The following is a 67,971-nucleotide window of genomic DNA, read 5'->3' as shown; positions in this document are numbered from 1 at the left end:
GCATACCTAGGTGTATGTATATTGCTCGAGCACATGGAGGTGTAATACTAGCTAAATGTAACGATCTATTTTCGAAGAGGTAGAAAGAGATAGGTGGATAGATAGATTGGCAGATAGATAGATAGATAGATAGATAGATATATGGAGAGAGAGAGAGAGAGAGAGATAAAAAGATTTTCGAAAGTAATTCATGCCTTTTAAGTATAGAACACAATTTAATCGCTGTATTAGTATACGATATATATCATCTCGAAAGCGTTTCTATACAGTTTTATTAATTGCTAGTTATTAATATCCAATTACTCATTCGAGATTGATCACTAGAGTAGTCGTCTTTTCTTCTTGTTGATTTCTTTCTTTCCTCTCTCTCTCTCTCTTTTTTTTTTGCGTCAAGTAGTAACAATCTCCGATTGTGATATCTAACATCTGACAAAGAAAATGAATATATTTGTTCGTAAGTCGATATTAAAAAATTTCGCATTGTAAAACGTAAAAGATTTCAATGTTCGTAGTACCAATCGAATCGATTTCTAATTTAGTTTATAATTTTCTTTTCTTTTTGACTTTTGAACTCCAAAGTCCTGGCGATTTTGTAAGCGTGCAAATAGCTCTCCATCGACGACGAGAGACCAGATATACGGTCCTACCGGATAAGTATCAAGTATACACAGCTCGTGCAGATATAGTCGGCCAGTATCGACCGGGTAGCCAAGTTCAACAGCCAATCCTCGGCTGCGCGTTAAAACCACGCCCTTTATTTTGCGGTTGTATTAGCCACATCTCACGTTCCGTATTTAACTTTAGCCTGATTATTTAATGTACTTTCTACTTACGCTTACCGAGCTTTTTATGAAAGATTTATCCTGATCTCAAACTACTACCAACGTTTCCCACGAATTCGTTCATGTTTTACGCGCGTTCTCTCATTCCTTTCTCTCTCTCTCTTTCTCTCTATCTCTCTCTCTCTCTCTCTCTCTCTCTCTCTCCCCCTCTCGCTTTCTATCTATCTCTCTTTTTCTCTCTATCCAACTTTCTCGAACATTTCTTTCCTAGCGTTCAACCACGAAAGATATATTTATTTGTTAAAATTGAAAAGGTTGGTGCTTAGAGCAGAATTAGGGATGTTGATTGAAGATAATACGAGTTAATTATACATGGTGGATTTGTTGAGATTCATTCCCGAAGCATTAATGCAGGAACGTCGAGTTAGTTCTGGTTTGCTGACGATTAATCGAATTCATTTGACCTAACGAGGAGAAATTATTACCTTCTATGCAACCCGTATACTAGTATTACAAATTAGTTAGTTGAGAAAGTATGATCAAAAGCAACCGCGCAATAACAATCGTGACATATGTTGTTCATTGGTAACGTTGAATAAGTAGATATGACGATGAAGTTTATATAAAAAAAAAAAAATAAATAAATAAATAAAAATACAAAAAAAAATAAAAAATAAAAAAATAAAAAGAAATAAAAAAAAAGGAGAAAAGAAAATGAAAAAAAGCAAGAAGAAAATAACCGGCCGCGTAAAAGGATTCGTTGAATAACAATATCGTTGAAAAAGAAAAAAGTAAAAAGAAAACGAAAATAAAAAAGGATGATGATATCGAGCTCGAGTAAGTTCGAAGCTCTCTTCGTAGGTGAACGACACCGCAGCTCGATTCCATCTTTATTTAATTTCCTGTCTACATCCAAAAAGCAATTTACAGGTCTGCATCCTCCTACGGGTAAGGTAAATTCCATCGCAATTCTCAGCTATTAAGGGCATCGTATTTATGTAAATAAGGAATTTGGTTTGCCACCATGGAAGACGAAGACTCAAGAAACGGAATGAGAAAGGGACTCGGTTCCTGCGTTAAGGATAGCAAGAGGTTGCTTGTTGGATGGTAGAAGGTAAAGTCGAAGTAACCGGTCGAGACGAAGGAACAGAAAGCTCTCGTTAATGAGCTTCCTCACCCTCAAAGCTTTGAAAGCCGGTTACACTGGTCTCACTCGCGACGGCAGAATGAGAGAGTCGTTCAATTCAAAGCTTTCAGGAAATTATACGTCTGTTAACGTTCTATCGCGAGTAAAGGCTCAAGCCCGGACTCTAATAGCGGCAATAGCGTGTTTTAATCTCGGTTCAGGGAAGTGCATTTGTCATTTCCTACCAACGCAAAGCTCCACCGTCTTTCGAGAGAAACAGAGAGAGAGAGAGAGAGAGAGAGAGAGAGAGAGAGAGAGAGAGAGAGAGAGAGAGAGAGAGACTGCAATCTTCCTGTTCTAGTAACGCCGTATTTTCAATTTATTTTCACGATGATACGTCCACTCGACTGAAATTAGATTTCAGTTTCGTTGCTAATTCCACCTCTTGTCTTTTTTGAAATGGTATTAATAATATGTGTATTTGTATATAATATCATTCGTATTAAGTCCAATTTGGTATTTTAGAAAGGCAACTATAATATTTCCTACAAGTAGTCACGAATCTAGGGAAAACTTTCTTCTAGCGAGAGAGAGAGAGAGAGAGAGAGAGAGAGAGAGAGAGAGAGAGAGAGAGAGAGAGAGAGAGAGAGAGAGCGAAGCAACAAACTCGTCTTAGGTATCATGACGAAGTACTTCGATGTTCCTCATAGGACGTTGTGAAAACGTGTGGCATTAAGAAAGCCATCTGGCTATGGCAGTTTGACGCTAAAGTATTCTACGTTAGTGGAGTTTGGACTTTACTGCAATGCCGTCACGGCAATTTCTCTGGGGATGCTTACTTACAGTGTTGGCTTAAACAACATACTTAACCGGGCTACTTAGTACTCACGAGCGCAGACGTACCCCTTGCAATAATAACATTCCACCCCCTTTAATCCGTAGTCCGCTGTTAGTCCTCGGCTAAGTATCTGTCTTTCTCTTTCCCTACTGTTTCTCTCTTTCTCTCTCTCTCTCTCTCTCTTTCATTCGATCGTATACCTCCCCTTTAGCACCCCTTACGAAATCAAAACACGGAAAAGCCGATACAGTTTTGCGTAATACCTACTCGGAAACTTTCTTCTTTCGCAACGTCTTCTTTGCTAATAAAAAAGAAGAAAGAGATATTAAGTTGAAGGATTTTTTTTATCGATCTCTTGTATATATTTATTTTCTATGTTATTATTAATTATTTAATTTCTTATCGTTATTATTATTTCTTTCTTTTTTTCTTTTTTCATCCAAGTAATCTCGTAATGAATTCTTTTCAGTTTTAAATCAACGAATTTGAAGTATGTAGAGATGATAGTACTATGCATATAGATAGAAGGTGGGAGTAAAATAATGCATGGTAAGCGGAGTATGGGTTCCCGTATAAGTTCTACGGAGTTAGGATATACTCTCCATCGAGCGCAATATAAACCCTGTGGTACTAAGCGGCTTAATACCTCGTAAGGGCATTGACGCCTGACATATCCGTGTGTGCCGACTCTTCGGATAGCATGAAGTACTACGTGTATGGGGTTTTCCTATGTAGAAAAGTTGTAAGAAAATTTCGGATAGTTTGATGCAATTTTTATAGGGGAAAAAAAAAGACATTGTTATTCGTAGTTCGTATAAATTTACATGTTATAAATACATGTATCTATTTTTCGTTGAGGTTTTTTTTTCGTTTTTATTTATTATTACCCTTCTTTTTTTTTGTTATGGATCACAAAACACGCGAGAAAATAAATCATAGAAAATTTCTAACACAATCATTTATACTTTATTTGTCGACTCGTGCGTGATTCGTAGCACAAACGTTTGCGAATACGTGAAATGACAAACCAAAGAGAGAGAGAGAGAGAGAGAGAGACATAGAGAGTGTTTTCCAAGAGCAGCTAGTAAAACATTTTGTTTTTCCCATGAAGTTAGTTCGGACCCCGTGAATCGAAGGGATCCTAGGGTTACGTATTGCGACACACCCCCATTGAAATTCCATGCACGGTATATACTTGAATTAAATGGACGCCGGTGTCGCATTATGTCAAAGAATGACAAGTTATATCAAACCTTTCATTAACTCCGTGTGAACTCAGATTTAGGGGGGGAAAGGTGGGGTGAAAGAGGAGACATCGATTTTCAAATTCCGTCATTCATGGGACGGTTTTATTGCATCGATCTCGAACAGGAAACTTCAACGGTATTCCATTTTCGTTGGAAAAACGATTGATCGTTATTACGTATGATTTCGTTTCGATATATCTACTTGCATACGTATGCCTACAACATCATACAACGTGATAATTATGTATTATATAGATACATCAATCGAGTTTTATTTTACTCGTTACCAATTATACAAGATATCTAGAGCAATAATCATGATTTATATTTCCCTTACGGTCCATGACCTATCGGATCAATCGTACCGATAATAACAAGTCGATCGAGCTTAATAAATCAAGTTGCTCGTTTATCTTTCATTTTTATCTTCCAAAAAATGCATCGTTTACCTTTAATGTTTTCCTCTTTGCAAGCTACTTTGTCTTTCTTCTTCTTCATTCATTCACTCATTCTTTGATTCATTCATTCGTTCGTTCATTCATTCATTCAAATTTTTTTTTCCTTTTCCTTTTCCTCGACTTGTTCTCGCACCCTTGAGCATCCAAGAGCCCATGATCCTTCGACTGGGCCGGAAGAAGGAGCTAGGTGTCGGAACGCGAGGGGTGAGTCCGTTGGAACGAAGAGAGCGAAGGGAAATCCTCAAAAACTTCTTACCGCAACAATGGCGTGTAGCGATTTTAAAAAGATCCTAGGAAGATTTACAATCACTTTCACGCCTCTCCATGGCACCCCAGTGCCGACCTAAGACCTACAACAAATACCTGGTAGGCATCGTAATCTCACTAAGGCCTCCCATAGTGGCGGCTCCCCTACGTGGGCCCCCATTATTATTTTCACGGCATTGTCGAAGTGTCGAATCTGTCTACAAATAACCACTAGAGAAATGGTTACTTCGTCGCTACTCTCTTTTCGAGCCATCTCTCTCTATCTCTCTCTCTCTCTCTCTCTTTCTCTCTGTCTCTATATCTGTCTCTATCTCTATCTATCTATCTATCTATCTATCTATCTCACTAGATCACCCTCCCCCTTCCACCTCGGTTTCTCGGTTCGTGCGTTGCGACGCCTATCTCTCTTCTCTTTCTCGCTTTCCCGTTCCAACTCTCCGCTATTCAGAATGGACTACATTATTTTGTTGTAAGGCCCCGGCCACACTGCATTATCCTAAACATCTAAATCCGGACAGCTGTAGTTCCCTCAGGAGCTCTCAATCGAGGGACCCTCGTTATTAACGTCCTCGCCTAACTCACTAATTGTAAGTTTTATCCTCGGTTACCTATATCGCTCTATTTTATTCTTCCTCTCATCGTTTACGTATAAGTTATACCTTCTAAAAATAATATATATATATATACATATAATTTATCTGTCAGAGATCAGAAATAATATTCTAAGATTTATTGATAATCCTAATCGCCGAAATTTTATCCGATCACAAGAGTCTGCTCATCGAGATAAAACTTTGATATCAATTCGTTTCAGCGACATTTTCGTTTCATTCAAATTTTTATTTCTTCATATTTTACACGAACATTAAAAAATGAGAACCACTTCCTAATGAATGTGCCAGAGGTGTCAGAGCAGCAACTGTCAAAACACGAGCGGCAAGACGGTGACCGTGGCGTCGAACGACGGTGATGTGGGGGTAGGGATGATGGGGGAGGAAGGGGAAGGTAGCTGAAAAAAGATGGAGATAGAGATAGAAAGAGAGAGAAAGAGAACATAATACCTTGAAAACGGTACACGGTACCCGATGCCTATCGATAATCGCGACATCCATCCTTTCATTCTCGACCACAAAATTCCTGCAGGCGTATGCGTCGAAACTAGTATTGTTCGTGCCAGCACGCTCGTGCTTATGTAACGGTCCGTTCATTTTCGCGTCTGTTACTAAATCACACTATATCTGATGTTTATACCGCGTTACAGCGATATATAATACAGTAGGAGTAGTATGTAACTACTAGCATTCTTATTTCCGGTGTAATCGTCGTTAATCGTTCGTCCGTTTTCAACATATCTCCATTTATATCTTTTTCAATAGTCAGAGACTAGCTTGAGAAATAGAATAATATGAAAGTTAGATAGTATATAAAAATGAATTATGTTACGACACACGGTATTACACGTATATATGTGTGCGTGTTTGTCTCTATGTTACATACGTACGAGTTGAGTACGCGAGGAATATAGTATACGCGATATAAAAGAATTTGATATATAGCGATATGTTAAGAAAAAATGTCTGATAGAAAGAGAAAGAAAAAGAAAAAGAGAGAGAGAGAGAGATTCTCGAAAATAAAAAAAAAAGAAGATAGCAAAGATATATAAAAGTGAATGTGTATCGACGTTCGTTGTACATAGAAATGTATGTTTATTACATACAAACGAATTAAGTGTTTGAAGTATGGCAATATGTTGAGAAAAAGAATAGTAAAGACTCTTACAGGAAAATGTCTTCGTACTACTCGACTCCATCTTCGAACCAAGAATCCACTCGGCTGTTGAGCACTTTCTGCGAGAGAAACAGAGAGAGAGAGAGAGAGTTCAAGAGAGAAAGAGAGAGAGAGAGAGAAGGAAAGAAAGAAGGGTGATAGGGAGGGGATAGGAAAGATAGAGACAGAGAAAGAGAAAGAAAGAGAGGGTAAGACAAACAGGGAGAAAGAGAGAGAAGAGAGAAGAGAGAGAGAGAGAGAGAGAGAGAGAGAGAAATACAGTCAGGGAGTAAAGTAGAAAGGAAGCAGTGGCTCATGTGAAGGCATCGTGTAGGGTGGAGTCGACGACCAGAACGCGCTTAGGCGTGCGCTCTGGGCATATCGGCTTTTCGGGAGAGCCTTGGTCGATGTTCCTAGTTCCTGGTGTACCTACGGGATCGGTTACAGGCGAGCAAGCCACACGATTGGTCCATTTTGTCAGCGACACCCGCCCACGCCAACGTTATCGCGCAACGACGTTCACTCTTTTCTATCTCTTTTTCTCTCTCCTTTGCTCTCTCTCTCTCTCTCTTGTGCTCTCTTTATTACTCTCGTTTCAATCGTGACGATAACTCCATCTCTTCGTCTTTTATCTCTTTTCTATATCTCTTTCATTCGATTATCTTTTCGATTACGCGTTTTACTTGAAATAACGATAGAAATCGAAGTGAAATTTTTCTGTCTTTTTTCTTTTTTTTTTTTTTATATATATATTTTTTTTTTCTTTCGTGGGTTTAAGGGGAGTAAGTATGCGTTGGGTCATATTAATGACGTCCATCAAAGATTATTTTGCTAAAGGGTTTATTTTGTTTTTCATGGATCGAAAGAACGAGGAACAAGAACAGTCTGGATGAGGCTCGGAATTCGAGAAGATATGATAGGCATAGAAAGTACTCGTGATTAATGTCATAATAATCTGTTGATATATTTTCGCGTGAATTGTATTTACAAGGGCAAATAATAATATATAATAATAATTTTAATAAGAATATAATATTAATAATAATAATAATAATAATAATAATAATAATAATAATAATAATAATAATAATAATAAAGAATAATGTAATAATGAAGAATAGAATAATAATAATAATAATAATAATAATAATAATAATAATAATAATAATAATAATAATAATATATAATGATAATAATAATATTTGATAATAATGCTGTATTTTTGTTAATATATTTATATCTGTTTATAATTTCGCGTTAATAATCTTTACGTAACATACTTATACAGCATGTAGACCGTATTATGTTCATATTTATAGGGCCGATTATACAAGAATTTTACTATTGAGTCTATCTACAAAGAGAAAAGGATTGGATCTAGCGAACGTGGTCGCAGGTTTCTATCTTCATTTTTATTATCAATATCATCGTCATTATCATTGCCGTTATCATTTGTGGTATTTCGCATAATAAGATCGATTGGACTTTCATCCTTGGCAAAATACGAACAAGTTGAAGTTTTACTTTCAAAGTGGCGTACCTTCAAAGACCGGGTCAATTAATGAATTTACAAGTCGCTAGTTTCTACTTAGTCTAACAAGGTATGGGGAGGGGGGGAGCAGGGGTGAACGGGGTAATCGCCGAGGGAGCGTAAATTAGTTTGTCCGACGTCTCAATTTTCCACGAGCGTTTTGCTTTCTCCTTTTCAGAGTAACGGCGTATGGCATTATGCGGTTTTGAGTTATATTCTTTGAAAAATCTTTTCACCGCATTAACCCTTTCGTTACGACGAAAGTGGCCGCCATTACGGTATCGCTGAATCGGTGAACAGGTAGTATACGCGAGTATATAAAAGCATATAATAATTAATAATAAAATCCGTTGATATAAAACTCAGCAATGTTGATACAAAAATTATTGACATCTTATTAAAATGTTAACTCAATGAAAAATTACTATATTTTAGATTGAACTCTATTGTAAATGAGGATATCTCGATTAATTAATTCAATGAAAATTTTGTCCGTTGACTATAGTCACTCTCGGTATACGTCGAACTATAGTCGTATTTAATAAGGAAAGAGTAACGTTAGGGTTGCGTCAAGTGAACGGAGACGATCGGACGAGCTAATCGCAAAACATACAAAGTCGAAAGTTAATGTTTCCTTTTTTTTTGCCTTTTCATATTTTTTCGAAATTAAATCGCAAGTTTGATGTCCATCGAGTGACGTCGCTCGTATCATCGTGAGGAATATGACGCCGTGCAAAAAGAAGAACGTTCTAATATTTGAAATATATATGTGGGTATATATATATATGTACATATATATATATACACACATATATGTATATATATATATATATATATAATATATGTCGTACACTTGATCGATCGATCTACCGATCTCTTTCAAACGCTATTTACAAGCCGCGTAACTCTTTTCACCCAAGAAAATGTTACACAAACATAGAAAGTTTCCTATTCTCATTGGAAACAATCGTTAATTGTGAAACGAGATCGTTCGTAAGAATTTTCGACGAAATCATCTATTCTCAATTATGTACACACAATGATATATAATCTAATTATATATCAATCATATATTTTCCTCTCCTTTTCCACCTTCTCCTTCGTCTCACCTCTTCCTCGCCACCCTTCGTCCCATCCCATCCCGTCCGAAATCGAGATATTGCACTCGTCTCTTTTGTGCGATCGATTCAACACGATCCAATTGTTCGTTCTAAAATTATATCACTCACATCGTCAATCGTCGATCGCGAATCAATCGACCCGCACAACGGCCTTTTTTCTCCCTTTCATCGTAAGACTCCTTCGGAAACCTCTCGGAACCTCGCGAGAGAATCGGTTCGTTCTCACTCTCGTTCTTGTTTAAATCTCTCGCGCGGCAAAGTTTCTTCCTAATCCACAAATATTCCCTCCCTCCCACCTCACCATCCCCCGTTCTCGTGCCACCCCCCTCTATCGGCTCGTCACTATCCTCGAAAGAGATTTCTTTCGTACGGAAGTTCACTTTGATTCTTTCGAGGAATCGTTCCTCACAAGATCTCGAAACGTCTTTGCTGAATGTCTTCGCCGATATTCGACTCGTACCTCGATATCGACGAACGATCGTCTTCCACATTTTCCGAAATGATGTCTTCGTTCTCGCTCGTCCTGTCGTATCACGCCGGCGAAAACGGCCTGTGAATTTGCGGCGGTTTTGGATTAGGCGGCGGAGTAGCGACCCTTATCAAGCCTTGACCTTGAGCCTGCCCCTGAGGAGTCTGCTGATTCGAGGATGGACTACCTCTGGAGGATGGCGTGTGTGGACTAGGCACGGCCACTCTCAAAGGACCCGTCACCGACAGATTCGTCGCCATCAGTGGCGGACTGTGAGCCTCTGAGAGTCCATCGGATAGCCGGGAGCCCTCGGATATCCTAGATATTCCCTCGGGTAAAGGATGTTGTGGGTGTGGATGATGTAACAATCCATCGTGAGGGTGTAGCCTTGGCGGTGGTAGCCCAAGTGGATCTGGTAGTCTGCAAACGTAGGATAAAAATATTGTTTCGCAAAGCACTCGATCGATCCTCCATCTATCGCGCTAACAAGTAATGTAATTCGTTTTCTCGGGGAAAAGGGGTGTTGATTTTTACCTGGAGCCAAGGTCACCTCTAGGTCCTACGGCTTGAAAGGGGCTACTTTCGGCCAACCTAAAAATCCCTCCACCTGCGATGTTCGGATGATTATGCTGTGGACTATGCGGACCAAACCGGAAACCAGCTGGCGGGAATTTGAAGGCCGTCGCGTGACCAAATCGGAATTGTGACTGAGTCGGATCAAAACGGAAGTTTAGGGAGGGTGGTGGAAGTGGACCGAGAGGACCCAATGGTACAGGAGATGGTTGATGAGTAGGAGGAGGAGAGGAACTCGGCGATGGTGGCGATGTTCCTCCAAGAGAAATATCAGAATCCTCGGAGTCGCTACCACCTGGTCCTGGACTCAATGCACGCCTAGCGTTTCCGTTTCCTGGGCCCGATTGTTGCTGCATTCTAAAGCAAAAAATACGAAAATTTAAATACATTCGCATTGTTTTATACGCATTTCTTCACGCGACACTGAGATTAATCCTATCGAATGGAAACTCGTTTCGTTTTTAAAGAAAAACCGACTCGTCCGTTGTAATACGGGTACGAAGAAACGACGTAGATATCTAAGTCTGGTTCGTCTTTTCTTTCTTTTATATCGATCAACGTTATCGTGGATCTGTTACTCGACGAACGTACGTCGAACGAAAAGGTTAACGAAGTTCATCGGCAGTACGAACTCTCGAACCTGGTCAGCCGTAGATAGAGGAGGTGCGTAGGTGTAAGATCATCGTGGGGAATTTTAATCGTTCCTCACGTTCCTCGTTCGTATATAGCTGCATGTGCACCTTAGTGAAAACGCTTTTGTTTCCAGTCATCACACCGGAGCGCGCGCGTAATTAATGAGTGGGTTCATCCTTCCCAGGTGAGCAAGGATTCACGGGAGAGTAACGATGATTCTTGAGTCGTGTTCGCTACTTTAGAGAGAAAGAGAGAAAGAGGGAACGAACGAGACAGAGAAAAGGGATCCACCTCATTACTCAAGAGATTAGGAATAGATATAGAAACTCGGCGAGACTTCCCACGCGACGCATCTTCCGGACGACAGAAATGACGAATAACTTTCCACATCAGAGATCTTAATCCTCACACTCGCCGACAGGAAAGTGTTATTTTTCCGTTGTATAGAATTTTTACCGCACACGACGATTATTTGCGCATTTAAATCGCCGACATAAATTTGATACAACAAGTTATAAACTCCGCGATAATGTTATATATTCGATAATAGCGTCATGTTTCAAGAGTTAACGAGGATTTAACGCGGACATAAAAATCGAACTTAATTTTTATTACTCGATCGTAAAATTGTAATTTTTTTTAATTCCTTTGCTTTTCTTCTCTTCGCTTCTCTTTTCTTTCCTTTCCTTTTCTTTTCTTTTCTTTTCTTTTCTTTTCTTCTCTTCTCTTTTCTTTTCTTTTTCCTTTGGCCCACCAAAATAAAAGACAAAAGTACTTTCGAGATATCAAGACGATTTTGACGTTTTGAAGGTAAGAAACGACGTAAGGTCGATGGTCTGAGCTATTGTCTACGATGAAGAGAATCCTTTGCTACTTCAAAGACAATGAGACCTTGCGGTCCCCTTAAAAGCCCCTCGAACTCCAGATCGATTCAACCGACAGACCTCCCAAGATCCTACCGTATTTTCGTTGCTAATCGAGTCTGAACCTCGTACTGTTACCACGGTAACACCTCCACCGATCTTGGAGTCGATTCTTTCCTCTTCGGAAAGACTCCTCGTCTTTCATTTTAACACTTCTCTACGATTCGATTCGATTCGATTCGATTCGATTGAAATTTGTTAGAAATCTATCAGAATCCACAGAAATTTATTCTCTCTCTCTCTCTTTTCTCTCTCCGTTGTAAGAAATAAGATGGTAAAAATACGAACAGAGTAAAAGGATGTAATACTTTTCGAAAGTATATATACGTAAATAGATACATACATACATAAATAAATTAGCTACATAAAACTAATCTAATTTCGTTGTTTGAACGTAATAGAAAGAATAAGGAAAAAAGAGGTTCTCGAGATAGTGGGATATAATTCGAGGTGAACAACTCTCACGTGGACCTGTTTGGAACACGTTTGGACACGGTAATCGAACCCGCACACGTATTCTCTCTCTCTCTCTCTCTCTCTGTCCTTTTCTCGCGTCTTATTCTTCGAGTACAAGACAGTCGACGCGTTTTAATTATGCTCAGAAACCGCTCCTCTTTGTCTCGCTCCTTACTCTTTTCATAAGACACCCGCACGAGCGGCACGACTTATTATACGCGCGAGGCAAACCCTCACGTTTTGTTTCAGCTGATCGCTTTGCCTCCATTCAAGTACCGAAGAGGCTTTGACGTGCGTTGCCCGGCCGAAAGTGCGGAGGCACGACGAGCTTTAGATGTCGATTTTTGTTCAAAGAAAAAAAAAGAGAGAAAGAAAAGAAAAAATAAATAAATAAATAAATAAAAAAAAAGACATTAAAAAGAAACGTATGGGGATGGGGGATGGTGGTGTAACGAGAAAGAGCAGACTGGAAGAGGCCAGGTATTACGTTACTCTGATCTTTTAATACCGAATCACCGCGCTCATTATTCTCGTCTCTCGTTTATTCTCTACCTGTCTATCTCTCTCTCTTTCTTTCTTTTTCTTTTTAACACACACACGTACACGCATACACGCGTACGTATAATACATTAGAAATACCAATGGAGATGGGCGGTAGGTCGACGTACGATTAATTACTCTCGAAACTCGCGTGAATCGTCGCGAATCGATCGTGAAACGTTTCGTTTCGAGCGTTTCGTCTTTTAAAAAAGAGAGTGCCTTTAGAGGCACTCTCTCTCTCTCTCTCTCTCTCTCTCTCTCTCTCCTCTCTCTCCTTTAACGATCTATACTCGCGGAATTATTTCCATGCGATTTTTATTCTCGCCCTTCTTTTCCCTTCCTCTTTCTTCTTTCTCCTTTCTCCTTTCTCCTTTCTCCTTCTTCTTTTTTCTTCTTTATTTTTTTTTCCTTTTTTATTTTTTTCTCCTTTGTTTTTTTTTTACTTCTTCTTCTTCTTCTTCTTTGCTCCTTTTTTCTCTACTTTTTTTCCCCTTTTCTTTCCTTTCCTTTCTTACTCTTATATCTCCACTCCCTTCTTCCCTTTTACTCTTCACTCTTCGTTTGATATAAAACTCCAAGACACATTCGGTTCACTTTCTGGGACGCGCGTGTAGTACAAGTTCCTCCTCTCTTTCGAGATTCGCGTTGCGAATCGCAAAACCTTATAAAAAGTTTATATGAAAAAGGAAAGAAAGGAGGAGCACAGGTGACGGAGATCCATCCTTTTGCCTTTGCCGTCCACGGGTTTGGCTGATTAAAAAAGAAATTCATCAAGCCGCGAAAGAGAGGGGAAAGTATCAGGTGCAGTCATGAGAGAGTGAGAAAGAAAGAGGAGAGATAGATAGATAGAGAGAGAAAGAGAGAGAGACTACAGAGACCGATGAGGATGCGCCCTGCCGTTAAGTATTTACGCCGCATGACGAGTCATTTTTGAAATCCCTCGTATATTATAAAGTATTATGCACGAACGACGATGACGGCGAGAGAGAGAGAGAGAGAGAGAGAGAGAGAAAGAGAGAGAAAGAGAGAAAGATAAAGAAAGAAAGAAAGGGTCGGAGCCGTGACCGAGGCTGCTGTAATTACGCGCGGAATGATGCTCGCTCGAATCGACGACGATCCCTTTTTTTTTTTATCTTAAACTTATCGCGAATCGAGTATTTCGTTCGACTCGAAAATATCTAGGAATTGATCGATTAACTCTATCTCTCCTCGCGAGTGTTATATTATTCTTCAAGGATTTTTCTCGATGTTTTTCAATCTTCCCCTCTCTTTTTTATTTCTTGATCGAACACATTCGTTCCATAATCTTTCATCGATCTAGCGAAGAAGAAAGGTAGTATAAAAGAAAAAAGTAGAAAGTAAAAAAGAAAGAGAAAGAAAAAAAGGGGGAAAACGATCGATTTCATAGTTATATCTCGATCAAGAATCCCGTCTGGAAAGGACCTCAAAGAAGAGTGACGGGGGATATCATTTTAACAGAATCTACCCCGTGTGTCAGGGGATACCGTGGATTTTGTGCGTGGTACGAGCCACGGTCTACTCTCTCTCCCTCTCTCTTTTCTCTCTCTCGCTCGATTTTTTGGACCAACCCCGTGCCATGCTAAATACCCGGTACACACAATGGGGTACATATCGTTCGAGAATCTGAGCCACGACGAAGGCTCTGACAAAAGGTAACTGGATACCGGTACGAGGAGGAGACGGCATGTGAACAGAGGCCCCGCGATTTTCAACCTAGGCAGGACCCACTCACTCTCTCTTTCTCTCTCTCTCTCTCTCTCTCTCTCTCTCTCTCTTTCTCTCCTCGTCATCCCCGACCCACTCGTTTCACTGCTTTTTTCGTCGCTAGCTCATTTTTAATAGCCGCTAATAGAGACGTTAAAACGATACGGGCCTACTTGCTCGAGTCGACCCCCGATGCTCAGTTCTTTCTTCGCCCTCACAACCCTGTCTTTACTCTTTCTCTCTCTTTCTCTTTTTCTTCCTCTTTCTCTCTTTCTCTCTTTCTCTCTCTATTTCTCTCCCTTAGCTTTTGTCTCACTCTCAAAACGAAAAGCCGACGCTCTTCAAATCCTCCATGCCAGATTTCTCCCAGGTCAAACCGGTTAAATGAGCAAAGGATACTACTCGCTGAGTATCTCCACTTACTTACATTGGAAACCTTACCAAACTTAAAATTTTCTCTATCATAGTTTTTCTATGTATCCTATTTAACGGGGAAAGGTTAGTTAGCTTTTCAAGATCGCGTCGTTTTAACTTTAGCAAGAAACGAACGAGCGGAAGTAGCGAGACGAATCGTGGCTCGCACGCGGTCTACTTTATCGCGATTGTGCGTTTCGACGATGCATCGGACGGATAAAGCGCGTAGGCACGTTACAAAGAAGTTCGTTCGTGTAAGAAAAGAAGAGAGTGAGAGAGAAAGAGAGAGAGAGAGAGAAGAAATAAAAAAAAAGAAGAAGAAGAAGAAAAGAAGTAAGTACTTTAACACGTTGTAGTGAACACGGTAAACGACCAGTACGTGAATTCGCAACATTTTGTATCCGGCTGGAAAGACGCTCGAAGATAAGAAGCTTGTTCGAGTTAACCGGACGATTCACCTCCGTCGTCCTCGGACGACGGCCATTTGCAACGACAAGAGCCCTGAGAATTCAGGCAAATGTTTGCTAAAGAGGGACAGAAAGAAAGAGAGAGAGAGAGAGAGAGGGAAAGGAAGAGAGAGAAAGAGTATCTTTCACTTGTTCCGACAACTTTCAATATGTTTGTCAAGATTTTTAAACCGAAAACGGATATCTTCCCCCCATCAATACATACGTATACGTACACAGACACACGTGTCTCTCTTGTTAAAAATCTTTTTGTTTCAATTCTTTTTTCATTTTCTTTTTTTTTTTTTTTTTTTTTTATATATATAATATTTTTCTTCGAAGGTTCATCATCGAGAGAATCAAGATATCGATCGTTTAGAATTTAATCGTGCGTCGAATATTTTCAGATTAGTTCGTGTTGATCGATTTGTAGCCGAGTAGATTCGTGCATTCGTAGATAGATGAGAAATAATTTTGTGATGTTATTTATCGAATTTTGTAAGAAAAGATAAAGGGAAGGGAAAAGGTGGACAAGAAGAAAGAAAGGAAGGAACGAATGAACGAACGAAAGAATAAAGAACCAAGAACATGTCACAGGACATTTTCTTTCTTGTCCATGAGGAAGGCAATGGTCATTGACTAGGGACGACAAACATTTTTCCTACAAGAGCAGCATAGACGGTTTCGAGTGTGTTTGCCCAGATACTCGAAAAAGGCCCTACCTATGTGTATGTGCCGGCCAGTCCGTGGGAAAAATCTTCGAAAATTAAATCCTTCTTGGTCCCGACCTTCAACGGTTGATGTATATAGATATATATACGTATAAGAGAGAAAGAGAGAGAGAGAGAGAGAAGTAAAAAGGCGAAGTCCTAATCCCGTTGTTTCAGACTTTCAAACTAGAAGAGATTTTAAAAGAAAATGGAGAAAAAAGGAAGTAGAAAAAGAAAGAGAAAAAGAAAAAAAAAATACAATCAATTATCCTCGGCCGATCGATCACCGCGAACATCTTCGAAATGGAAACATAGGTTGAGAAAATAATCGTGTAGGTAAAGACGAGACTTGTAGATCTCATCGAAGCGTGATGAGAGAAAGGATAATCGTTTCTAGTATTATTATTTTTTTTTTTTCACTACCGCCATCGTCGCCGCTACCTCTGTCCTCTCTTCCTCACCCCCTCCTACCCCCTCGATCCTTTCGTATCCTTTGCCGCTAACGCGTATTTGGTAGTAACCGACAAACTTACCAAATCGGCGAACTAACGATTGGAAAACTCAATTACCTACCTGGATGTAATTACTCGACCACCGTATAAGCTACAACGTGGTTTTAGCGAGTTTGTTTGAACGTTCGATAGTTCGACGTTAAAGACGAGTAAACTGATGGGAAACGTCTGGCGAAGGAAATACGTGCTTGTTAGAGAGCTAAATTCCAAGGGATTACTACGTTACCACGGATGTAGTAATAGTAGTAGTAGTAGCAGTAGTAATAGTAATAGTAGTAGTAGTAGTAGTGTAGTAATAGTAGTAATAGTAGTAGTAGGTAGGTAGGTAGGTAAGTGGAAAATCATTCTCGCGTGTGGAAGAAGGGAAGAAGGAGAAGAAAGACTGAGAGGAAGAGACAGAGAGAGAGAGAGAGAGAGAGAGAGAGAGACAGACAGAAGAAGGTGAGCTGCTGCTGCTGCTGCTGTTGCTGCTGCTGCTGGTGGTACTGCTGCTGCTGCTGCTGCTGCACGTAGGGCAGCTCGAATTTCAATGAACATTTCGAGGCACGAACTCTCACGGCTCCTTCTTACAATGAGGATTCAGCGTTTCATTTAATTTAATGACCCGTCCCCGTAGAAGCTGGGCGGTACATACATATATATATACGTACGTAAGTGTGTGTACACATACATGTACATATATATATATACGTATATACATACATAAGAAATCGCTCGGTAAATAATTAATATGTAATCAGACTCCGTTTGTGCGCGAGTAAAAGGGACACGAATGCTTAGGCTTCTTGTGCCTGTAGTATAAGATAGAAAAAGAGGGAGAGAGAGAGAGAGAGTAAGAGAGAAGTAGCAAAGGGCGCTATCGAAGCAACGCGAGAACGAAGGGTGTTTGCTGGCAAACATCGTGAAGAGCCTCTTAACGTGTCCTAAACGTTCGCGTAGGGTTCTTTTTGTGACGCGAAGTTGACGTAGAAGATGGAATCGGAGAAAGAATGAACAGAGAATTCGCCGTTCGAATTTTCTTCATCTTCCTTCTCCTTTTTTTTCACTTTTTTATTTTATTTTTTTTTCTTTTCTTCCTTTTTCTTTCTTTTTCCTTTATCTTATTTGCGCAAGTCTACTCGAGTAACGTCCTTCCCTTTTACAAAATAAATTCGACTTCTTTCGAATCGTACTCTTCCCATATCTTTGACTGTCCAATACAAATATTATTACGGATCGATCGAGTTTCGAAGAATTCGAGCGGACGTTTTCACCACGAAAGTGGACAAATTTAAGAGTTCGTGTTATAACGGACGTCTCTCAATTATTGTAAGAAGGAAAGAGAGAGAGAGAGAGAGAGAGAGAGAGAGAGAGAGAGAGAGAGAGAAGAGTAGAAGAGAGGAACCTCAATGCCATCCGATTGAGGCACGCGCCGTCGCTTAGAGCCTCTCTTCGAGGTTCGAGGGCCCTCGAATCGATTCGAGTCTCGTGGCACACTTCGGGGTAAATTAAGTTCCGCTCCTGAAATATGTCTGCGTGCCCTCTTTGTGTCTTTCTCTTTTACTTGCTACGTAAACGAATGAATTTGATCATTCACAGTTCTCCTTCAGAAATTATATATATATGTATATATAATAAATATGTATATATATTTATATATAGATATTTTATTTGATATCATAGGTGAGACGAAAAAAAGAGAGAGAGAGAGAGAGAGAGAGAGAGAGAGAGAAAAGACAGAAGATTCGATAAAATTTCGAGATGGAAAGGAGATACGTCTACTCGATTGGTCGATTAATACGAAACGACCTTAAGGAGTAATAGTAAAGTTGACGAAGGAGACCCACGAGGAAGCAAAAAGGGGATAGTCTCGTGGTAACCTCCTCCAATTCGACGCACGCTCAATTAAGCATATTCAGGGAAAAAATTTACTGGCCAAATTCTGCGCGACAGCCCGTAAAGTCCGCTGGTCTCGTGTTCAGGACGTAGAACGTTGGAAGCCGAACGAGAAGGGAAGAGAGAAAGAGACACACCAGGAGAGAGATAGAGTGAGAAAGAGAGAAAGATATAGAAGATTGTAAAAAAAAGGATGCAAAGGAAGGAAAAAGAGAGGAAAAAAGGAAAGGAGAAGGTTCCATTGAGGCAACTTTGTATCGTTTTTCAAAGACTCCCGTTTCTTCATCTTCCTTCTCTCTCTCTCTCTCTCTATCTCTCGCGACTTTAAAGTTTCTTTTCTCCTTTCGCTACTTTTTCTTTTTTTATCTTCACAAGAACGAAGAAGAAGAAGAAGAAGAAGAAGATCGTACGGCTCTGCTGGGTATAAGATTTCACGTATATACGCGAGATGGATCAGATTGGGTCGGCCTTAAGCCGTCGCAAATTACCCCGTAAGCCTTTTAGTCGCAGTGTGTGTTTCGTTGGCTGCACCCTAACTCCCCACTACTTTCCACTCGCGATCACCGCTTTCGTTCCTTCCTTCCTCTCTCTTCTTATTCCCCTTACACCCCTTCAACTTCCTTTACCAACATCATTCTACTACTATTACTATTATTACTACTACTACCACCACTACCACCACCATCACCCTCCTCCTCCTCCTCTTCCTCCTCCTCCTCCTCTTCTTCCTCTCTTACTCCTTAAAGCAGCGTTATTATTTTGTTGCTCTATACTATTCCAGAAAGCCCCAAGGGGTTTTGGCCAGCTCATTCTAAAGGGAATCTAACGTGAGTTTCTATCAGAATATATCTTTGCTAATAATTTCCAACGTTGGTTATCTCGGATAATCTCGCTTTCAGATTAAACATTTCATGCTTTCGTTTGATAATTACAGTAATTAATTATGTTCTTTCTTTCTTTCTTTTCTATCTTTTTTTTTTATCTTTGAAATCAATAGAATTCAAGAGAAGAATATAACGGTACATCTTCTTTACTTTATATAACGTTTGCCAGGACTAACATTATCAAATGACGAAGATACGAGAGCCCCCAGGCGCAGAGAGTAAAAAATTTAAATTTAACGTAATTTCAAGTGATTACCGCGCCTCGCTCTGTGATACACCCCTTATATATCCACCCCTTGATTGGCTTACATTGTCGATGCTTAACTGTTTCATGCACCACTGACCCACTAGGGGGGGATATCATTGCTCGCGATAGGGGTAACGTTTTCATCGCTCCCGGGCGCTTTTTGTCATTGTCCTGTTTCTCGTTCATGTTAAAATCGTTGGTCGTTCGATGAATTTTCTTGACGATGAAAAGAAAAAGAAAACAAAAATATGAAATAAAAGTGATAAAGAAAAAGACAAAAATTCATTACTGTCGCAAAAGATATTACCAGCAAAGATATTAATAAGTATTAATCGACGAGAATACTTTCGAGCGTCGAATTTATCAAAATGATAATAAGAAGGGATGCTGGTGTTCTAGGATGATACGAACTATAAAGAATTTACCAAGGTCACATGATACCATCTCCTTAACAATAATACACGGAACGTGTTATGTATGTACATGTGTGTATATGCAATGCGGGCAGGTATCGTGTGCGGGACGACGGAGATACCATCTCATTCAAGGATCAGGATCAGGACTGCAGTGTTGCATTACATCATCGGCTATGGCTATCCCTTAATGTACTGGGTGTTCTCCTTAACGAGAGACCCACAAATGAGCATCTTGTTACCGGAGATTTACACGAAATCGACACTAGCTGCTCGATTTTTCCTTGGAAATTTGTACTTCTTAACAAGAATGATCCCACGAGAATGCTTGTTTATGAGTAATTAACAAAAAAAGAAGAATAATGGAAAAGAAGAAAGAAACAGGAGAATCCAAAAAAAAGAAAAAAAAGAAAAACTTGAGCGGGAGCAACGAACGATGAAAACGTTTTATCCGTCAGGTGATTAACCTTTAGCAACGGTTGAGTATTATTATCGGAGTGGCAGGATATAAAAACTATAGCAGCCGCGGCCTGCCAAGAATGGCGTGGAGCGAACTGGTCTCCATTGTGTATTCCAGGTTTTATTGAGAGCTGTTCGAGTACTTAAGTAGGTATATATATACTATATATATATATACAGATACATACATACATATATATATATATATATATTGTATATATACAATATCAAAGTATGTAACTTATTTGAGAGACAATAATTCGATATGGTTCACGGATAGGAGAAAGAGAGACGGCGCTATGTCTTATAATATCGCGCGTAAATGCCTCTGTCGCAAGATTTACTACGTCTGATTAAGCAATTAAGCCGCTCCGAGCGCTTTGCGGCGTTTTTGTTGCGGTCCGGGAGCAGCTCGGTTCCTCGTTATACACTCTACCAGTTTTGATATAGAAGCCTGTCATCTCTTCGTCGTCGTCGTCGTCGTCGTCCTCTCTTTCTCTCTATCTCAATCTCTCTTCCTTTTCTACTTCATTCCTTCGTTCGTTCATTCGTTCATTCGTTCGTTCATTCGTTCGTACGTTCGTCGTTGGTTGGTTTGTCCTTTTCTTTTTCCTTCCACATTCGACCGATCATTCTACGAAGTGGCAAAAGGTAATAATACATCGAAAGTCTGGTCAGGTTAAACACAGTCGAGATGGTTTAATATCGTCATAGCACGTCATAGTCACCATGCCGACGAATCAAAATTTTCTTCCATCGAAGATGGATGACGTTAATTACGAAATTGGATCGTCCCAATCATCGTTATCTTTTTTCCTTTTCCATCTTCAAACATTTTCTTTTTTGTTCGATAGACGGTTTATTGTAATTGTTCAAATGCGCGAACGCACGAATAAGTAATGTGTGTGTATGTGTATGTGTATTTACGAGGGAATATTTCGTATCGAAAAACGATGGTTCAAGAGTAGTTCGTAGATAACTCGATTAATGTGAGCACCAAACGAGGAGAAGCGAGGAAAAAATCTCCGAGTTGATTCTTTCGCGACGAGAAAGAATCCGTTTAACTAATTTCTCAACCGGAACGACCCACGGCGCCGGTTGTTGATCCATTTTATTAATTTTTCTCATTCCGCGCGATAATTCGATCCGGAGACGAGAAAGGAGGACTAAGGGTATTACTCAGAACTCTCACGACCCTAATGTTTCCTTTTTTTTTATTTCTAAATTTCGTTTCTAAATATATAAATATATATATGTATGTATGTATGTATGTATAGTATATAAAGTTTTTTTTCAAGAGGAGAAAAAATAATAATAGTAATAATAATAGTTTTACAATAACTATCTCATTTCGATCACATTGTTTCTTTTTTTGTTCCGTTTTCTTTTTTCTTCTTTCTTTCTTTCTTTTTTTCTAAAGATCGACAAGGTTGACCACTCGAGGAGAGACCCTAAACGAGAATAAAACGCATTCGCGAAGAAAAATTAAATGCATTCACCGTCCCGAAAGTACGAAAAGGGCCAGAACGTAGGGGCGAATCAATTTCTGACGTACCGTCCTACGTGCCCGTGTAAACCAATTTCAGGCAATTTCGCGTCAAGAATAGCCTCTTCAACAATGAATTGACCCACGCGAAGACCTTTCCAATTTTAACCGATCTCGAGAATACTCGTAGAAAAGAGTATATATATATATATACACACACACACATACAGACACACAAACATATATTTATCACCGACTTATCTTCGATTTTGTCGTAAAACTCTACTATATTTCATTAAATCATATATCAAATTTAAACCGTACCATATAAACTTCCATTGAAAATCACGAGAAAAGCGAAAAAAAGAAAAGTTTTTCGTTCGCAACTTTTTTCGGACTAAGAAGTAAGTAAGTAAGTAAGTAAGTAAGTAAGTAAGTAAGTAAGTAAGTAGTGTGTCCTTGTTTCAAATACGGTAGACGCAACAGTGTTTAGGTTGTCTCACGGTACTTCGTCAAGGTAGTTTTCGTCGGTTGAACGAGCAAGAAAGACGAAAGGACGAGAAAGAGGAAGACGTTCGACTAGTGTAGTATATAAGAGAAAAGAAAAAGTCGAAGATTGCATCTCGAGTGGAGATGCTCGGCCAACCCAAGGGAATCCAGCTCGCCTTCAGGACAATTTTATCGTCTGAGTATTTTCACGGAGACGCGCGTATCCGCGTGTCCGGAGTGAAATTAGCGAATCTCCCTCTCCTTTCCTCTTCTCTCCTGTTCTCTCTTGTCCCTCCTTCGACCCCTTACCCACCCACCGATTCCCTCGAGGCTGCCGAGAATATGCCCCCGGTCCAACAAGAGGGGGTTGTCAAATGGATCGATGGAGTAGCGGGGAGATACGTTGGCAGCTATGTTATCGTCGAGAACCTCCGCCTTTGCCTTCCTCCTCCCCTCTCCTTTTCCCTTTTCAATGTTCCGAGTTCTTGAAGTGTCAAATTTAATAAGCGACGACGATTCGAGTCGAGTCGAGTCGAGTCGAGTCGAATTGAGTCGACTCGACTCGATTTCCACAACGAAGATAGTTTTATATTGAAATGACTGATCGTTGAAAGTGATATATCTTTATCTTTTTAATACGTTGCACAGATAAATGAAACAATATTATATTATACTAGAATGATACTATACTATGTTACTATTATGGTATAATATATGTATGTATATATGTATATATATATATATATATAGATATACAAAACAATATGTATTCTACGCGTCACAGTTTAATTTCCCTTCGACGTCGGTTAGAAACTTATTACACGTACCACAAAGGAGTCGATCCTGACTTCCGAGTAAATTTTCTTTACGGTGAGCGCATAAATTGCTGTGATAACTTCCTACATACTCCTCTCTCTCTTTCTCTTTATCTTTCTCTCTCTCATTCTTCCATCCCGCCCCTCTCGTGTTTCATACTCTCTCAAACTTGTACGATGAAGAAAACTAAAGAAGATAGCTTACTATGTATTAAGAACTTTATGCTATATATACATATACATATATACAATTATATATTGTATATATATGTAACATGGCGATGCGTCGAGCGTGCTTGAATCTTTCGTCGGTGCTAATTAATAAGAGGAAGAATGACGAAGAGATGGGACGAAAAGTAAGATAGATAGATAGATAGATAGATAGATAATTAGCTAGATGGAGAGAATAAATAGAAAAAGAGAAAGATAGATAGATAGATAGATAGATAGATAGATAGATAGAGAGTGAGAGTGCTTAGTTTAGGATACAAGGAGCTCGATATCGTCCTTCAACGGCATCTTTGTAACACAGAAATGGAGAGGCATTAATTGCCTCTTGCATATGACCACGCGTACGCTCTTGTCAAGTAAGTAAGTAGTTGACACGACCACCTGGGGTCAATATCGTGTTAAGAATCGGCCCGTCTCTAGAGACGATAGATGGATCGATCGGATCGATGATCGACCGGTATCGAAAGGGCGATACGAAAGGGAGAGAAATCAGAGGGTTGGTGGGGGATTTACGAGGGATGGGGGCAAGGGCTGACAAAGGAAAAAACAAAGAAAGAAGAAGAAGAAGAAAAAAGAAAGAAATAAGTATCCAACAGCTTTCTCTTTTCTTCTTCGTTTCTGGCGAAACGAAAGAGGTCGCTCCTTTTCGTTTGTTCGATGAAACAATTTTTTGGATACACGATGCGAGGAGTTGCATTAATCTTCGACATTTCTTTCGTGGAGTTTCGGTGGCGGTATTACATGCAGATTTTTCGTGGGCTTCTCCGTTCCGTTGAACGTGGCCCCGGTCGTTAAAGTTTTTGCAACGTCGGCTGCACCTTCCTATCCGTTGGTTGCCTTAACGGATATGCGTGTGCACGCACACGTATCCGAAAGTTTGCATGGTGTAAAAATATGTGTACATATTTATATATACATATATGTAAATAGGTGTATACCTATAATGTATATACGTAGGTATATTTGTATGTATAATACCTACGTATATAGCTATATATGTATATATATATATTAGATGCTTATCTCAAGGCGTTTACATCGAAAAAGAACGAAAGATCGTTTGAAAAGGAACCATACAAGAGAAGAACTACTACAGTGCTGTACATTAATTAACTGGTTATCTCTCTGCAAATCGGCTTCGCGTTTAATTCCACGTCCTAATGCAACTAACGCGCGTAACCGCGCGCACGCCCGATATTTGGCTGTGTCACGTGCGTGTCCTCGTTATTTTCTTTTCCTTTCGTTTTTTTTCCTTTTCCTTTTCTTTTCTTTTCCTTGTCTCTATCTCTCTCGATTTTATACTATCTACGAATAGTAAGTTAAGAATAGTAGATACGTTGAAAGAAGAGCGTGCGTAGGTTGTTCGTGACGAAGGTCGAGTTTGAAACTCTTGATAAATTGTTTTTTCTTTGTCGAATAATTTACAAAAAAAGATTTCTCTCTCTCTCTCTCTCTCTCTCTCTCTCTTTCTCTCTAGATCTCTCTTGATCCCTCTCTCTTTCTCTATCTTTCTAACATTACTTTCAACTCTCGCGTTAGAATCTACATCGAATTTGAATGCGTAATTTGACCTTCTCGAAGTCCCGCCAATCATATTATTATTATCATTATCGTCATCGTCGTCATCATCATCATGATTATTATTATTATTATTATTATTATTATTATTATTATTATTATTATTATTATTCTCATTCTTATTCTCATTCTTATTCTTCTTCTTCTTCTTCTTCTTCTTCTTTTTATTATTATTATTTCTACTTTTAATGTATATAGGAACGTTTCAAATGGCACGCGTGCTAAGCAATGATTTTGCCAGTGTGTTTAGTCGTAAGGACACGGTCTCGCATGCGTCCGGTTGATTTTTTAAGATTTTGTAATCTAGCCGGCGGTGTAACCGGTTTCCTTAGAAAGTGTTCCATTTTTTTTCTTTTCTTTACCTTTTTATTTCTTCTTCGTCTATCTCACTTCTTGATACCGTACGACGCTATCTCGCAGCATCGATTGTAGCCGATAACCGTCAACACGAACTCGAGAAACGGCCGTCGCGAGTCTAATGCCTTTAATACGCTCGTCGAAAACTTCATCGGGGAGACGTTGCCATCGGCCTTTTATGGATCCGTGACATTTCACTGAGCGAAGTCATCTAAGTGCAGAATCGACGGACCTCTGTCTCTTTTTTTTCTTTCTACGGTGTCGAGAGAAAAAGAGAGAGTGAGAGTGATAGAGAGAGAGAGAGAGAAAGATAGTAACATAATTCAAAGTAGCTTTTTAATGGCTTTGATTTTAATTTATCTTTATAGACAACGTTTCGACGTGATAACGATTTTTTTCTCTCTACAGTGAAGATAGAGATAGATAGATAGATGGACACGTAGAGAGAGAGAGAGAGAGAGAGAGAGAGAGAGAGAGAGAGAGACTAGCATAATTCAAAGTAGCTTTTTAATGGCTTTGATTTTAATTTTATCGTTATAGACAACGTTTCAACGACGAAGTCATTTTGAAGATACACGAATAAATGTTCAGAATCGACAACGAAAGAGAAAAGGGAGGGTGAGAAAAAAGAAGAAGAATAAAAATAAAAAAGAAGAAATAGAATGTTAGATCCTATCCAATCTCGGTTCTCTTAAGAGTAAAGAGAGAGAGAGAGAGAAAGAGAAAGAGATAAAAAAAAGAGAGCTAAAGAGGAAGAAATGATGAGTCGAGTTTAATGGTTCACAAATCCACGTATTACGTGCATTTAACTCTTCGTATAGGATAAGTATGGTAGATCGAATCGCGATTACTTAACGCGACACGTACGTTTATTTTCTTTTTCTTTTGCTCTTCCTTCCTCATCAACTTGTCGGAGAATAGAAAAGTACGGACGTGCTGCTGTGTGTTTCGATATCGGTGGCTGAACATTTGTCATTTTTCCATTTCCGCTGCAATTAGAACGTTGCGTATATATGTGTGCTCGGTTAACGTTAGTGCTCTCTTTGCTCGTCGTGATCGAGTGCAGCGCGTGCTCGAAATTATAACAGAGTGTCTTCTTTACATATATGTATGTACGTATAGACACGTACGTAGATGCGCGTGCGTATGTGGCCGTGTGTTTATTTTTTTTTCTTTTTTTCTCTCTTTTTTTCTTTTTCTTTTTTTTTTTTTTTTTTTCTTTACATAACACGTAAAACACAAAATCGCAGAGTTCCGTTGTTAGCTTTGTTTTTATATTTCTTCTATCATTCGAATTTCGAACGTCTGTCACTTATGAATATACGTATATATTTATGCGTTTCTATGTATGCATTCGGTTAGGAATATACACATATACAAACGCGATCACGTATACATATTCACAAACATACAGACATATCATACTGCCAAGCAATTCCATTGAAAACCACAACGGCATTATGTCGGCTTACGTAAAGCAATCATTTTTACGGCATAATATTTGCGTTAGAGACAGTAGGTACGCGAGCGCTTAGCACGAATCGTTTTGATCGGGTTGTTATTATTATTATTATTATTATATTATTATTATTATTATTATTATTTATTATTATTATTATTTATTATTATTATTATTATTATTATATATCCTTAGAGTTTGGCTCAGGTGTTACGTGCCTCTATTTAGGCGCGAACCCGTTAAGAAAACGTCGATTCGACAAAACGATCAAACCGGTTTAGAACGATCCTGTTGGATTAATAGAACTCTTTCTTTTCGTCAGCGCTTACTGAACGTTGAAAGATTTATACGTGAACACACGTAAAGGCAGACAAACACATATACATATACGTATACATATACATATACGTATACGTATACAAACTACTAATACCTGTAGTTGTCTGTTAAAGCGTTGAGAATGTGATTTTCTATGCGGCCGATCGAATAACGCGAGAGAGCAAGTGTGTTTCTTCGTGATCGCATTTCACGCGATCGGCCCGTGCGATTATTATCGATTATCGTTAAGCTCTTTGAGCTAGTTCGACCACCGGTTCGATTTCTTACGAAAACTAGACGTTTCCACGAAGATGTAAAATAAAAGAAAAGGAAGAGAGAGAGAGAGAGAGAGAGAGAGAGAGAGAGAGAGAGAGAGAGAGAGAGAGAGAGAGAAAAGAGCAATGGTGGAAGAGTTTTAGATCGTGAACTCAGCCATTCTCGAAAGGTACGAAACGTTATCGTCTCGACGGATCTTCCTTGCTCGAAAAGCTTGCTTTTCCTCGTAAATTAAAGGCCCGCGGCTATTTTCGATGGCGGATGTGACGATGCAGCCTTCGGAAGTGGCCCTTTTTGTGTGGCTACCGTAGTAGCTGCTATACCACTCTTTTTCTCTTTCTCTCTCTCTCTCTCTCTCTCTCTCTCTTTCTCTTGGTCTCTCTTGCTCTATTTCTCTTTTTCTCTCTTTAACAGCACTCTGACCGCTTAATAGTATGTTGCCCTTTCGCGAAGGACAGAGGGTTGACGATCCTTTGAGGATGATACACGTACTACCTAGGACACACCCTTCGAGATCCGTCCTTGACATTTAGAGATAAAATTATTTTCACATTCGTATGATTTATATGTTTATATCGATGAATATAGATAATGCGTATTAATAAATTAATAGAATTTAATAAATAAGATTCGATGTAGATGTCACGCGCTCGATGAACGATAAAATCGAGTTATTCGATATGATTTTAAATCGTTAACATGAATTACAAGGTTGACCCTCCTTTCAGGATAATACGAATAGATAAGTAAATACTTTACTTACTTACGCGATTCGATACAATCCTTGATTATTTCAGATCAAATTATTTCCAACTTAGTATAAGATCTTATACACACGAACGTATACATACACACATACACGTTTATCTACTTACGTAAAATATTTACGCTCGATTTTACATTAGAATCGATAAATCATAAAATCGAGTTCGACCCGATTGAAAAATGTCATAAGAATTCCAACATTCTGCAATGCGATATTACTTCGTGGTGTTGATATCAAACGTACGAGTAAGATAGAGATAAAGATAGAGATAGAGATAGAGATAGAGATAGAGAGATACAAGAAGAGATATAAGAGAGAGAGAGAGAGAGTAACAAAGAAAGAGAATCGAATAATGGTCTTCTCTTTGAACGATAATGATCCCTCCGATAATTCGAGGCACGTATAAGAAGAAGCACCTTCGTTGGAAAGATTATAATGATCGTGTAACGAAACTCGGTAGAGAGTGAGGTTCGGCATTCTATCTCACTCTATCCCCGCTCTTTTACCAAGTCCGTCGTCGTGCGTGCACCTTGAAAGAGAACGAATGAGATGGCGATTTCTTCGTCGAGTTCGAGCTTTAACAGGCGTGCAGCCGTTCACGAAAATGACGAGCGTCGGTAATCGGGGATTATCGAGAGCTCGTTAAACGTAAAAAGTATGTCGATAATAATCGACGTGTTGTTTAATTAAACATATGTATGTACGTATTTTACTGAGATGTGTGCACACACATATATATATATATATATATATATATATATATATATATACGCACGAATATATACTTGCGAAGTGGAAGAAATAATAGGATAGAAATTCTACCTGCGATTTGTCGTGGAAGAGATGATAATAATAATAATAATAATAATAATAATAATAATAATAATAATAATAATAATAAAAATAAAAATAAGAATGTCCTCGAGAATCGTGAATTTCTCTGGCGATACGACAGCAAAACCCCATGGCAATTTCTCGCGATGAGAAGCAGGAAAGCTTCCCAAAGGTAGTACCACCTGTCGTTCTTAGCTGGTTACATCGCATATCTTTCCGCTTTGACGTCGCGTGTCATTCGTGATTCTATGCATGCACTGTGAATTCCACGGATTTCTTGCAGGCCGGACGCGATCCGCGAAAGTCAGATGAGAGAAATGGAGGGAGTAAAGTCTAAGCTACCAACAAGGAAGAAGAAGAAGAAGAAGAAGAAGAAGAAGAAAAAGAAAGAAGAAGTAGACGAATATGACAAGTACGTGGAATTTGTGGCATCGATTATCACGAACGTGTCGTCGTTTCGAATAGTGTGGTAGTAACGACTTCATACGATGCCTTACCGCTACAGTAATTTCTATTGAACACGACGGCCATCTTGGTGAACGGTGCTGCAACTCGATGACGGGCAATGATTCGAACATACGCACTTACTTACATAGATACTTACGTATACCGATAGTGAATAATAGACGTAGCCACAAGTCGATTTCACCTTTCATCTAACAAGCATGTGAGAAGTTTGTAGTTATATGTATCGAAGAGGGCTCAATTCGTTATTCTAATGACTATCACGTTTATTAAAAGAAAAAAGAAAAAAAATACATCTTGGGTCAATTGCAAAAATGTGTACGCATGTATGTATATATATATATGTGTGTGTGCGTGTGTGTGTGTGTGTGTCTGTAGTTGATTAGCTCCAACGTCATTATAAATTTGGATCATTATTTTTATATAACTTTGGAGTTTCAAATTTAGCCGAACATTTAATAACACACCATCGTTGGATTTTTGCAAGATTAATGGAAAGATAACTTTCTCGTATCAATCTTATAAATCAATCGTTAGGTAGACGCTGTTAGTTCTCTCCACGTGGAAAATCAACGTAATGTAGACGTTAATTAAGTGTAACGCAAATCACGATAAATTGTACCAACCAACCAATCGACCTACGCGTATAGCGTATTAGATAGATAGGGTAACAACGACAACGTATCAAGGTAGATAACATCATTTTCGAAAGTTTCGTCCTATGTTACCATATACATATACATATATATATACATATATATATTACCATGTTCTGGTTAATAATCGGTGTGCTACAGTGCAATGTATTTCAAAAGTTTATTGTCCAAGATAGTCGGCCATGTTTCTTTAGCGATTTCCTCCCCGAAGATCGAAGGAACGAAAGGTGGACTATATGTAAGGTTGCCACGGACACGCGGTTAATTATGCCTTACTAACCAGCCACCGGGAGAGCTGGCTGGCTCCATCTGGTCCTACGACGCAGCGGGCCCCAAAGGCAAGCGCACGGCTACGGGACGATGGCACGACGATAATCGCAAATTGGATTATAATTCGAAGGAGATAAGTCACGCTCGTCACCTCGCTTGCGAAATGGCCCGGTAAGAGAGAGAGAGATATAGAGAAAAAGAGAGAGAGAAACTACATACATACATACATACATACATACATATATACACACACATATATATATAGAAAGAGGGAAGAAGGAACAAGAGATAGAACGTCGCTCGGAATACATCTAAGTAAGCTCCAAGGAAAAGACAGAAGTCACCCCTCGTGTTCCCAAGAGCCACCCCCTCTCCGTCAATTATTTAGTAATTGAATGCAGCCGACTCGAGAGTCATCGTTTAAATTATCCTTCGCCATTGAAGCTCATTGTTTATGAGGAGGGGAATAGTGGGGGTAGGTAGGTAGGTAGGTAGGTAGGTACATAGGTAGGTAAGGGGATGAAGAGGGAACAGAAGAGGAAATATTCGAGGAGAAATTTGCTTGGAGATTGTACGGATAGAAAAGGCAAACTGAGAATATCGAAAGACGATGGGAGGAAGAGTAAAGTAACGGAATGATTCGACGAACTCGAGAAAGAAAATAAGGGACGTCACGAATCGAAGTCGAAGCCCACGATACGTCGTGAGTTAGTTAGTTCGTTCGTTCGCGAGAGCTAGAGCGCATTGTCGATCCTTATCCGGCTAATAAATAGTCCGAGACGTGACTACAATGTTTCGTGACAAGTTAATCACGAGTGGAAAAGAGGACCGATTCGAGAGAGAGAGAGAGAGAGAGAGAGAAAAGAAGAGAGGTAGAGAGGGAGAACTTCGCGCGAGGGTGCGAAGGATGAATCCACAAAAAGCGCACATATTTATGTAAATTTCGTTTTCTTCTTTCGCATAGTCTCGTTCTCGTTCGGATCTAACTTCTTTGTTTTACAAATATGGCACTGGTATCTAACCACTACTACTACTATTACTACTACTACTACTACTGTTATCATTACTTTAAAACGAAGCCAGGTCAGCCATCTTTGTTTGGTGATTCAGCAATTAAATGCTTCGATAAGATACAACCAACTCAGACAACCACCCTGATCATCGTCACTCGATTGGCATACGATTAACGTTAATTATGTGAATAGAATTTAACCATCGATACGATTGTAACGTTTACGAGGGGATATCCATTCGTACTCGATTACTATATCCCTCGATTATATATCATCCTAATTCGTCATTTTAATTAAACCAAACCAAATACGAAACGTATGTATATATATGTATGCATATATATATATATATATATGTATAGTGCATATATGTATATATATATATATATATATATATATATATATACGGTGCAATGACTTTAAAAGGATTACATAGAAGTTACGTGGTAACGGTGTGGGTGTATTTACTAGCTCGAACGTCAAAGTAATACGACATTGTTTGAAAATCACGTATGTTCTATTTTAAATGAATAACTTTGTAGTCGTATAAGTAGATACCGTATACATGCATACAGATGTATGTAGATATATATCTATGTATATTACAAAAGTATTGAAATTTATCATTTCGTGGTTTATTATATCGCGATTGTTCCATCTTTACCATCATCATCATCATCATCATCATCATATTATTATTATTATTATTATTATTATTATTATTATTATTTCTCTTGTTCTCTACGTATCTTTTTGTCATTTTCTTTTCTCTCTCTCTTTCTCTCTTTCTCTCTGTCTTTCTCTCTCTCTCTTTTTTTACGGCTGTCGTATTATTGCCAAGGTCACGAACCCCTCTCTTTTCTCCCTCTACCTCCATCTCACAGACCGTTTAGATTTTGAGCTATGTTTGTATTCCTTGACGATCGCCCACGTTGTAGAACGACGGATAGAAAAAGAAAGAAAAAGAGAAAGAGAAATAGAAAGAGAAAGGGTATGGGGTAGGGATTGGGGGAGGGTTGGAGGGGAATAAGGAAAGAGGGTGGATTAGTTCAAATGGTAATCCCGTAGGCAAAGCACAGCATTACACGCGGTAGTAGAACAGCGATGTTTTTACAACGGGGACACGTTAACGCCCCGTCACTTGTTTCGTGTTTGCTCGCTCGTTTGATCTTTAAGCACGCTTCATTTGACGCTTATTTGCCCTTGCCAGAGAGAGGAACGTGTGTGCTTCTAGAACGAGTGAACGAGTGAACGAACGCGCCTTCCTTCTCGCGTGCCGACGTCCGAGAGACTAGCAACATCCAACTGAGATTTCACATCTTCGACTTTCCTTTGACGAGTAAAAGACGAAGAACGAGAAATAGAGAAAAATCTTTTTCATATAATATAAATTTTTACATACATATATACATATGTGTGTGTGTATGTAAGTATGTGCATATAATAAACATCGTTCGAATTTATATAAACATATGTGAAATGTTTCCCTGTTTTCTTTCTTTTTCTTTTTTTCTTTCTTCGTTTTTTAATACATTTTTCTATTCACGCGTGATTACCCGTACGTTTTTATTTTAGTTTTAATAAGATCGTATAGAGAGAAAGGGAGACAGAGAGAGAGAGAGAATGAAATATGTCAAAAGAAATGAATAAGTAGAGAAAATAGAATGAATTTGTCTCTTCGCGCGAAGATATGAAAAATTTCGAAGAGTCGGTGGTAATAAGGTGGGTAAGGATGTTCACAAAAGAAACCGACGTTCACGTTTAGGCAACCACTGTCATTTGTTCTCAAGATTCTTGGTCATTTGTCTCGAGCATGGGGTCCAACACCAGCTAGCTATCTTTTGTAGTACGTCAAAACAGTATTGTGTTGCGCTAACGACGCTCATCTGGCCAACATCCTTAGCAAAGAAAGGCATTGTTCCGATTCTCGATACGATTCTCGATCATTTTCTTTATCAACGTTATCGAGTTAATTCATCGACCTTGATCAATACGACCAAGATATATCTATCTCTCTTTATATATATATATATACATATATATGGCAGTTATATGTATAAGAATTTAAATTAGATATTATGTTAGGTGGTATTTAGAACATCTGATCAGAAAGATAAAAAGAGAGAGAAAGAGAGAGAACATTAATCAATGTTACTTGCATAGCAAATAAATTGCAACGTGATCGAGTTGTCTGAACAATGTTATCTCCTTTTAATTTCAATATTCTATGAGAAGCGCAAATTATAAATTTCACGATGGACACTTTTGACTGTTGCGTAAATTATATTATTTTAAAGAAATAATTATAATTCGCAAAGACGATCGGGGCACGTGACTAGGGTTGACAGTCCGGAAGGTACCACCCACGAAGAAAAAGAGAGTGAAGAGAGAGAGAGAGATAGACGGACAGAGAGACAGAGAGAGAGAGAGAGAGAGAGAGAGAGAAATACGAGGATGCTAGGAGGTACCATCGGCGCCTCGAAACAATCGATCGCCCCGGGTTATGACAACGCGCGAAACCCCATGAATTTATCGTAATTTTATGTATGGCACAATCAGTGTTCTCTCTTCTCGCAGTGGCGTATATAAGAAAAAAGAAAAGAAAAGAGAAAAGAAAAAATAATAATAAAAAGGAAAAAAGAAAGAAAGAGGAAAAAAATATAGAAGAAAAGAAAAACTCCGATGATTTATCGCCTTTTAAGAACAACGTTGGCTAAGGAAGTGTAGCAAAGGATCCACTCGAATCGAAAATAATATCGATAAATGTTTTTCGCATATCAAATTTTCTAACTCTTCTATGATGACCATCTCTCTTCTATTTACGTTTCAATTATCATACTACGTGCGTCTGTAATATTTCTTTTGTTATCGTTTCTTATTATAACACATTACGATTTATACCGTTATCGTAAATGTTACTGCATCATTTGGCATGAACAGGCAAAAGGGTTAATCCGACTCCTTTCATAGTATCCTCTTTTCATCAAAATGTAGAAAGAGAGAGAGATAGATGGAGAGATAGAGAGATAGAGAGAAAGAGAGTGGCAGGGTTGAGAGGGATGGAGAGATGAAGAGGGAAGAAGAGAGAAGGAGATCCCCGTTCGTTTCTAGCCAGCGTGAAATTATTTTTTAATGAAGAAACACGTAGGGTCGTTGGAGTTTAGAGCGCTCGTTAGGATGAATTCCTCGTGGAATATCTTGGCGGAACGTTTTGAAAAAGCATGTGGAAAGTACAAGAGTATGTACGTATGTACGTATGTACGTATTACATATACGTTCTCTGTTCTCTCTCTCTCTCTCTTTTTCTCTGAAATATATATATATATATATACACACACAACAGGTCTCGAGTTTGGAGCTTCGAACGGTAGTTAAGTTATAACGAAGCCCGTCCTGATTTACTCGACGTTATTGCGACACGGTATACATGACGTCCAAGTCTCGAAGGGGTCCTTTTTTGTGGAAGCACCGAAGATAAATGACGAGAGGATTAATCGCCTCGATCGAGAGGACGAAGCAAGAAAAATACAGCATGAGGTTTTAAAAGACCGTCGCAGGCGTAAGCTTCTCGAGTATGTAATATTACGTTGATATGTTTTACATACGTACATACATATATACCTACATACGTATGATGAACGTATGTAAGTACATACGTACGTATTGCATACCTGCGACCACTCGATAATCGGCCGTGTACGTAGTTAAGTAATTTATGCGTCGTGCAATCACTGCTACGAATTGAGCTAACCGTTTAAAAAAGAAGGAGCTCGATCTACGAGATTTACTACCTTACATGTACACTCACAGATCGCGGCTTGGACATAAGGGCAAAAGGGAATAGGGATGGCATCGAATATTTTTCCTATCTCCTTTCGAATTCTATTAAAGATTTGAGATCGTATTAAATATTTCGATTTAAATACTTTTACTTATTATACATGTATATAAATATATATATATATATATAAGTAAGAAAGAAGAACATCAAAAAGTATATTACTTACATCGATTTTGGATCTACGATAAATACGAATCAACGATCTAAATTCGGAACTTTCTAAATCGAAATTAATCGTAATCGTAGGGAAAATTTGTAAAGATTGTTAAAATATATCGGATAAATCATTTCTCGTTAATATTTCAGATTCAATTATACGAGAGTTTTGTTGGATATATTTATCTTGAAATCTTTTAATAGGTAAAAGGTACGAACGGATCGGAATGAATCGAATCGAATAGCTTTCTTTTTTCTTTCTGTTTTTCTTAGTTTTGTTTTTTACTTAATGATCGAAAACGATTTCATAGGCTTTCTCGTACAGTGGGCCAACGACTTGCTCCAAGAAAGATGTCGATGTTCAACGTCGGTGCAAAGACCCCCGGCATACTTACTTTGTAACCTCATATAGCGTGGCTAATTGACACGCGATGCGTAGAGTATCGCGTCGTCGTACTAGCGACGATAATCTGGGAAACATCGTGAATTCTCGGTATTATACTTTATAATGGGTACTCGACTAAGAAAGAAAAAAGAAATAAGAATAAACAAACAAGTTAGCTTGAGAGGGAGTAAGAAAGAGAAGAGAGAGAGAGAGAGAGAGAGAGAGAGGGATAGAAAGAGGAAGGGATGAGGAATCGACGCCGACATTCAATTTTCGAGCTGAGCGAGAAAAAAAGCTGCTGGCCGACGGAAAGTCATCCTTGGGTGGGTTGTTCCACCATCGGAAGGGACTCCGTAGTTCTTCTTTTATGCCACGCGAGCCGAACGATCAGTCGAGTAATGAAGACGTGTACTGTTGTGCCTTTATGCATGGACGGGTGGTCTAGGATATTCCGAAATGAGTTCCGTGTTTTAATTAGTTACCCGGCCAAGCTCGAACGAGTTAATCGTTCCTTCGTATATGTATTATGTATAATACGTTATGTGTATGTATATATATGTATGTACAAGTAGGAAAGAAGAAAATATATAACGTGTGTTATACTATCATATATTACACAACGTTTTACGTGATATCGAGGTATATATCAAATGGAAAGATTAAGTAATAACGTTTGTCCGTTTTACAAATAAAATATCTGACTAATTTAAGCGAGTAAGTAAGTAAGTAAGTGTATAGGCGATGATAGTGAACTAAAGGAGGTAAAGAGTGGAAAAAAGGAAAGAAAGAAAAAAGAAAGAAAGAAAGAAAGAAAGAAAGAAAGAGCACTTTGAAGGACCAGCTACGACGAATCGAGTGTCACTCGTCGTCTCGTCAGCAACGAACATGGTCCCTCCGGGCATTCGACAAGAGCATGCTTATTCGAAAGGGGGAGAAAGCGGTCAAATCGATACACTGTTTTGTTTTAAGTGACGTTAAAAGGGTCAAGACGAGACAAAACATTTTGGGGGAGTGAATTGGGGGTAAAGGGAGGTAGGCAGGCAGGCAGGCAGGCAGGCGGACTATTGGTCGAATGGGAATATATATATATATATATATATATATATATATTCCACTTCAACCATTGACATCAAACCATTGACAAAATTTTCATTTTACAATTAACATTTTCAACTAATTATCGATGATACGTCGGAATAAGACGAAGGAATCTTCATCATTTTTATTAGATATGTTGCGTACACGCATATTCCCCATTTATTTCATCCCTTTTCTAGTCGGGGGAAAAACAAGAAACGAAAAAGAGAAAAAACGAAACAAAAAAAGGATAAAAAAAATACTCGCAGAATTATATTTGCGAATGTCCTCTCCGTTTGCCAGTATTAGGAAACAAAAGGACCGTTGGTTCGTCTCGTTTATCGAAAGGAGACAAATAAAAAGAAAGAAGAGAGAGAGAGAGAGAGAGAGAGAGAGAAAGAGAAGAAAAAAAAGGAAGATAGAAAAAAGAGGTACGCTTTAAAAATATCGCTGGGAAACGTCGAGCTAGGACGCAAAGCAACCGTGCAACGCGAGCATTTTCAGAGAACGGAGGAACGAGCAAGTGAGTTAGTATATATGTATGTATGTATCTATGTATCCGTGTATACATATATATATATACGAGAGAGAGAAAGAGAGAAAGAGAGAGAGAGAGAGAGAACAAGGGGATGAGTTTTTGATTCCGGATGTATCAGAACCGACGTAATATGACAATTATAATTCTTTCAGTTTGCAAACGTTACAAAATAAAATTTGTTGCCTTCGTTGTTCTCGTTCCACGCTCGATCAAAGCTCCGGCATTGTGAGCTCGGGAGAAACATACGAATTCCTGGTCTGGAAACGAGTGTTTTAACAAATCCCCCTCTTCGTACTTTGGCCGCCCCTTTTCGGGGTCGCGTGCTCTCTCTCTCTCTCTCTCTCTCCGTGTCTCTGTCTATCTCTGTCTGTCTCTATCTCTTTTTCACCAGTGGTACGGTTCTCTCAAAATCTATTTTCATCGTCGGACAGATGTAACTTCGCTCTCGTGGCAGCGACGCGTGCATCGATCGTCAGATGTCTCTCGAACCTAGCTTCTCCCCGTTCTCCCCCACCCCACCCCCTCATCCCTCGTTTCCTCACCCTTCGTACTCGCTCACCATCTACCTCCACCCATCGCGAACGTTCGCTCTCGTACGCCTTCGACCCCCTCAGAAACCACCCCGTCGTCGTTCGTACTACCATTGCCACCCTCTCTCTCTTTCTTTCTTTCTTTCTCTCTCTCTCTCTCTCTCTTCAATCTGCAGTCAATTGTTTCCAGCTAAACTGTTTGCCTTTCAGTCAGCACCCTTTTGCCCGCACGCCCAACGTCTATTTGCTCCGTTAAATGTGGCGCGGCTTTCGAGACTCGCCGAATTTCGGAGCAAAGGTGACGCACTGGACAGGAAAGAGGAAAAGAAAGATATATATATGTATATATATATATATATATATATCGAGAGAGAGAGAGAGAGAGAGAGAGAGATGTGAAAAAAGTATTACGAGTTAGAAAGTCAAGTTTATCTACGTGTATGAATTTTTATTTGTAAGAAGAACAAGATAAAAGACTAATTGTTTCGATATATTTATAACCGAGTTGTGTTTTATCAAGTCATCATTATCATAATCATTATAATCATCATCATCATCACCATCACAATTCTCATCGTCATCGTCATCTTTCTTTTTTATTTTTCGTTTTATTTCGATAGACACAAACGTAATTTGAAAAACAGCTTAGGTCGTGATCAAAATGGATTGGTTTTTGGTTTGTACGTTGAAACACCGACGCCGACGACGACAACGATGACAACGACGCCTTTGGCCTAGACGAACCGAATGAAATTAAGACGGTATACGCGAGCGATAGATTTTCAATTCGAAAACAATTAATCACGTGAGAGTCGCCTCCTGTGTGTATGCCATCCAATGGCATCGGCCGGTAACGGCTTAATTATAAAACAATCACGCTTCGTTGCCTGAGTACCCATGTCTCCCCCATCCTTCCTCCTCCTCCTCTTCCTCCACCTCTCACCACCCCCACTCCACCCCCGCCCTTCCTTCAGGTACTATACGTGGTGATAGTTATACCTAGCGTTGGTGGTGTTAGTGGTGAACATAAAAGGCGATCGGGACGGGCAAGTGAGGCACCATAGTAAAGAATATGTGCTAAATCATCTACGGATCGTTTGTTAGCAGGTACCTGGGGCCGCCTCCTGGTGTAACTATCCGCCGTAGCTCACGAAACGAGAGACGATGCCTTCGATACTTGCCCGATATAATCCTCTCTCTCTCTCTCTCTCTTTATTTGTCTCTCCTTCTTTCTCTTTCTCTTTAACTGTCTTCGTTTGTCTCTCTTGCCTCTCTTCGATTCACTTCGATAACTCTTCGCCAGATCGCCAATTTCACTCTTCGACATTCGAAAAAGGAAGCTTAATGTTCTAAATAGATAGAAGATAGATAGATAGATAGATAGATAGAGAGAGGGAGAGAGAGAAAGTTCTTTGATCGTTCATTTATCACACTCATCTTCCTCGTTCACTTTTTAAATTTCTTCTTAATCGTTATCAACGTTTGAAATTCTCTATTTTCATATCCCGGTGATTTGAGAGTTGGATTACGATATACGATAGAAGGTGGAATATATCGATCGGATGCTTTCTGACGGGACTCGCCCATTTGGTGAAGCACTAAGGATATCCGACGTTTCTCGTCGAGTCGAGTAACCAGAACCTTCTTTGTATCAAGAAACCATGAATCGAGCGAAAAGTTCTAAAAACTTGCCGACGAGCGTCCATCGACGATCGATATCTTTGGCTTCGCTTTTTCTCTCTCTCTCTCTATTTCTCTATCTCTATATCTATCTTTATCTTTCTACGCGTTTCATTCATGCTCGAGGAATTCCTTCTGTTTACGAGTTCCCGAAGATCGCGGAGGGCCCCCCTGGCCGCTAACCGTCTCGTGGTTAGATTGTCAGCCGCTTAATTAAGCGTGAAACGAGCGAGGGGTAGCCGGACACCGTAGACGAGACCGCACGATGGCAGGACATTCGATACACCCCCGAACTCTCTGCTCGTCGAAGACCAATGACGAGAAGGAGAAGACACGACGTTGAGACGAGGCGGAGACGAATAAGGCGGGAGAGAGAGAGAGAGAGAGAATGTGATCTCGATATACAAGGTAGTCCTTGGAAACGCCGTAGGTAGGTACGTACCTGGCTCCACGAGCAGGTAATCGGACACCCTGATCACGGACCGATGGAACTCTATATCACACAGGTGGTAGTGGCTAGGTCCTTTAGGTCCTTCGCCTCTTAGAGATGCTCTCCTTTTTCTTTTTTTTTGTTCTCTCTTTATCTTTCTCTTTCTGTTTCTTTTACTTCTTTTCTTCACTCTTTCCTTCCTCCTTCTCGTTTCTTTTTTTAGGTGCGACTCGAAATCATCTTTACTAACTCGATCTTCTTTCTCGAGACTTTCCTTTTCCAAGGAAACAGTTAGGATAGTAAGAAAGGGGTAAATTTGCTGTTATCGATGTTCACTTATAAGTCGACGAGGATATATGTATGTATGTAGAAAGGGGTAGAGAGAAAGAGAGACAGGAAGATAGATAGATAGATCGATTGAGATCGATCTTCATTCGATGCGTAATGATTTCTCAGAGAAAGGAGTACACTAATCGATCTGTAACTCGATCGATTATCGATTTTAGAACGTCTCATATTATCGTTGAATACTTATCTTACATTGTTGGTGACGTTGAGTCTCCAACTCGTTAATTCAGTAATTATTGTCTCTTTCTCTCTTTCTCTCTCTCTTTGCCATCTCGCGAACATTCGAAGCCACATTTCCGTTATATGCGGTACAGGAAGAAGAGATACATCTAAATGAAGTTCTTCGATGGATCTTTCTCTCTCTCTCTCTCTCTTCTATTTCAAACGAGCTCGACTGATAAATTCTGTCGAGGTTGAAACGAGCTACAACATATTTCGCATCTCGATATCGTTAATTATCCGTTGAGTCGTTGTTACTCGACGGGTGTAATGAGCGGTGTCAGGTTATCCTTGTGTTCGTTTAAGCGTATCGCTGAGCGATATTGGGGTCAGCCAATATATTGAGAAGTATCTCTTCTCCGTCCTCGTCAGAAAACTTTGTGAAAGTACAATAAATCACGTTCGAACCAAGTGTATCTTCTTCCTCTTGTTTTTCTTATTATTCTTCTCTTTTTTCTTCCTCTTCGTCTTCTTATGGGAATACAGAAATCAGGAATAAGATTACGTTTTGCAGGTATTACTGCATGAAAAAATCCAGTAGTATGTATAAACGTACGCACGTATGCACCTATGCACTTATGCACTTACGCACGCATCTATGTATGTACGTAGTAAGACGAATGGATGCTGGAGAATCTTTCGTTTCCCCCCCCTCCTTTTTTTTTTTTTGCTTTTTTTCCATCATTTTCGAAAGCTACGAGAACTTTACTTCCGTTCGACTCTGCATATTTTATTTTCCTCTTCCTCCTTTTTCCTCTATCTTCCACCTTTCCTTCCGATCGGTATTAAAAACAATTACGCATTGAAACGAATTAACGAAGATCACGTTAAGTTATAAAAATATTGACGTCCTTTCGTTCATCGTTCGGATTTCTATTCTTCTTTGTCCGCAAAAGAATTTACTTAGTAAGAGTTAATAAGAAAGGGGGCAGGAGCAGAGGGATAGGGTAGGGGGTTGGAGTAGAGTGTAGAGAGGGTTAGTAGCCAAGAGGCGGAAAGAAAAAGAGAAAAGAGAAAAAAGAAAAAAGAACTCTTCGCGTATCTTTATATCTTTATTAGATGAATTTTAAGTTTTAATGCGAAGACATTATAATTCGTGAAGATTAAACGTAGAACGACTAATAACACCTGTGTATAGTACCTCGGTCACGCAAAGTCGTTTTCGAAAGAACGCGTGAACGAGTGAGTGAGTGAGTGAGTGAATGAGTGAATGAGTGAGTGAAAGAGTGAGTGAAAGAGTGAAAGAATGAGAGAAAGAAAGAGAAAGAGTGCGCGCGCGCGTGTACCGCGTAAGTACTCTCGGAGGAAAGGGAGGAGCCCTAAGAGATGGCGTTTCATCGCTATATTTCATTTCCAGCTACGGAACAAAGCGGCGTTGCGAGGAGTATCGGTTACCTCATGAGCCCCTTCACATATACATATACCTCGAGTACTCTTTTCAACGCCTTCTAGAGTCCCTCCCTCGAACCCTCTTTTTTCCACCACCTCACCTCACTTCACCTTCTCTTGTACTTCTTCTTCTTCTTCTTCTTCTTCTTACTCTTCTTCCTCCTCCTCTTCCTCTTCTTCCTCTTTCTTCTCCTCCTCCATTTCTTCCTCTTCCTTCTTCTCCATCAGCTCTATCTTTACCACCTTAACCATCAGCATCTCTTCTCTCGTCTGAACGTTCTTCTTTTCAAGCCACATAATACGCTCCTTTAGCCCCCTAATGAGCGGCAATTACTATGTCTCTACGATTAACGATCGTTGGCGATCGATGATCTAACTACCATCCTACTAAATCTATCTCTCTTTTCCTTTCTCTGTCTCTCTTATTCTCTCTCTCTCTCTCTCTCTCTCTCTCTATATATATATATATATATATATATATATATATATTTGTCCATCTATTTCTCTTTCTTCTTAGGCATCATCATTCGAGACGAAAACAAAAGAGATAGTAGAAATGGATAGGCCTGCCAACTTAGGACACCTTCGACTTTCTTTTTAACATTCTCAATAGCATTCGTTTTTGAGGATAATAATTAAAAAATAAAAAAGAAAAAGAAAGGAAGAGGAAGGAAGGATTCGTCGGAGCTAACTTGTATCAAGGAAATGTCTCGTGTATCGATCAAATAATATCGACAATAATAATAATAATAATAATAATAATAATAATAATAATAATAATAATAATAATAATAATAATAATAATAATAATAATAATAATAATAATAATAATAATAATACCGACAATAATAATAATAATAATAATAATAATAATAATAATAATAATAATAATAATAATAATAATAATAATAATAATAATAATAATAATAATAATAATAATAATAATAATAATAATAATAATAATAATAATAATAATAATAATAATAATAATAATAATAATAATAATAATAATAATAATAATAATAATAATAATAATAATAATAATAATAATAATAATGGTAATAATAAACGATCTCTTTCGAACATACATAGGTATCGAGCACGAAAGTGGGCGTGATGAGAATCGGTTCGGTAAACGATGTGTGTCGTTGGCACATACTACTCTCTCTCTCTCTCTCTCTCTTTTTCTACCCATAAGACAAGGACAAAGGATCAGCATTCGATAGTAAACGATAGAATAGAAGAAGAGTATTGACTGTTGGATAGGAAAAGGGAGAGAGCTAAGATGCGAGAGAAATTGCTCGATGCACGTCACCGAACGATTTCGAGAACAGAATCGATATCACCGAACGAATTAGTAACTTGTGGTCCAATATCTCGCCCTAATATTTCCTTCTACTGTCCCTTTCTACTACTAGGTTGCTAACTCGCACGCAGGACACACACGTGTGTATCAAGCAACTCGCGCGAACGATCTAATACGCGAGATATGTATGTGCGGGATCAAAAAGGGGAACCCCCATGGCGATCCCGTGAAAACAGCCACCGGGCTCTTTCTCTCTCTCTTTTTTTCTCTCTTTCTCTTTTCTCTTAACACTCGTCATGAAACAAAAAGCGATAGTCGCGGAAATAAGTGACAGCTGCCCCACGCACATCAATTACCTATTTCTGTTACTTCCTTCCTTCCTTCCTTCCTCCTCCTCCTCCTCCTCCTCCTCCTTCTCCTTTTTTCTTTATCTTCTTCTCTTTCCTTCCTCCCATCCTTCTTTCCTTTTCTTTCATTCGAAATCTTTCAGAAACCTGTGCCCAATTACTGATAATATAACACGACGTTCGTATTGAACGAAAGAAGTAATCATCATTTGTATGTTAACAATATGTATCTATATCGATTATATAAGTACATAAATGTAACGCATATATAATATCATTATCTAAAATATTTCTGATTGATTACGATGACAGAGTCGAAAATATTCTATTTTTAGTCGTATCGTAATCGTATTGATCTGTCGTGACGACTCGTATAACACTAGGTATGTTATAAAATCATGTAACATCTAATTTGAACATTTTCAAATATCTGATGTTTTTAATGGGACACAACAGAGAATATATATCGGAAATACGATAATATTGAAATTGTATTACTTATGTGACTCGTATAACGCGGATTGATGTAATACGAGACCGTATAGTCTACTCTCTCTATTTTCTGTATACAAGAAAGACTTTTTATCTTCGGCGAGGAACTAAACAAAACAAAACAAAAAAAAAACGAAAAAGGAATAATAACAACAAATACAAAAAAAGAAAAATTATGTTTAACGAAACGTATCGATAAGTTCGATTCCTTGGCCGAACATAAAATGAAAGTTTTTGAAAAATGTTGGATATGACAAATTCAATTAGGGAACCGACCCCATGATAATGATGATGACGATAATGATGCAACAATCGTTCCTTCCGATGCAAAATCGTTTCGAGAGAGAGAGAGAGAGAGAGAAAGAGAGAGACACAGCACTGTCGTTTTTCTTTTTTCATTTTTCTTTTTTATTTCTCTTCCCTTTTTGGACGGTTCCTCGTTTCACGCGAACACCCGATCACACCCTGACGATTTCGGGCCTTATTAATTTACCGTTTTTCCCAGAGCGGTCTCCTCTCCTAAACAGAGGACGAATTCACGCGATAGTATCTGGTCTCTCTCTCTCTCTCTCTCTCTTACTCACACTCTTTCTCTATCTCTCTTTCTCTCGTTGGTTTGGCACAAAACGTTCTACCAAAAGTAGCAGAAAGCCCATCAATCACGTTACGTCGTGACAATCTTTTGACAAAAAGCTGCCACGCGAATTCTCTTGGCCACCCTGAATGCCAAGTCGTAGTAGTACATACCTACTACTCTCCGTGTTAGAGTTCTTTTTCATCGCTTCCTGAATATCGTTCAGAAACGTCGAAATACGGAATCATTAGTAATCTGGCTTGGACGATCCAATGTGAGATTCTTTCTCTCTCTTTCTCTCTTTCTCACTCTCACTCTCACTCTCACTCTTTCTCTTTCTCTTTCCTTGACTGTTGGGCCCCTGTAATCTATCACGAAGGGCTCGTGCGAGCAGGTGTCATGGCAGTCTGCCGCTAATGATCCTCGACATCCAACGTGGAATTAATCATTGCCTTTGTCTTCGCTCTTCGCGCGTCGATCCTACCGACTCGTCTTTTCTTTTGCTAGCTCCGGCTTTTGGCAATCTCTCTCTCTATCTCTCTCTCTCTGGATCTCTCGATCTCTCTCTCCATGTATCTACTCTTCAGTCATTATCCCGACTAATACGGTTGAACGCGTCTCCACTAGTCTCGATGACTAACGTTTCGAAATACAATTTCCATGATGCGCGATTAAACGATTCACTCGACTTTGAATTTGCTTCTCCACAAATTACCTCTACTCATACGATCCTTCTAACATAGATCTATGATAAAGAAAAATCATTCGAAATAAATAAATCATTCGAAGGGAATGTAAACTTTCGAGTTGTAAGTTTTGATTATGCGAATAAAAGGTTTATTGCAGTAAGTAAATGCGGTATAATTTCGTTAGAGAAAATTATGTATCCATCCATCCATCCATCCATCTATCTATCTATCTATCTATCTGTGTATGTATGTATGTGAGAAATAATGTCAACGGGGTCTCTATTCATCTCGATTATAGTAATATTTTAGTTTTTCTTGTTTTCTTCTTCTTTTCCTCTTCTCTCTCTTTCTTTTTCCTTTCTTTTTTCTTTAACAACAGAATTCTCCTTGTCGTACAGTCGTCGTTCATCTGCAATTGCACACACGGAAGAACTTTGTCCCATCTAGGAGTCGTTAAAAAGAGAAAGAAAAAGAGAAAGAAAAAGAGAAAGAAAGAAAGAAAGAAAGAAAGAAAGAAAGAGAAAGAGAAAAAGAGAGAGAAAGATAGAGAAGAATGCGTTTTTCGCAAAGACGAAAGATTGCGTAACGACGATGACATTCGCACGTCTTCTGTATACTCCTTTCTCGTTTAAGGTCATCAAGATAACGGAGGTGTCCTCTGAGTGACACTTGACCGTGACTCGAAGAAGGTACCGGAAGGCTCGTAGACGCGGTAATGATTCGAAAGCTTTGAGGAGAGCTTCTCTCATCGTTGTAAGATCCACGGTATGGGACATAAATCATGAAAACGGACGTTAATCGCAAAATCTTTGGAGAAATCTTGCCTTGGCCATTATCATTTTTAACGACACGAGACGAATTACGATTTTTCATCAAACCAGACACGAATAGAATACGGGAACGGTCCGGTTTGAATCTAGTAAATAAGTGCTTGAATGTCTATCGTAAAAGGTACGTGTGTCTGAATGAATGAATGATCCGTGTCGTAAAAGGAATTTCTTTTTCTTCGTCTTCTTCTTCTTCTTCGTCTTTTTTCTTTTTTTAATTTTTTTTTCTCTCATCCTTTTTTCATCTTCTTTTTTATTCTTTATTTTTTTCTGTCTTCATCATCGAACGCACCACGCACGTCTGTTCCATAACAAAGACTATAAGTATATAATAATAAATAAAATCTCACGCGTCAGGATTGTTACGATCGATTGGCCGTCGTCTGACGAGTGAGGGAACAAAATTGAAGGAAAAGCGTAAGAGTATTAAGGAAGTAAAGTAACTCGGGGAAAGAATTTAATGTTAGGTGGTATGAAAAGGAAATGAAGAGATGAGAAAAAAGAAAGAGAGAAGAAAAAAGGAAAGAAAAGAAAACGAATCTAAGAAGGAGGAAAAATATTTGACCTCGCTTTTCGCATTAAATTGTGTCGCTTTTCTTTTTTTTTTTTGCGAAGGATGTCGTGGTGAGGTTTTCGCGATGATGAAAAAAGGAAGACTTACATACGTACGTACGAACGAATGAACGAAAGAACGAAAGAACGAACGAACGAAAGAGCGAAGATGCTGATGGAAGAACAAGAGGTATGGGATGGGGTGGATGGGAATATACGAGGAGGTGCCAGCCAGACAGGATCTGCGTGGAAACGCAAACAGCGTAACTCTCTAATACACCCGGGACTTTATCAAAATCTGATAACTCGTCGGAGGTGGAGAAGACGAAGTAAGGGCGTACGAGCGCGAACGTGAACGTATATATGTGTGTAGATGTGTGTCTGTGTGTATATATATATATAGATATATATATATATATATATATATATATATATATATACGACTCTATACGCATTCGACGACTAAAGCTACCCCCGAAGAGAACGCGAGGGTTTCCGTGGTGGTTATCCCCACTCTTCTAACACGCACCCTCGAGCAAAACCCCTCTTGTTTTCTCTCGTCTCCTTCCTACGTAAGGAGCCTTCCTATCGAATCGAATATTTACGAATTGAAGCTTTTTTTCAGAGTCGCCTTTTCACGGCAACGACGACGATTTAGACGATTCTCTTTTTATCTTTCGATAAACGTTTTACAAAAAGAATTTCTATATGTGTGTACGTGTGTATTTTTTCTTCTTTTCTTTTCTTTTCTTTTTTTTTTTTGAAGGGATATAAGAAAATTCACATAAGCGCGCACATAAATATTATTCGGTGGAAAGTCAAGTTGAGATCGTTGATAGATTAATAACGATCGTTATGAATTAGGTACCTTATGAATTATTCCCCTTAACATTTACATTAACTTCCTGACTGCGACGGAACTTCGGTTCGCACATTGTACAAGTTCGTTCTTTGTAAAGCGTAGAACGTGACCTAACGTGGACCGAATATATATATATATATTTTATATATATATATAATATGTGTAATACATAATATATATTATATGTATGTTACGATGTAGAGTATACGAATTCCTACACGCTTGGATATTCAAAGGTGTGCGAACGAGTAGAACGTGCAAGCACGGAGATGGCTCCAGGGCTTTTGGGGTTGAGCATATTGAATAACTCGCTCGCTGGACCGCGAAAATATACCGCGAGCTTGCCAGTATGCGGATCGACATTTCTGAAAGGACCTTGCAGGATCCTCCGGGCGGATACTGCACTCAGTCTATATATAATACTATCTGCTCTACCTACCCCAGACGATGACGACAACGGCGATATATAGTACGCGTTTTGATAGTGAAAGAGAACGAGGGAGAGAGATTTCTTGTCCTAAGTTTCTATTCAAATTTTTTACTGCAAAAAAGATTTTTTTATAACAATTATCTTCAAATTAAATATTGATTTATGCATATATATATATATATATATATATATATATATGTGTGCGTGTGCGTGTGTGTAAATAGTAAAAACATTGAATACGTAATTTTCCGGAATATCATTGATTTTCATGAAATTGTAAAGCCGTAATTTTGGCAGAGGATATTACCGGATATATCGTTTCATGTTAATGTAATAATATATAATATTGTCCTATTGTTATTTATTCATCGTGAGATATCGTCCACGTTACGCGAACTGGATGAGGGAATTCAAAAAATTTTGAATTGAAGTAGAGAGTCGTGATAGATATGCAGATTGTCTATGAAGGAATAGGGATGGAAATATAAAAGAGAAATCAGGAAAGGACGAGACGTCGAGACTTTGGAATATCTATACGCGGATCGATGCTTCTGAAGGAAACTGTGCATCTTCTCTTTCTCTCTCTCTTTCTGTTTCTTTCTTTCTTTCTTTCTTTCTTTCTTTCTTTCTTTTGAGAGAAGCTTTTCGTCGACGTTGATACGTCGTATATGCATACATATATACGAAGGTGCATTGGTTTATCTGTAAGAAAACGTGGCCTTGATCCAAGAACAGAAGAACATCTTTACGTCATCGATGATAGATACCTAACATTGTACGATATTTCCTTCCATTATTTCCATCAAATATCTAAATAACTATCTAGATATTATTCAACGAATAATTGAACACTTAATCAATAGTATAGATTATTCTGATTGTAATTTCGATGATGTTTAATACGTTAAACATTGATACCGTTTAAAGACGTAGTTCAACTTCAAACGTGTAATCTTACCGATTGCAGGAGCTCATCAAAATCAATTAGACCAGTATGCCTGGACGATCGTCGACCGTTAACGATATATCAATTACACCGTAGACGTAGATAATGACTATTAATGACTTCATTCAGAGCGCAATAATTATAGACGAGCGCGCATGGCGACAGATATGGGTCGTAGTTGTAACTTTCGATGCGAGTGCATGCACATTCGACGAATTCTACATAAAGGCAGAGAGAAAGAGAGAGAGAGAGAGAGAGAGAGAGAGACAAGGATACGTGACTCGATTCTTTAACGACGTATATATTAAGCTAGATTGTCATTATCAAGTTCTAGACCTTTATTAGGCATATCGTCGTTGTCCGTCTTTTTTAATACATTCATCGGCATGACGGTCACCGGTAATCGTCAGTGAGCTATCCGTCAAACGATTTTTCTTTCGTTTACGTCGCACCACGACGATCAATCGTTGAGAAACAGGCAAATAAATTTCATACCCACGTCGTATTTTCCTTCAATCCAATACTTTCATTCGATTTAAGATTTCTATTATTCTTTTCAATATAATAATCATGCGATTTAAATCACGCGGTCGGTAAATTCTATTAAAATATATTCAACGAATGTTTTCAGGTAAGTCCACGTAAGTAAGTTAATTTAGTTATTTACTACGTTGTGGGGTTTTCAAGCCGTCGGAAAAAGATTATTGAACGATTTTGATGTAAAGAAAAAATAGAAAAGAGAGAGACGGGAAAGAACGAGGTAGAAGAAAAAGAAAATGAGACAAAGGAGGAAAGAAAACAAACTAAAAAAAAAAGGAACAGTATCTCTCCGAGAATATAAAGCGAAAATGAGAGAAACATTATGTTTACTTAGGTGAAAGAGAAATTGCAGTTTTCGAAGAAGTGTCGTAAATCAAATAAGACGAGAGATATAGTCGTTTACCATGGCCACCAGCTTCTTTTCTTTCTAACAAGCCTCCAACATTTATGACATAGAGATTTTCATAGTGATCGCTGATCCTACGGGAAAAACCCCGACCAAAATTTTCTCTTCTACGAGGGATTTGTTTCCTGACATCATTTATGAATGATAAACGACAATATAATATAAAATGGCCTGGCAATTTTCTACAATAAATGCGTTCCTAACGGTCTTGTCTATAATTTATTTTTATTTTTATTATTTTCATAGCTTATTTTCTTTTCTTTTATTTCCCTATCATCTTAGACTCGAAATTGTCCCTCTTCTAATCAACGAATAATGACAGATCTCTGATAGATCGAATTAAATTTTAGATTTTACGATCTCATTTGTCCAAGTACTTATGTAAAAAGGAATAGAAGAAAAAGAAAAATAGAGCATGGTCGATGCATTGGGTATAATATAAATTAGTTTCGCGAAAAAAGGTTAAGATATTTTTACGATTTTCGGGAAAGAAAAAAGAAAAGAAGAAGTGAAAAAAATAATCTCGAATACTCGTTTCGATTCGTTTATTTTCTATTTTATCGAAGAAGAACGAGACGACGAGGGTTGTCGTGCGTCTGAAAACGATTTGAATATTATCTCGACGTCGAACAGTCGTACGTAGAAACCATCTCGGGAAAGAAAGAGAGGGAGAGAGAGAGAGAGAAAGAGAGAGAAAACAACGTTGAAATACAATTTGAAAGACGTAATTCGAAAATCGTTGTTCGCCCGACGGCAGCGACCCTCCGTCGGACGTCAAAATGAAATTACGCGACCCTTGAAACGGGGACCTTGGGGCGGGCACAAAGGCTCGTTTGTCGACGACACAGTACAACAATCTGGCTAAAGGGACCTAAACCACTAATCGTTTTGCGATTAACTTCCATTAAACGCTACTTAATGAACAAATCTTTCGCGTCATGTACGCGAACAACCACCATAGACTTATCTCAAAGAAGAAGATTATTTTCCTCGTTGCTCTCGGAAGTAACAGAGAGAAAGAAAGATCGAGCGAGCGAGCGAGCGAGCGAGCGAACGAGAAAAAGAAAGAAAGAAAGAGAGCGAGAGAGAAAGATAGAGGATTCGATGAAGAGATCGTTGTCGTTTAATAATCAATAGTGTCATTCAAAGTTCGAATTTAAAGATCGTAGAATGATTTATTTATTTAAAGAATGTATCAATAGGGAGCCATTTATTATTTATTTAATAAACACATCCCTTTAAAGACGAGTCGATCATTCGATCGGAGTTTATAGATTTAGATAGCCATATATATATTTTATTCTAAAAAGAGACATCAGTCCCTTTTTAAAGGCTAATATCTCTTTAATTTAAATCTAGAAGCAAGTCGGCAAGGATGATCGAGCAGATAAAAAGGAAGAAAAAGGATAGAAAAAGAAAAAAGAAAATAATGGAAAAAATAAAGAAAGAAAGAAGAAAGAGAGCAAAAAAAGAAAATTGATTTACATATACCTGTTCTTTGCTGCAGCAGCACGATCCCTCTGCCTTCGGTTTTTGAACCAATTACCAACCTGCGTCGGTGTTAGACCAGTGGCAGCAGCAAGTTCTCTCTTCTTTCCAGGATTGGGATAAGGATCCTGAAGGTACCATTCCCTTAGCAATGATCTAGTTCTTTCTTTAAAGCAATGAGTTTTTTGTTCGCCGTCCCAAATCGTTCTTGGCAATGGAAATTTCTTTCGTACTCTGTATTTATCGACAGGGCCGAGAGGTCTACCACGAAGTTTTTCAGCTTCTTGATAATGTGCCTCGAGCCACATGGCTTGCAATTTGCCGTGAGAATCCTTGGTGAATTTATGTCTCTCTAAGATATTATAGAGTTCTCTGTAATGTCCCGAATGAAAGGCAACTATCGCACGAGCTCTGAGCACTGCCTCGCTCTGATTCAATTCTTGGATGTTAGGATGTGCAACGGGAAGACTCCAAAGGAACCTAGCCAATCTTTCGATGTCCCCACTCTCTTCCAATGTTTCGCAAACCGTTGCAACCTGGCCGACGGTGAAGGACAACGTCGGTAAGGCAAAAACCGGAGCGGGAACAATCGGGCCGTTTGTTGTTGGCGCCGTAGCACCGGTTCCAGCTGGTGCTACTGCCGACATCTCGAGCCCGAAAGTTTCACGAACCGATTATATCAACGAAAGATTGTCTGAGAATGTGCCTTTTAATTTGTTCGTTTCTTCTTGCCAACTTTTGTTCTTTTGGTTTTTCTTGTTGCTTTTCAGAGCATCGATGTTGTTACCGCCTTCGTCATTGTCTCAGGATTCCCGCCGTTCCGATTTGTACTTTCTTCTCGTGCCTCTCATGTCAGATGACTCATATCTTTCCTTCCTTTCTCGAACAAGGTGGAAAACAAAATTTCACTAAGGCTCGATCGCGAAGATCATTTCTGTCGTTCGTTAATATCTTCTACCGATTTCGTTAGTCACTGGACAGTCCACTAAATTACACTTATCTTACACAATGAAGAAAAACCAACGTACATATACGCAATGTCTCCTATCGACTTCTTTCTCTTCTTCTTCCTCTTTCTTCTTCCCTCATCGAAACGCGAACACGATCCAGGCAATAACTTCGAAGACACCCTTGTAAAGAATTCAGATATTCTTCAACGATCTTACGAGATACGATAACTAAACGAGAAGTCTCAGCCGATAGAGGAGCAATGACGTGTCGTTCCTGTTCTCAGATGCTTTTTGATTTACGAAGGAATGCCTACTTCTAGCTGGGATCTTCTCGAGGACTCGCGTTCTCTTCTGTCCTCGATGTCAGGTGATTTTCTATCCCCACATCCTGGTGCCTCTCTCACCGAGAGTGCGGATCCTCGTTGGTACCAGCGATCTTCGCTCGTGGATATATCGCGCGAGGCCGCTCTTGCCTGGATCGTATCGGATAGCAAACTGGTTTCGTTTACAAGCCGGCATCTCGGCACCGGCCCTACCCAGCATGATACGTTTGTACGCGCCCGTTGGAATCGGGTAGTACCGGCAGTTCGTAGCGACCTACCTCTACCTTTCTTCTCTCTGCTTTTCTCTCTCTAACCAAGGGTTCTCCCCTCCTTTATTTCTCTCTCTCCTTCCTACTCCCTACCGTTGGTATAGAACCAGAAGAGAGGGGTAGGATTCGAGCGACTGGTTTAGAGAGGGAGCGAGAAAGAGAGAGGGCTTTCGGTGGCCAATGTAGAGGCCACGCCTACGAGGAAGATCAGGATTGGCCGGATCCCATCCACGTAGCCATGGTAACCTTTCTTCGTCCTTCCGTAACGTCGTGTCAGAACGGTACGCTTGTGTCAGTTTAATTATCCCTTCCACGTGACTTTCCTGTACCTCCCCACCAAGCCACCCCCTTTATCCCACCTATACTATTCGCGGTGTTGTACTCACGCCCCCTCTCTTTTGCAACCGCATATATCTACCAGCGAGTACGATAGAGAGAGAGAGAGAGAGAGAGAGAGCGAGAGAGGGGCAGAGAAAGAAAGAACGAGCAAGAGTGTGTGGGGGAAAGAGGGAGAGAGAGAGAGGAGAAGAGTAGGATCGATGCTCGGTACGGAAAGTAGGACGGAGATCGTGGAAGCGAAACGTAGAGGGGCAGAGAGACCAGCATGATCCCTCGAGCTCTTCCCGCTCCCGTTACCACTGCGTCGCTTCTGTTAGTGTGATCTTTCGCCGAGCCAACTTTGCCGGAGAGAAAGAGAGGGACCGAGAGCTCAGGATCTTCGATAGCGGGATAAAGTTGACAGGATTTTTGGTGGCTTTGGCTCCTGGAGTCTTCTATCTCTCTTTCTCTTTCTTTCTTTTTATTCATCTATCTCTTTTTCACTTTCTCTCTCTCTCTCTCTCTCTATTTCTCTCTACAATGATTACTTTACTCGCTCTTTTTGTTCATGTATCGATCACTACCAAGAGTCCTATCGATGTGGGCTCGTTTGTCTCGTTGACAGCCACTTTGCTCTTTGCTCTTATCGCGAACGATGATGACAGCTCGGATGTAGGTGCATGCGATTGGCTCTCTCTCTCTCTCTCTCTCTCTCTCTCTCTTTCTCTTTCTCTTCCTCCTTTCACCCCCGCCCCTTTTTTTTCTTTCTCTCTCTGTTTCTCTCCCCTTTCTCTTACCCATTCGTTCTTTTTATCTTTGGTACAACCGCTCACCGGGAATATTAAGGCTTTGACGCTTATTCACGACTCGTATTTCCATTTGGAAAAGAAGGACAGGATTCCACCTACATGGATACATGCATATGTAGATATATATATATGTATATATATGTATATACATAAGTAAGTACATATGTTGTACGTGCTCGAGCGAGAACGCGAAGAGGACGCGCGACGGCGCCGAAGGCGTCTCCGTTTTATCGAACGACGCACAGCCACCGCTCTCTATGGTGCTAGTGGCTCTACGGGTCTCACGATAAATATTCCCATTTCAAAACTAACTCTTTCCTGTATAACAAGCATTATACGATAGGTTGTATGGCTCACGAACTAAAGTATAAAGGAAGAAAGAGAGAGAGAGATACTGATAGATAGATAGATAGATAGATAGAGAGAGAGAGAGAGAGAGAGAGAGAGGAAGAGAAGGGAAGGGAGAGGAAAGGAATATGAAAATTCTCTCTTCTTCAGGTAAAAAATGCAAATCACTCGTGGTTGGGGAACGAGAGGAGGGGGAACTAGACTTATGCGACGTAATGCTCTTAACTTTTTCGTACGGCCATTATAACTTCGCACTTCGCCACTTCTCGTATCTACTTTCGGTTCTACGTAGAAATAGTGAGCAGAGGAGAATAGAGAGAGAGAGAGAAGAGAGAAAGAGAGTAACACGGCATACTCGATGCCTCTGACATTTTATATCAAAGCTACGACTGATCCGATAAAAGGAACGACGGACTGGCTTGTGGATTTGAAAAGAAAAATTCAGAACTCTGTGCCGATCGATCAACGGCAGAGATTTTGTTTGGAATTACTGTGGAATTACAGTGTGTTACCCGTGATTTGGAGAAGAACAGACAGAGAGAGAGAGAGAGAGAGAGAGAGAGAGAGAAAGTAGAGAAATAATAAAAAAAAAAAATATAATAGCAAAAAGAGAAAAGAGAAAAATTCAAAAAATAAAAAGGAAGAAGAAAAGAGAAAAATCCAATGGAAAAAAATTCTTCTTCCGTATATTTTCATCGATCTGTCTCCATTGCGTTTCATTCATCGATCTTTCGGTTAGACTGGCCCCGGTCAAATCGGATTATCACGAAAGGATTATGAGTTTTATAGAAAGACATACTCGTAATAAGTTCGTGTACAGTGTTATTCATCGAACTTGAAAATTTTTGGACATTAAATACGTAAATCAATCATTTCGTTCAACGATGATGGTAATCTTTGAGATTATTCTTTATGTGAAAATGTTGTAGTAAAGTTTGTAACTTGTAACGTGAGTATTCTTACTATTGTTTATTGTAATTAGATACATACTATGTATTTTCGTGCAATAAATCATCATTTTAACAATTTTATCTTCCTATATTTTTATACGCCATTTATAATAGATCAATTGTATTTTTTTAAATTCATTTATCTTCATTTTATCATAATCCTTTGGTATTCTTTCAAAATGATTTATAAGAAAAGAATAAAGCATCCGTTCAGCAAAAAGGGATAAGAAGAGGTAATCCAAAACATATGTTTCTTAGCATTTGTAAGCTTTGTGGATGTACTTTAAAAGGCAGAAAAGTACAAAACCTAGGGTATTTCCCAATGATATTTTAGAAGATTACAGAATGTAGGTATTGAGGTAGAACGTAGACAAAAGAATTTCGTTGACTATGTTATCCCAGCGACGACAATAAAAATGGCAATTAAACCAAACGAAGGGATCATAAATTTATTCTTTTTGATTTTGTTTCTGTTAAAAAGAAAAAAAGAAAAGGAAAGAGAATAACGATATCGGCTTTTACAAAATCTCGTATAGTTCTTTTCTTTCGATAGTAATCATCTTGTTGTTTTAACGTTATCGTATTATGAAAAGTGAATGATAAAGAGAGAGACAGAGAGAGAGAAATAGGGAGATAGAGATAGATAGATAGATAGATAGAGAGAGAGAGAGAGAGAGAAACGTTTAGGTAGTCTAATTTTAACAACGGTAATCTCATCGATACACGTCCGAAAATCGAGTAATAATTTCATTAACGTTTGTCATTAAATTATATAAAACGCAATTACATTGGCAGAGACGCGCCGATGCATAAATAACGTTGATCTCGCATTATCGTAAGCTATTAATGACCTTCGTCCTTCTGTATATTTGTCTATATTACGCGAATAATTATGGGATTAATAATAGCGACGCGGTGAATAAATAGCAACGCTCGCGTTCGCATTCGTGTAGTAGTGGACGTACCAATAATGGATTACAGTGGCGTAGGATGTAATGGAATATCGACACGCCGGATGTCTCGTAGATAAATTATACGGCACATTATAGTGACAGCTACGTTACATCGACCCTAATTATGGTAAAACGCAAGTAACTACATATATGCACGATTCTCGTCATATCCCCAAATTAACGCAATCCGGTGTTGCGGAGTGGTGTTTCAACTCGAACTATTTTTTCTTCTTTTTTTCCTTTTTTTTCTCTCTTTTTTTTTTTCTTTTACTTTATTATCATAATAATAATTATTAGAGATATAGGAATTTAAACAGAGTTCAGAATTTCTTCTTCCTTCCTTCTTTCTTTCTTTTCTTTTTTTTTTTTACTTTCTTCTCTTAACTTCTCTTTTCTTTTTTCCAATAATTCCGAAGGAGATAAATTTTTTCATTCGCTCGTATCTACCATATCGCGATATAGTAGTGGAGTAAGATATCTAGATATAGATATAGAGATAGATATAGAGAGAAAACTTAACGACCTTCTAACGAGCAGCATCGATATTTAGGAATATTGCGTGATTAATAAACTCGTGTAACGGACAGACACATCGGAGGACTGAGGGGTATGAGAATACGCGAGTAGACGAGTTCGCCGAATGGACTGACGAGTAATGGATTACAATGGCGTAGGATATAATAGAATATCGGGCATGGAACGTCTCGCAGATAAATGTCGCGATAACGCGACGGGTAGCTCCATGAGTATTACACCGTTCCATCATCTCACCCTCGATTACGCGAATCGATCCATTGCGTGTTGCCTCGTCCTATGTTTGTCGAGAACGGCCGCTTCCTAGACAAATGATTCCATCGTGTCTGGGTAGCCATTTTACTTTTTCGTTTCTTCTTTTCTCATCTCTCTCTCTCTCTCTCTCTCTCTCTCTTTCTCTTTCTCTCTATCTCTATTTCTATCTCTATCTTTATCGCTCTTGTTCTCTCTCAAGTTTATCCATCTCGGTTTGATCTCTCTCTCTCTCTCTCTCTCTCTCTCTCTCTCTCTCTCTCTCTCTCTCTTTCTCTATCTTTCTGGCAAATAAGAAACGAGATTCTTTCTTTCTTTATTCTTCTTTTTTTTTTTTTTATTTCTTTCCAAGGAAACTAAAGAAAAAGAAATTCTTCATCCATTTTGGAACACGCCATGCTTGTCTTCATTTATCCAAAGACGAGTGTAACAATCTACGCGAGCGTCGAGTGGATGCGCGACGCGAAGCTCTCTTATCGAATTTCATCTGGCAACGGCATTACTTCGCTGGGAGTACCTCGTCGGGCTAAAGTTGTTACAGGACGTAAATAAAGTTTCAAAAAGAAGATAGATAGATAGATAGATAGATAGATAGATAGAGAGATAGAGAGAGAGAGAGAGAGAGAGAGAGAAGGACAGAAACATTTCGACCTACGAAAGATTTTTGTTTACATTCGATATATTATATTTGCAATCGTGTTAGAATAAATTCACGGATTTCAATAACGTTTCAATTATTTCACGATAAAGACGAAGATCATTTATCTAAGAACATATCTATTGTGATTATTCAAAAAGTTTCTATTGATTTAATAATCCAAATTTACTGAATTTGGATAAATGTAATATATCTGATATCTTAACTGTATCGCGTTCGTTTATTATCGATCACTGACTTGATTATCATTCGCTGTTTGTCAAGCATTTGATCGTTATTAGCGTTGAGAAATCTCGAAGATTTTAAATCTTCCACTTTAAAATTCTATTCCCGTAAAAAGCGTGTTGAATTTTTCGTTTTTTCTATAATAAAAATGCGTCAAACGTACTTCATTGTCTTTCAACTTCGATGGGACATATAATTGAACCGAATCAAATGATTTGAATGGGAATAGAGATAAAAAAAAAAGGAAATCTACATTCTGTCGTCTACATTTTTTGATGGTTGATTCTCTTGTTAGTTTTCGACCGATCCATTACCAATACTTCTATTTCATCCCTTTACTTTTATTACTTTCAACATAATACGCACAATTCACATATACCGTACTTTCTCTTTTTTTTTTTCTTTTAGAATTCTCACTATACAGAAATATATTTTAGATTTTTTTTTTTTTTTTAAATACGTAGGTATATGAAAAAATGGTGTTGAAAATTTGCAGACATCTCGATCATTTCATTAATCGATCCTGATGTTTCGAGAACCATTGTCACAAAGATCTGTGAGATCGAAAAGGGAGAACGTGTTAACGTTCTCATCGAGTAGAAGTTCCCATTGTATACATCGAGTCTTTTATTGAACGTAACTACTTATGCGTGCTGGTTGCCGTTGTTGTTACTACTACTGTTGCTGCTGCTGTTACTGTTGCCGATGCCACTGTCGCTAGTTGCTGCTGCTGTTACTGTTACTGCAAAAGCTTGGAAAAGGGGGAGAAAGAGCATGCGAGACGTATCGTTGTGGGATAATCCTCTTTTGGTTGTGCGGACTATGGGGTGTCTGCAGCTAATATGGCGGCATTATTATTTAACGGCTTCCTAATGGGGCCCTTCTCGTAACCCTGAAGCTTCATCTCTGCCTATCGTATTGTACGTTCGTCGTGCAAATGCGTTAGACCGGATTGCTTTTCGTTCCGAGAGATCGTCTTACTTCGTGGGTACTCGTCAAATTAGATGTTTTTTCTTAATAAATATTATTTTTCTAAATCGTTCATAGATCATATATTCGATAAAAAAAAAAAACTTGAAATAATTCGTATAAATAATTGGTTCTACAATTTTCACGAAGATCCGATCGTCGTTTTTATCAATTTTTATTTTCTTTTTTAACTAAGTTTGTTATCGATGAGAAGAACGAAGCGTTCAAAGAGAGAGAGAGAGAGAGAGATTTTTATCGTGAAGAAATCTGACGAAGGTAGTTACCTTTTTACCATGATAGAGAAAGAAGAAAGGCGGCAAAGTTTGGAAAAGACATCGTGGGTTGTAAGAAACGGGAAAGTTTGAGGAGACTCGAAAAGTCGGATTTTCGGTAGGTCTTCGTGTCTTCGTGATCATGGGTCACAAGTGGCTCTCTCTCTCTCTCTCTCTCTCTCTCTATTTCTCTTAGGGTGTGTTTACAGAGGAATCTCAAAAGAAGGAAAGCACCAGGGGTTGAAATTCGTGGTGTTCAAAAGTTCGTGCAACGGGCGATGAGAGAGAATTGGAGGATAGAAGATGAGCGAGAAGAAGAGTAGAAGAGGATGCCGAGTAAAGAGGTGATGTAGGAGGAGAGAGATAGAGAAAGAGGAGGGTTTTGTGTAGAAAGAAAAAGCCGACTTGCGGAGGTCGAAGGACTCGGACGAATGACAGGACTCATCTGCGCGATGGCGCCACAGCCATTTGTTTGTTTTACTTTTCGGACAGCTCGACTTTTCTAACCAAGGTCTACTCCACCCACTCTAACCGCACCTTAATGAGGTCGTTAACTAGGGTCTCACTAATTCCGGTTGAAAGAGGCTGTACCTTTCGTTCCTCTCGAAGAGATCTTATCTCAGACCAAATGCCATCCATCGATGGCATCCATATTTTTTATTTTCTCTCTCTCTTTCTCTTCAAAATCTTTTGTAGGAAAGTATAGACACGTAGGTACCTATTTATATCTTAATATAACCATTTTACTATTGCACAATAATTACTTTGTATACTACTGTTTTATTTATAAATTAGTAATCGTTAAAAAATATCTTCGAGCTACGCTTAAGTAAGTAAGTAAGTAAGTAAGTAAGTAAATAAGTAAGTAAGTAAGTAAGTAAGTAAGTAAGTAAGTAAGTACCTAAGTCTTCTTTACGAGTGTATAAGTATAGCGTTAAATTCCAAGAGTAGAAGCCGCACTTTCAGTATATACTCTCTCTTATTTTACAACGATAGAGAAAAATCCTATCGGCTGCTTCATATTCAAAATGAAAGAGACCTGGAGTGACAGGCTTTTTCAATGCCTCCCTTTCAGATATTCCTTCGATAGAGGGCAGCCTGCACACGTCGATTAAACGTTCCGCGTTCTTTCCTTCATATTTTTTCTCTTTTCCTCTTTGCTATCCGTCCAGCTATCTTTTCGCATTACGTTCCCTCTTTTCTTCCTACCATCTCTCCTCCTTCTCTTCCTCTCCTCTTTTCTCCTCTCTCTCTCTCTCTCTTTCTATCTCTATCTCTATCCCTCTTCTCGAAAGCTCATTATTATTTTTTAAGCTGCTTGGCCACGCGTGCCATCGCTTACGATGCATCCAATAAATTTTAGCCACGTTATTGCGTTTGGCATTATCGCAATCATGAACACGTAGGTCTGGTAGCTACCTCGTTTCAACCCCCTTTCCTCCCTTTTCTCTCTCTCTCTCTCTCTCTCTCTCTATATCTATATATATGTGTGTGTGTGTGTGGGTGGATGGGTGGGTGTATGTATCTGTCTATGTACCACCCCCTAGGCGCGTTGCCGTTGTACCGAATTTACATCGTGCTTTTAACATCGACGGCTCGTGTCCATAATTTCGTCCTCTCTGCCTGTACTCGAACCCGTTCGACCGGAACACCCGACTACCGTTTTGTCGTTGGCGAGTCACGTAACGTCAAATTTTCCGTGAGCGTGGAATTGAGGAATTCAAAAATTATACATCGGCTATGATGTGGCTACGTCCTGTTACGCTCGATATTTTATGCTACTTATAAAGGAACGAATGAGAACGAATGAGAACGAAATATACAGAGAAAAAGAAAGAAAGAGGTAAAGAGAGAGAGAGAGAGAGAGGAAAAGAGAGAGAAAGAGAGAGAGAGAGAGAGAGAAAGAGAGAGCAAATTGAGAGAGAGAAAAAGAGACAGAGAGAGTTTCAAACGATCATCGACCTATTTGATAAATCGATCATAAAGAAATCAGAGAAGCGTACGGAAGCTCGAACGAACGAGCGGAATAAAAGTATTACCCACGGTTTGATATTTTAGTGCGGTCGTTAGTCTCGCACGATTTAACTCTATCTCTATCTCTCCTTCTCTCTCTCTCCTTCTCTCTCTCTCTCTCTCTCTCTCTCTCTTCATGAACATATACCTATACTTGTTACGCTTTATGCCAGTTTATTATTCCGTCGTCACATCCAAATACACATAAACACACTTTCTTTCTCTTTCTTTTTTGCCCTTCCCTTTCTTTTCCTTCTTTTCTTTCCTTTTTTCTTTTTTTTCTAAATTTCATTTCACCCCTCAATGATGAAGTTCAGAGACCAAAAAGTAGCGCACGCGTGTATTTTCTTAACCGCTCCTTTCTTTTTTCTTTCTCTTTTCTCTCTCTCTCTCTTTCTCTTTCACACACGTACACACAGACATACGGAAAAGAGAAAGAGGCGTTAGCGTTGGCAAATGCACTCCGTGAGAAGACACCCTGGTCTATTCCTGTTGTCTTCAGGGGTGGCACTCGTCAATCTGTGGCCCGTCAAGTCGGCGACTACGCGACGGCGCCACTATGAACAGGCGGAGGAGGAATATGAGGGGGTAGTAGAGGGAGGTAGCAATAATAGTAGTAGTAGTAGTAGTAGTAGAAGAAGAAGAAGTAGAAGAAGTTGAAGAAGAAGAAGAAGAAGAAGAAGATGACGACGACGACGACGACGAAGACGACGACGACGATGATGAAGGAGAAGACGGAACGCAGGAAGTGCTCCAAGGGAACTCGATATCATCGTCGACTCGAGCAAATACGCTTTCCTCGAGCTTGTTTGTTATGTTACATCTTATGTTAGGTCGTCCGTTGTGCCCTTTTAAAACTTCTCATACGAGTTTAGAAAATCGTTTCACTTTCTTTTTTATTCCTACTTAGAATTCGGTAGGTTGTTTCTCTTCTTTTCTTCTTTTTCTTTTTATCTTTTTCGATACTTCAAAATTCCTACAACAAAAGCTTTTATTTTTACAAGCATGTACTTAGTTACTTATCTATTTATGTACAAATATATATATATATATGTATGTATGTATGTATGTATGTATATTTATATATATATCATTTAAATCTGTACGTCGAGTGAAAGATTTTATTTCTTTTTCTATTTTGTTTGTTCTTTTTCTCTCTTTCATTTGTAAGATCGTTTCTGTCCTTGTCACTCGTAACTAAAAATTATTATATAATCCGTACGATTTTCTTTCTTTCTTTCTTTCTTTCTTTCTTTTGAAATTTGAAAATGCCTGAGAAAATTCATTTTTCAAAAGTAATAATAGGACGTGTGTATTTTAGTGTATTTAGGTATCTCGAAATTTTTCAATGTTTAGAAAGATCTTTGTTCAATAAGAATAGTTAATAAATCTATCAATCCAAAGTGTACAAGCATATTTCTTGTCCGAGATTGTATATATACAACAATAAAAGGAAAAGAGAAGGGAATTATTCTTTGAATAGGTCATAAAGGATTTAGTAATGTGATTTAAGGATCTTGGGATAATAAATTCTACGTGCTTGTATACATTATATATAACATTTTTCTTGTTTAACGATGTCAATGGCAACCATAAAAATAAATTAGAAATGTCAGATGTATAAACATAGTCTCGAGTAAATTTTATTGTAAAGTTTTAATATATTAAATTTTATTATTTCTTTACTTGATATTATTTAATTTTATTAATGATTTACCTAATATTATTCAATACATTAATATTATTTAATACATTAAATTATCTAATATTAATAATAATATGAAATATTTAATATTCTAATAGAATAGTTCGAGGATTTTCATAAATTAAATAAATATCGGCTAATTCATATTCTGAGAATAATCGTGTTTATTGTTGTTATGAAATAATACAACTTACTAATGACGAATGATGCCAATACAAACCACATTACCCTCTATTACGATCTATATAATAAACACAGCTTTGTATATGAATTGATTATATAAATACCGTCAATCTCTCATTCGTAACATATACTATTACATTGAACAAAAACATATCAGTTCTTATTTCGTATATTTGTTTATAAACTTTTCTTTTAACGAACATTGTCGAAGCTACGTTTATATAACATTTTCCTTTTAAAATTTACTCGTAGTATATCACCGGCAACGTTGCGAGTACGAACGTTAGGGTACATTATAAATATATAATACAATGCCGAACGAAGGTATCTTAGTCAGTGAAAACGGTTAGTGGAAGCCACATCTGGAAGTAATTACGAAGGAAAATGGTCGAAAACTCAGGTGCAGGTACTTTAAAGCAATGCCACTTGGAAAGAAATAGAGGTGCCGAAAACGAGGATGAGCGGAGTTGAGAAAAACCTTAACGCGAAGCAAACGTGACGATTCGGTGAGTACCGGGATTAGTTTTTCGCTTTTTCTCTTGCTTTTCTAGAGAAGAGAAAAGAAGAGAAAGATCGAGGAAAGGGGGAGGGAGCAAGGTAAGAGGTAAGAAAGAGAATGAGAGAGAGAGAGAAAGAGAGAGGTAAGAATAGAGATAAAGATAGAAGTCGCGATATTATCTTCTTCTTCCATTTTTCTTTCGCCTCGAGCGGTGCAACCTGCAACGACGAGGACAACTTAACTTTTCATATTCTACATTTTTCGTGACGACTTTTATACTTTTAAGACGTAGCAATAATTATTGTACCTTTTCTTCCCTCTTTCTTTCTTTCTCTCTCTCTTTCTTTCTCTTTCTCTTTCTCTTTGTCCTTTTATTTCATTCTCTCTCTTTCTCTTTCTCTTTCTCTTTCTCTTTCTCTTTCTCTTTCTCTTTCTCTCTCTTCCTCTCTTTTTCTCTCTGTCCTTCTATCTCTTCAATAACTTTGTTCTGTGCTGGATTCTTTTCGTGATGTTTTCTTTTTTTTTTTCTTTGTTTATATATTAACAAAATTCGAACGGATTTTATTAAGACACGTAATTCGTTTAGATGTAAGTACGTACGTTCGTATCATTCGATAATTTCCAATATTTAATATCTACATTTTGGAATTTCCTTTTTACTAAAAATTTAGACATATAATTTTGAGAGAATATAATTTGAAGATTTACAGACAATAGGCAATATGGTTAGAACTTTTAGAACAAAACGACAGTTGTTTTCGGTCAACTGAATAAATATTTCATTACTAAGAAAGATATATGTTCAAGTAAGAGCATTATAAAGGAAAAGAGAAATTTGTAAATCCTTTTTCATTGCAAAAACGAATTAAGTGAAATTATCGGATATTCTTTTCGTGCGATAACGACGAACGTGGTCATAAAGTTTTTAGGCTTTTCATAAGAAGTACGTGCCTATTCGAAAATTTAGAAAAGGACTCCCGTCGCTGGAGTTAGAAGCACTCGTTGGGTATTTATTTTCTTCAGTTGGGTATTGTTAGGATACTTTTAAAATGGTGCATAAGATATACTGTCAGAAGTAGAGAGAAATAGACATAGAGAGAGAGAGAGAGAGAGAGAGAGAGAGAGAGAGAGAGAGAGAGAGAGAGAGAGAGAGAGAGAGAGAGAGAGAGAGAGAGAATACACACACACACACATACACAAAGATAGAGAGAGACAGAGATAGGAAGGGAGATCGAAGGATCAAGGTATTGATCGTAAGCGGCTTGGTCCATGGGGAGATTTTAGCTTTGTGCTCAGGAACAGAACTATTTGGCTCGTTCTCGTGAGTTTCACACCTTGATATAATCGGAAATACCATCTAGACTAGACTAGACGTGAAGTTAGATACGTTTGGTGAGCTATTATACGCGTATACCTTGAAAAGCGACCACTATCTATTTATCTTGTTCTCTTTCTGTCGCTTTCTCTTTCTCTTTCTTTGTCTCTTTCTCTGTCTGCATCAAGATACATGTAGGAAAATCTGCACCCACGTGAATCTCTCGTTCGTGCAGATGGAGAGACGTATCTAAGGAGGGTGATTCGAGCGACGAATCGGAAGAGATTATCCGATTGTGATGGTCGAATCATTTCGATAAGCATCCGAACCACGGACGGTTCTAATATTTTTTTAATCAGATCTCGAAAATTTCTCTATTTCTTATAAACACAATTACGTTTTCTAACTATTCTTAATAATAAATGTTTTCTCGTGTTCGATTTAATTTCTTTCATATATCATAAAAATTGTATCATAATCGTTTCTTTGTCTATTTATTGGAGATCTATTTATTTTACTTTTTTTTTTTCTTTTTTATTAATAACATCCGCGCGTTAAGAGACCACGTTATATTAAATCAATTCTTACCAATCAAACCTTCGTCGATGTGTCAACGAGCAAGGGAACAAGATTTGCCGTTTAAATCCGCTTTCAGGCGACTAGCTTTGCAAAATGTTAGGACTGAAAAAAGCTCTGTTTTATTTTTCGTGTAGATATATATATATATGTATGTATGTGTATTTATATGTATGCGCTTGTACATATGTACATGTATGTACGTCCAACGATTGCCGAATACAAGGGGGTTTCATAATATGTAAGTTCATCGCTGGCGCGCTGATGCGTGCGTAATCCCATGGTGCTTACCGATAGCATCATGGGTTTTATTTTCATTATTCATTTGTTCGGCCGTTCCCCATGGATGGTTGGAAAGCTTACACGTATAACCCCATGTTTCTATGCCGCTTTAATCAGATAAAACCGCGGCGTACATCGCCGAAAATCGTTCTACGATTCATCATTGCACGATCTTTCTAAAACATTCGAATTATTTAAGCCCTTGACTCGTGTATGTATTAGATATTATGAAAGCTTTATTTTTTTTCTCTTTTTTTTTTTACAGAATTTTTAATCAAGAAGGAAAGAATAAATAGGTCACGTAAAAAGGTATTTGAAATTTTTTGCTTTGCATTAATACTCGTTTTAATTTTCCAATCGATTTTAATTCATTGATTAATTTAATCTTATAATTTTCTATAGCGATGTGTAATTTTTAAATCATGTGTTTCAATTTTCTTTTTTTAGCCATCAAATTAATCATTCAAGTATACATTTTTTTGTAAATCTTGTATTATATATCATTTCTTTTAGATATAAGGATTATAGAGAAGAATTGTAGAATTGATAATATTTTATACATTTATTTATTTATTTCTTATTCGTGTAAATTATGTAGCTATAGGCATAAGTCGATTGTATAATGTTTTTATTTATTTCAGATTCGACATATAATAAATCGTCCGATTTCGAGTAATCAATCTCAAAATTCAAATAATATCTAATCGTATTAATCGCTATTATAAAGTGCATTTTTCAAATGGTCTAGTTCGTTAATTTTTTAAATGTAAAATACTTTGTAAGGAAACGAGTGACTACGATAATTAAACGATCGGATTAATTAACGCGAGAGTCGATTTAACGAATCGTAAACTCGAAGTGTGCTATTTCTAACGTTCTCGTTACGTTACAAAAAAAAAAGAACTGTGTCATCGATTAATGAGATTTAAACAAATCCAAATCTTTTAAAAGGATCTATAATATGAGGTCCCTATAACGTAAAATAATTTTAAACATTTCCTTTTTCTTTTTCTTAAGTAAACCTTTAATTATTATTAATCATTAACGCGTTGACTGTCTAATCCATTTTTCATACATCGACGTATTCATAATTTTTTATAGATACAAAATAGTAAAAACTTTTTACATTCATCACTTTACTCTTGTTAGAAAAGTATACTTTTTTATATTTGGAATATCACGAAAAAGAATCTTAAATGAATCCTGCAAAATTATATGACACTCACTTAACGTGTTAATTCTCTACGATAAAGAAACGAAGGAAGGAAATACGAGCCAAAGAAAGAAAAAAGGGAAACTATAAAATTAAATTCAACATAACAAACCGTAAACAGTTAATCAACTTCCATTGTCTCGATCTTACAATCTATATTTATGACCATTATTAAAAATTCCACTTCCATATTTTACAAAATTATGATTCTAATGAATCAATCGTCGTAATCATAGATCGTCCAGTCGATCCGAATGAAAATAAAAAAAAAAGAGGAAAATCGAAAGAGTATGTTGATAAATAAAGGAAAAAATGAAAAGAAAAAGTCGGGAAATAAAGTAAAAAATAGTAAAAAAAACAACGAAAATAGGAGAAAAAAGTGGGAGGGGGGAAAGAACGAGGAAAGAACACGTCGTGCCCTTAAGGTTTAGAAGAGATCTCGTCTTCTTCGCAAAAGGAAACACGATATCCCTCGTCTTGGTCCGCCCACGTGTTCTACGTTGACCGTTAAAATTTGCCTCTGCGCGCTCGCGACATCATCTCGTGCCCGACGCGATGGTAGGCGGTGTATTATTTTTCCACCGGTTCGCCAAATTGGCTCGCACGGAATCTCGAATTACTCGACACTCGATATCACCAGGAGGATAAAACTTCCACCTAGCTTGTGCAGCTCTCTATCTCTTTCTCTCTTTCTCTTTCACCGTCTTCCTCTTTCTCTATCCCACACAAACACTCTCTCTTTCTTTCACTTACACCGTATCTCTATCTTTCTCACACGAACGAAGGACGTTTAAAAAGAAGTCGACGATACATTTCCCATTGAGAACGTTACTCTCTCTCTTTCTTTTTCTATCTTATTTTCTCTTTATACCTG

The 67,971-nt window shown here is 38.4% G+C and overlaps 1 protein-coding gene across 1 annotated transcript; it reads right to left on the bottom strand.

Annotated features, from left to right (window-relative positions):
* Window positions 1–7,463: 7,463 nt before the first annotated feature.
* Window positions 7,464–53,032, bottom strand: LOC127066260 (homeobox protein SIX6). The gene is made up of 3 exons (XM_050999758.1): window positions 51,485–53,032; window positions 10,141–10,536; window positions 7,464–10,026 (listed from the first exon to the last, which is right to left on the bottom strand). Exons 1-3 carry the CDS (start codon window positions 52,126–52,128, stop codon window positions 9,669–9,671), a joined length of 1,398 nt encoding a protein of 465 aa, XP_050855715.1. The 5' UTR covers window positions 52,129–53,032; the 3' UTR covers window positions 7,464–9,668.
* Between the last annotated feature and the right edge of the window lie 14,939 nt (window positions 53,033–67,971).

Source organism: Vespula vulgaris, chromosome 9, assembly GCF_905475345.1.
Source record: "Vespula vulgaris chromosome 9, iyVesVulg1.1, whole genome shotgun sequence".
In the NCBI taxonomy this organism is placed as follows: domain Eukaryota; kingdom Metazoa; phylum Arthropoda; class Insecta; order Hymenoptera; family Vespidae; genus Vespula; species Vespula vulgaris.
Note: the sequence above shows the minus strand (reverse complement) of the source record. Positions and strands in the feature narration are given on the sequence as shown.

What these genes read in the sequence shown, in the direction of transcription:
- LOC127066260 (XM_050999758.1), bottom strand. Translation starts at nt 52,128, where the DNA reads ATGTCGGCAGTAGCACCAGCTGGAACCGGTGCTACGGCGCCAACAACA. An exon ending in GCTGCTGCAGCAAAGAACAG is followed by an intron (nt 10,537 to 51,484) that starts GTATATGTAAAT and finishes TTTTTGCTTTAG; the next exon opens with AATGCAGCAACAATCGGGCC. An exon ending in AGAGGTGACCTTGGCTCCAG is followed by an intron (nt 10,027 to 10,140) that starts GTAAAAATCAAC and finishes CTACGTTTGCAG; the next exon opens with ACTACCAGATCCACTTGGGC.